General features: G+C 48.7%; 1 protein-coding gene across 1 annotated transcript; it reads left to right on the forward strand.

The window, feature by feature from the left end:
* Positions 1-15,727: 15,727 nt before the first annotated feature.
* LOC132575789 (C-type lection lectoxin-Enh3-like) lies at positions 15,728-36,658 on the forward strand. Its single transcript, XM_060244479.1, has 5 exons — positions 15,728-15,863; positions 20,294-20,388; positions 23,304-23,444; positions 28,783-28,891; positions 36,591-36,658. Exons 1-5 carry the CDS (start codon positions 15,728-15,730, stop codon positions 36,656-36,658), a joined length of 549 nt encoding a protein of 182 aa, XP_060100462.1.
* The last annotated feature ends 34,776 nt before the right edge of the window (positions 36,659-71,434 follow it).

The raw sequence follows: 71,434 nt of genomic DNA on the forward strand, positions 1-71,434 counted from the left end.
ATTGGCCTGATCCAACATGGCTTCTCTTATGTTCTTCTGTAACACAGAGTGTTGGACTGGAGGGGCCATTGGCCTGATCCGACATGGCTCCTCTTATGTTCTTATGTGACACAGAGTGTTGGACTAGAAGGGCCACTGGCCTGATCCAACATGGCTTCTCTTATGTTCTTCTGTGACACAGAGTGTTGGACTGGAGGGGCCATTGGCCTGGTCCAACATGACTTCTCTTATGTTCTTATGTGACACAGAGTGTTGGACTGGAGGGGCCATTGGCCTGATCCGACATGGCTCCTCTTATGTTCTTGTGTGACACAGAGTGTTGGACTGGAGGGGCCATTGGCCTGATCCAACATGGCTTCTCATGTTCTTATGTGACACAGAGTGTTGGACTAGAAGGGCCACTGGCCTGATCCAACATGGCTTCTCTTATGTTCTTCTGTGACACAGAGTGTTGGACTGGAGGGGCCATTGGCCTGGTCCAACATGACTTCTCTTATGTTCTTATGTGACAGAGAGTGTTGGACTGGAGGGGCCATTGGCCTGATCCGACATGGCTCCTCTTATGTGACACAGAGTGTTGGACTGGAGGGGCCATTGGCCTGATCCAACATCGCTTCTCTTATGTTCTTATGTGTGATACAGAGTATTGGACTGGAGGGGCCATTGGCCTGATCCAATATGGCTTCTCTTATGTTCTTATGGCAAAACTGGAAGGAATGACCAGGCCTTGTTTTTTTTTTAATTGCTTTGCAGATTACATCCGTTGGAACGATCAGTCTTGTAGCAAAGTCCAGTCTTACCTTTGCAAAAATATGGCCCTTTAAGGACAGCTGGGAGCAGAATCTTCGCACATACAGGGATGAGACACAGCCTGAATGGGTCGCTGGACAGTTTGAGACCCCCTCCCCGCTTCTCCTGGTTTCCCCCCATGAAGGAACAGCCAGCCCTAGATGGATCGACAGGAGGGATGTGACATTCTTTCTCAAGGGAGGAAACGTCTGGGGAAGATGAGGAGGGAGATAAGTTCTGGAAGCTTCTGCCCTTGAAAATGGCCCATCAATAGCTTATTTAATAAAATTGAACATATAAACCTATGAAGCTGCCTTCTACTGAATCAGACCCTCGGTCCATCGAAGTCAGTCTTGTCTATTCAGACTGGCAGTGGCTCTTCAGGGTCTCAAGCTGAGGTTTTTCACGCCTACTTGCCTGGACCCTTTTTAGTTGGAGATGCTGGGGATTGAACCTGGGACCTTCTGCTTACCAAGCAGATGCTCTGCCACTGAGCCACCATCCCTCCCCAATTATGTGGGGGGAGAGATGTTTCCTCAGAAAACCCTTTTCAAGGGTGGCCAGCCCCTGGTAATCGCTGCCTTTTACAAATGACCTCCAGATTATAAGGTTGCCAAATCCAATTCAAGAAATATCTGGGGACTTTGGGGGTGAAGCCAGGAGACTTTGGGGGTGGAGCCAGGAGACATCGAGGGCGGAGCCAGGAGACTTTGGGGGGTGGAGCCAGGAGACTTTGGGGGTGGAGCCAGGAGACTTTGGGGTGGAGCCAGGAGACTTTGGTGGTGGAGCCAGGAGACATTGAGGGCTAAGCCAGGAGACTTTGGGGGTGGAGCCAGGGTTTCAACAAGCATAACTGAACTCCAAAGGGAGTTCTGGCCATCACATTTAAAGGGACCTCACACCTTTTTAAATGCCTTCCTTTCATAGGAAATAGTGAAGGATAGGGGCACCTTCTTTTTGGGGCTCATAGAACTGGACCCCCTGGTCCCTGTGGATCAATTCTCCATTATACTGTATGGGAATTCGTCTCCGTAGGGAATAATGCAGTGCCCAGGAGATATCCCCTCCCTTTCTGATGACCCTGAAGCGGGGGGAGGGCCTCCAAACTGGAGGATCCCCTGCCCTCAACTGGGAATTTCTCAAAATTTTAAATAAATTTTACACTCAGTGCAAGAAAGTGCTTGTGTATTAAAGTGTCATGGCTCAAATCAAAAGTCCATTTCCAGAAGACTTCTCAAGGTCCATCTCCGAACGGAGCCCAAAGCTGGCTGATGTTTTCTGCGCCGTTTCAAATCTCTTTGTCAAAGAGGGAGTCGGAACTCCTTCCAGAACTTTCACTGCACAAAATGAATCAAATATTTCAACTTGCATGACAATCCCAAAACAACCACTGAAACCAACAACATAACTTTACAGATAACTCACCACCGTAAGAGTATACAGAAACTCATAGGGTGCGGTCACACGTCACATTAAAAGCGGGCGTGCAGCGCTCAAATTTGAACTGCTGAATATTGATTCGATGCAGGGTCATTTAGACAAGCATCCAAGAATGCTACTCATTCTGTTGTTGAGCGATCAGACATCCAATATTATCACACTCTTTTCTTGGAGCATGCGTGATCAGATGGTGATTTCTGGGAGGGGGCGGGGTCCATTGAACATGCGCCCAACTGTTTGGAGCTGGGAAATCAAACATTGCTTCAGAGGCAGGGGGGAAGGGGGAAAGTTTCCGGAATTAACGTTGCCGATTGGCAACCCTATAAGACTACAGAGATCAGTTCCCCCTGGAGAAAATAATATAGGGAAACCACCGGAAACAATGTAATCTCCACGTAAACTGGGTGTAAATATATTTAGTGCAAAATTGAAAAGAACAAAAAATACAGAACACTGAGTATGCAATATCTCAGGGGTGGCCAACAGCTGACATCTCCAAATGTTTTTTGCCTACAACTCCCATCAGCCCCAGCCAGCATGGCCAGTGGCTGGGGCTGATGGGAGGTGTATGCAAAAAACATCTGGAGAGCTACCATTGGCCACCCCTGCAATATGTGAACTGTCCCCACGAAGTCTTTCCACAGCCTGGCAAAAGGCTTCTTCAAGTAGACACAGAGGTGGGTGAAAGATTTACAACTCAGCTTCAACTCCAAGCGGTATGGAGAAAGGAAGGAATCGCTAATTGCAGGACTCCTCGCGATTTCGATAGTAAACACTTCATCAGCCTCCTTCTCCTGACTCTGTGCAGAGCCTTAGCTAGATTTTTTTTTAACATGGATCAGAGAGCATGCATTAATCCATGTTAAAAAAATCTAGCTAAGGCTCCGCACAGAGTCGGGAGAAGAAGGCTGATGAAGTGTTTACTATCGAAATCGTGAGGAGTCCTGCAATAAGCGATTCCTTCCTTTCTCTGTACCATTTGGAGTTGAACGCTGAGTTGTAAATCTTTCACCCACCTCTGTGTCTACTTGAAGAAGCCTTTTATCAGGCTGTGGAAAGACTTCGTGGGGACAGTTCACATATTGCATACTCATAAGAACATAAGAGAAGCCCTGTTGGATCAGGCCAATGATCCCTCCAGTCCAACACTCTGTCACATAAGAACATAAGAGAAGCCATGTTGGATCAGGCCAGTGGACCCTCCAGTCCAACACTCTGTATCACATAAGAACATAAGAGAAGCCCTGTTGGATCAGGCCAATGGCCCATCCAGTCCAGCACTCTGTGTCACAGAAGAACATAAGAGAAGCCATGTCAGATCAGGCCAATGATCCATCCAGTCCAACACTCTGTGTCACAGAAGAACATAAGAGAAGCCATGTTGGATCAGGCCAGTGGCCCATCCAGTCAAACACTCTGTGTCACATAAAAACATAAGAGAAGCCATGTCGGATCAGGCCAGTGGCCCATCCAGTCCAACACTCTGTGTCACATAAGAGAAGCCATATTGGATCAGGCCAATGGCCCATCCAGTCCAACACTCTGTATCACATAAGAACATTAGAGAAGCCATACTGGATCAGGCCAATGATCCATCCAGTCCAACACTCTGAGACACATAATATCATAAGAGAAGCCATGTTGGATCAGGCCAATGGCCCCTCCAGTCCAACCCTCTGCGTCACAGAAGAACATAAGAGAAGCCATGTTGGATCAGGCCAATGGCCCATCCAGTCCAACACACTGTGTCACATAAAAACATAAGAGAAGCCCTGTTGGATCAGGCCAATGCCCCATCCAGTCCAACACTCTGTGTCACACAGTGGCCAAAAAAACCAGGTGCCCTCATGACGTCTATCAGTCGGGCCAGGACACTAGAAGCCCACCCACTGTTGCCCCCCCCCAAGCACCAAAAAGACAGAGCAAAAAGACTAGCCCATACATAAGAACATAATTGAAGCCATGTTGGGTCAGGCCAATGCCCCATCCAGTCCAACACTCTGTGTCACACAGGGGCCAAAAAACCCAGGTGCATCAGAAGGTCCATCAGTGGGGTCAGAACTCCAGAAGCCCACCCACTGTGCCCCCTATAACACCAAGAATACAGAGCATCACTGTCGTAGATGGACAGTTCCAACAAATAAGCTGTGGCTAAGAGCCGCTGATGGACCTCTTCTCTGTTGTAAGCTGGTCGTGACTTGACGGCACATGTAATTTAAAATAAAACCACACCAATGACTTTTATTCCTCATAAATACTCATGGCATATCTCCTCATCTTAGATTAATTTCTCAGAACTTTTACTTCACAAGGAAATTTCTTCATGTTCCAAAGACCAAGAACTTCTAGTTACACCTTCTGGACCGTACAGAAATTTCTCCACGCAATAAAATTCCTGATCAACGAGTACTTTACATATTTAGCAGTTCAACGATGCAGGCCAATGCAATTCTAAGTGACTCCAAGAATCAGAAAGCAATGATTCTGTTTACACAGAATTGGTAGGGTACAAGTGGGACCTGGGGGGGGGGGGGGCGAGGTTGATTTTGTTCATCTTTCCGGAAAAAATAGGTTGCTGGCAAGGTGGAAGGGTTTTAGTGGACAGCTATAAAGATAACTGAGGACATAAAGATATTTTGAAGGTTGACAGTGAAGACATTGAAATTGGTAGATATTTTAAGAGAACACAAAGGCATAAGAGAAGCCATGTTGGATCAGGCCAATGGCCCATCCAGTCCAACACTCTTTGTCACATAAGAACATAAGAGAAGCCATGTTGGATCAGGCCAATGGCCCATCCAGTCCAACACTCTGTGTCACATAAAAACATAACAGCAGCCATGTTGGATCAGGCCAATGGCCCATCCAGTCCAACACTCTGTGTCACATAAGAACATAACAGCAGCCATGCTGGATCAGGCCAATGGCCCATCCAGTCCGACACTCTGTGTCACAGAAGAACAGAAGAGAAGCCATGTTGGATCAGGCCAATGGCCCATCCAGTCCGACACTCTGTGTCACAGAAGAACAGAAGAGAAGCCATGTTGGATCAGGCCAATGGCCCATCCAGTCCAACACTCTTTGTCACATAAGAGAAGCCATGCTGGATCAGGCCAATGGCCCATCCAGTCCGACACTCTGTGTCACAGAAGAACGTAACAGCAGCCATGTTGGATCAGGCCAATGGCCCATCCACTCCAACACTCTGTGTCACACAGTGGCCAAAAAACCCCCAAGCGCCATCAAGAGGTCTCCCAGTGGGGCTAGAAGCCCTCCCACTGTGCCCCCCCCCCCCAAGCACCTGGAATACAGAGCATCGCTGCTCTAGACAGAGAGTGACTTTTCCATTTATTGGCTCTGTTATCAACACAAAGGGAAATTGCAGCTAGGAAATCAGAAGGCAATTAAAACTGGGAAAGGCAGCCATGACAGAGCTAGGAAAGATTCTTAAGTTATAAGATGGGTTACTGGCAACCAAGATTAAGTTAACTACTGCCATAGTATTCCACAATACTTTGTGTGGATGTGAAAGCTGGACCATGAAGAAAGCTGTCAGGAAGAAAGTTTATTAATGGTTTATTGACCACTGTGTGACACAGAGTGTGGGACTGAATGGGCCATTGGCCTGACCCAACAGGGCTTCTCTTATGTTCTTATGTTACACAGAGTGTTGGGCTGGATGGGCCATTGGCCTGATCCAACATGGCTTCTCTTATGTTCTTATGCCTGGGGCAGTGATGCTCTGTCTTCTTGGTGCTTGGGGGGAAACAGTGGGAGGGCTTCTAGTCCCATTGACGGACCTCCTGATGGCACATGGGTTTGTTTGGCCACTGTGTGACAGAGTATTAGACTAGATGCGTCATTGGTCTGATCCAACATGGCTTCTCTTATGTTCTTCTGTGACACAGAGTGTTGGACTGGAAGGGCCATTGGCCTGATCCAACATGGCTTCTCTTATGTTCTAATGCCTGGGGCAATGATGCTCTGTCTTCTTGGTGCTTGGGGGGCAACAGTGGGAGGGCTTCTAGTCCCATTGATGTACCTCGTGATGGCGCATGGGTTTGTTTGGCCACTGTGTGACAGAGTATTGGACTGGATGGGCCATTGGCCTGATCCAACATGGCTCCTCGTATGTTCTTACTTGAAATGTCATGTTGGAACAGAGACCGATTTCGCACACAGCTTACCCCGCTGTCACGTTCCTCTTCTCTGGGCAGCGTCCGTCGGATTTCCCACTATCTGCGCTGGAGTTACAGGAAAGGCCGTGGCTTTCGCGTAGCAAACATAAACTGGGTTTTAGCGGTGTATGTTTGCTTTGTGAAAGCTGAGATACTTCCTGTAACTCCGGCGCAGGTAGCGGGAAATCCGACGGCCGCTGCGTAGAGAAGAGGAACGTGATCACGGGGTAAGCTGTGTGCAAAATCGGTAAGAGTTTTATGAGCACTGTGGCCCACCAAAAAGATAAGGCAGTGGTTTCTAGACCAAATCTAGCCTGACCTCTCCCTAGAAGCTAAAAGGAGCTGAGGCTGTAGTACTTTGATTGGTCACGTTATAAGGAGACCGAAATCACTGGGAAAGACAATCATGCTAAGAAAAGTGGAAGGCAGCAGGGAATGAGGAAGCCCGACAGGAGGGGGATGGACTCATCCAGGGAAGCCACGACGGCCCTCCGTTTGGTAGACCTGAGCAAGGCTGTTCACGATGGGATGTTTTGGAGGTTATCAGGAGTGATTTAATGGCACATAATGCACACACACGCAAACACATACACACACTCACAAAGATTGCAGTTAGCCAAGGAAGAAGATATCAGATTTATATACTGCCCTACACTCTGAATCTCAGAGCCGCTCACAATCTCCTTTTCCTTCCTCCACCACAACCCTGTGAGGTGGGTGGGGCTGAGAGAGCTCTCCCAGAAGCTGCCCTTTCAAGGACAACTCTGGGAGAGCTCTGGCTGACCCAAGGAGATTCCAGCAGCTGCAAGTGGAGGAGTGGGGGAATCAAACCTGGTGAGCCAGTTTGGTGTAGTGGTTAAGTGTGCGGACTCTTATCTGGGAGAACCGGGTTTGATTCCCCACTCCTCCACTTGCACCTGCTAGTATGGCCTTGGGTTAGCCATAGCTCTGGCAGAGGTTGTCCTTGGAAGGGCAGCTGCTGTGAGAGCCCTCTCCAGCCCCACCCACCTCACAGGGTGTCTGTTGTGGGGGAGGAAGGGAAAGGAGATTGTGAGCCGCTCTGAGACTCTTTGGAGTGGAGGGCGGGATATAAATCCAATATCTTCTTCTTCTTCTACTCCCAGATAAGAGTCTGCACACTTCACCACTACACCAAACTGGCTCTCTGGAAAGGATTTGAAGAGGTGTTCCAGAAGTCAGAAGATGAACTTATCCATCCGTCCCCGCCCCCACATACCATTAAGGGGCAGACACACACATGAACATACATGAAGCTGCCTTGTACTGAATCAGATCCTTGTCTACTCAGACTGGCAGTTGCTCTCCAGGGTCTCAGGAAGAGGTCTTTCCCATCACCTCCTGCCTGGTCCTTTCAACTGCCAGGGACCTTCTGCATGCCAAGCAGATGCTCGCCTCTGAGCCACGCCTCCTCCCTTTAATATATGAACACATGAAGCTGCCTTCTGCTGAGTCCTTGGTCCTTCCATATCAGCTTTGTCTACTCATACTGGCAGCCGCTCTCCAGGGTCTCAGGCAGAGGTCTTTCCCATCATCTCCTGCTAAGTCCCTTTTAACTGGAGATGCCGGGGATTGAACCCGGGACCTTCTGCATGCCAAGCAGAGGCTCTGCCACTGAGCCACAGCCCCACTTCATGGCTCTCCAGGGTCTCAGGCTGAGGTCTTTCCCATCACCTCCTGCCTGGTCCTTCTTAATTGGAGATGCCGGGGATTGAACCTGGGACCTTCTGCATGCCAAGCAGAGGCTCTGCCACTGAGCCACAGCCCCACTTCATGGCTCTCCAGGGCCTCAGGCTGAGGTCTTTCCCATCACCTCCTGCCTGGTCCTTCTTAATTGGTGATGCCGGGGATTGAACCTGGGACCTTCTGCATGCCAAGCAGAGGCTCTGCCACTGAGCTATAGCTCCACTTAATGGCTCTCCAGGGTCTCAGGCTGAGGTCTCTCCCATCCCCTCCTACCTGGTCCTTTCAACTGGAGATGCCGGGGATTGAACCTGGGACCTTCTGCATGCCAAGCAGAGGCTCTGCCACTGAGCCATAGCCCCGCTTCATGGCTCTCCAGGGTCTCAGGCTGAGGTCTCTCCCATCCCCTCCTACCTGGTCCTTTCAACTGGAGATGCCGGGGATTGAACCTGGGACCTTCTGCATGCCAAGCAGAGGCTCTGCCACTGAGCCACAGCCCCGCTTCATGGCTCTCCAGGGCCTCAGGCTGAGGTCTTTCCCATCACCTCCTGCCTGGTCCTTCTTAATTGGTGATGCCGGGGATTGAACCTGGGACCTTCTGCATGCCAAGCAGAGGCTCTGCCACTGAGCTATAGCTCCACTTAATGGCTCTCCAGGGTCTCAGGCTGAGGTCTTTCCCATCCCCTCCTGCCTGGTCCTTTCAACTGGAGATGCCGGGGATTGAACCTGGGACCTTCTGCATGCCAAGCAGAGGCTCTGCCACTGAGCCACAGCCCCACTTCATGGCTCTCCAGGGCCTCAGGCTGAGGTCTTTCCCATCACCTCCTGCCTGGTCCTTCTTAATTGGTGATGCCGGGGATTGAACCTGGGACCTTCTGCATGCCAAGCAGAGGCTCTGCCACTGAGCTATAGCTCCACTTAATGGCTCTCCAGGGTCTCAGGCTGAGGTCTCTCCCATCCCCTCCTACCTGGTCCTTTCAACTGGAGATGCTGGGGATTGAACCTGGGACCTTCTGCATGCCAAGCAGAGGCTCTGCCACTGAGCCATAGCCCCGCTTCATGGCTCTCCAGGGTCTCAGGCTGAGGTCTCTCCCATCCCCTCCTACCTGGTCCTTTCAACTGGAGATGCCGGGGATTGAACCTGGGACCTTCTGCATGCCAAGCAGAGGCTCTGCTACTAACCACAGCCCAGGCCAAGTTGCTGTGTTAGATTGGAGGCTAACAATGAGGAAGGCGACGTCGTTAACTCTTTATAGCACAGCCAGAAGGTCTCTGAAGATCCCCCCCGATCTGTAGTTTTTAAAAATAAGCTTAGAGAAAGACCCCACCATAACTTCATTCAGGACAGCCGTACTTGTCTTTTCCAGAGTTTGAGCTTCCTAGATCCCCCTTCAACCAGTTCCACTCCTGGTCTCCACGCATTGTTCACCTTGCACTTCCTGAAAGACCAGCTATTTGGTCACCCTCTGGTGGCTTCAGAACAGAGATCACCTTGTGCACCACCTGTCGGTAAGGGAACCGTGATTGGGCCATCTCTCCTACTCAGTTCCTTAGAGACTCCAGGACCGCAGGATCAGATTGGAGAAAGTAAGAATAGAAATGGCTCTCGACTCAACGGTGGTAAGGTCACGCTTGAGGGGTGGATGCGTTTTGAGCCTCGTCGTTTTAGAATCGGGGGGATGAAGAATTTAGAGGGCCATTCCAGTGCGGAAAGTTCTGTATGAGTTGGGGGGGGGGGGAACCAGAACTGCTGAGATGATGAGGAAGTGCAGAGGAGGCCAACTAGAATGATTCGAGGGTTGGAACGCTTTCCCTAGGAAGAAAGGTTCAAACGCTTAGGGCTCTTTAGCTTGAAGAAACGTCGAATGTGGGGTGACATGAGAGAGGTTGACAAGATTATGCATCGGACAGAGAAGGTAGAGAAAGAAGTCCTTTTCTCCCTTTCTCACAATACAAGAACTTGTGGGCACTCAATGAAATTGCTGAGCACTCAGGTTAGAATGAATAAAAGGAAGTCCTTCTTCACCCAAAGAGTGATTAACATGTGGAATTCACTGCCACAGGAGGTGGTGATAGCTACAAGCATAGCCAGTTTCAAGAGGGGATTGGTTAAGCATATGGAGCAGAGGTCCATCAGAGGCTATTAGCCACAGCGTATTGTTGGAACTTTCTGTCTGGGGCAGTGATGCTCTGTCTTCTTGGTGCTTGGGAGGGGCAACAGTATGAGGCCTTCTAGTGTCCTGGCCCGACTGATGGACCTCCTGATGGCACCTGGGTTTTTTTTTGGCCAATATGTGACAGAGTGTTGGACTGGATGGGCCACTGGCCTGATCCAACATGGCTTCTCTTATGTTCTTATGTGACACAGAGCATTGGACTGGATGGGCCATTGGCCTGATCCAACATGGCTTCTCTTATGTTCTTATGTGACACAGAGTGTTGGACTGGAGGGGCCACTGGCCTGATCCAACATGGCTTCTCTTATGTTCTTATGTGACACAGAGTGTTGGACTGGAGGGGCCACTGGCCTGATCCAACATGGCTTCTCTTATGTTCTTATGTGACACAGAGTATTGGACTGGAGGGGCCATTGGCCTGATCCAACAGGGCTTCTCTTATGTTCTTATGTGACACAGAGTGTTGGACTGGAGGGGCCACTGGCCTGATCCAACAGGGCTTCTCTTATGTTCTTATGTGACACAGAGTGTTGGACTGGAGGGGCCACTGGCCTGATCCAACAGGGCTTCTCTTATGTTCTTAAGGGCCAAAATGCAGGGAGAGGGAAGATCTTGGCTGTCCATTTCAGAGGCAGCAAAGAGACTTCAGGGGGAACCAAAGACATCTCATACCAGAGATCTTGACATTTGGTGGCAAGTATTTTGCTAGCAAGGCTAGGGGAGCATGGAGGAATGCATGAAGCTGCTTTCTACTAAATCAGACCCTTGATCTGTCAAAATAGGTCAAGACGGGTCATTGTCTCTCTGAAGCCGGAGAAAAGACCGAGGGTCCAAGAGCACCTTAAAGACTAACAAACTCTGTGGTGGGAGGAGCTTTTGGGAGTGGAGCAGAGATGGGGGGAGATGGGAAGAGGAAGGGGAAATGAGCTCACCTTAAAAGACAATGTGTGTGGGGGGCGTATCTTGCTGAAATATGCTCTGAAGAAGGGAGGAAGTGGCTGCAGAAGATAGGATCAGCCAGGGGAAGGAGTTAGGAGGAATGGGACAGATAGCTGATTTCAACTGAAATTTTATTGTCCAGAGCAGGGGTGGCCAAACTGTGGCTCGGGATCCACATGTGGCTCTTTCACAGATATTGCAAGGCTCTGAAAGTCCCCCGCCCTACTGGCCAGCTTGGAGAAGGCATTTGTCTCTTTAAACCACTTTGCCAAGCCCCCTGGCAGCATTTAAAGTTGCTTTCTTTCCATCTCTTTCTTCCCCATCAATTTTCCTTTCTTTCTTTCTTTCTTCCTTCCCTCCCTCTTTCCTTCCTGCCTTCCTTCCCTCCCTCCTTCCTGCCTTTCCCTCCTTTCTTTCTTTCTTTCTTTCTTTCTTCCTTCCCTCCCTCTTTCCTTCCTTCCTTCCCTCCTTCCTGCCTTCCCTCCCTCCTTCCTTCCCTCCCTCCTTCCTTCCTTCCTGCCTTCCTTCCCTCCTTCCTGCCTTCCCTCCCTCCTTCCTGCCTTTTCTTCCTTCCTGCATCCCCTCCCTCCCTCCTTCCTTCCTTCTTTCCTTCCTTCCCTTCCTCCCTCCTTCCTTCCTTCCCTCCCTTCTTTCTGCCTTCCTTCTCTCCCACCCTCCCTTCCTCCTTCCTTCCCTCCCTCCCGCCTGCCTTCCTTCTCTCCCACCCTCCCTCCTTCCTTCCTTCCCTCCCTTCTTCCTGCCTTCCTTCCTTCCCTCCCGCCTGCCTGCCTTCCTCCTTCCTTCCCTCCCTTCTTCCTGCCTTTCCTTCCCTCTCTCCTTCCTTCCTTCCTTCCTTCCTTCCTTCCTTCCTTCCTTCCTTCCTTCCTTCCTTCCTCCCTCCTTCCTTCCTTCCTTCCCTCCCTCCTTCCTTCCTCCCTCCTTCCTTTCTTCCTTCCTTCCTTCCTTCCCTCCCTCCCTCCTCCCTTCCTTCCCTCACTCCTTCCTTCCTTTCTTCCCTCCTTCCCTCCCTCACTCCTTCCTTCCTTTCTTCCCTCCTTCCTCCCTCCTTCCTTCCTTCCCTCCTTCCCTCCCTCCCTCCCTCCCTCCCTCCTTCCTTCCTTCCTTCCCTCCGTCCTCCCTTTCTTCCCTCCCTCCCTCCTTCCTCCCTCCTTCCTTCCTTCCTTCCTTCCCTCCTTCCCTCCCTCCTTCCTCCCTCCCTCCCTCCTTCCTGCTTCCTTCCTTCCTTCCTTGTGGTACTCAATCATCTGACGTTCCTGTCTTGCGGCTCTCAAACATCTGACCTTTGTTCTATGTGGCTCTTACGTTAAGGCTGTTTGGCCACTCCTGGTCCAGAGTTTTTCATTCCGAAGTATGGATCCTGTCCACCAACTGGAAAGAAAGAGCTCTTTGTGTCCCGCCAAGTGAATCAAACAGGAAATTCTAACCTGATAGGGTTGCCAGATCTGATTTGGGAAATGCCTGAAGTTTGTGGGGGAGAAGGCCGGTTTGTGAAGGGAGGGGCCTCAGCCGAGGACAACCCTATCGAGTCCCCCCTCTAGAGCAGTCATTTTCTCCGGGCAAGCTGGTCTTTATGGTCTGGAGATGAGTTGAAATTCTGGGAGCTCTCCAGGCTCCACCTGCAGGTTGGCAATGGAAGCCTTACACCAGTGGTTCTCAAACTGCAGGTCCGACTTGGGACCGAAGGTGGTCACCACTCGCGTTTAAAGGGCCCCGAGAACGGGAGGAGACATGTGAGAAGGAGGTCTGAGAGGCTTAACAGCAATAGTCTGCCAAATTTCCTGAAAAATCTCTTTCACCTCTCTATGTTAATTTAGCAATCCACAGATACGGGCTGAGGGTGGCTATCAGAATGTCAGAGAAGATTAGGGTCGCCAATCCCCAGGTAGGGGCAGGGCATATCCCTGGTTTGGAGGCCCTCCCCCCGCTTCAGGGTCATCAGAAAGGAGGGGCAGCAGAGCATCTAATGCTTCTCCTCAAAGTTTCAGAAAGATTGGACTAGGGGGTCTCCATTTATTCCCTAAGGAGACTGATTCCCATAGGGTATAATGGAGAATTGATCTGCTGGTATCTGGGGCTCTGGAGGAGGTGCATTTTGAGACAGAGACACAAAATTTGCAGCATAGCATCTGATGCTTCTCCTCAAAACACCCTCCAAGTTTCAAAAAGATTGGACTAGGGGGTCCACTTCTATGAGCCCCAAAAGGAGGTGCCCCTATCCATTATTTCCTATGGAGGGAAGGCATTTAAAAGGTGTGTGGTCCTTTTAAATATGATGGCCAGGACTCCCATTGGAGTTCAATTATGCTCATCACAGCCTTGCTTCTGGCTCCACCCCTCATGTCTCTGACTCCGCCCCAGAGTCTCCAGGCTCCACCCCCAAAGTCCCCAGATATTTCTTGAATTGGACCTGGCAACCTTAGATAAGATAGATAAGACCTCTCTTACATACGGAAAGGTTTTTACTCTCTCTCTTTCCCCTTCGTTAAATCATAAAGGCAGAAGTGGCTTTATTGGTTTTGAATCGAGTCGATATTACATTTTACAAATGGCCAGTTGGGTTTTTAATCTTTTTTTTAAAAAAAATTATTTATTTACATCGTTTGGCAATAACCATAGTTATATAATTAAGGGCACTCAGTACTGTATGTGCATATTAAATTCTAGATTCCCCTGAAGCTTAGGGTTGCCAATCCCCAGGTGGGGGCAGGGGATCCCCCGGTTTGGAGGCCCTCCCCCCTCTTCAGGGTCATCAGAAAGCGGGGGGAGGGGAGGGAAATGTCTGCTGGGAACTCTGTTATTCCCTATAGAGATTTATTCCCATAGAAAATCATGGAGAATTGATCTGCTGGTATCTGGGGCTCAGGGGGGCCTGTTTTTGGGGGAAGAGGCACCAAGTTTTCAGCATAGCATCTAGTACCTCTCCCCAAAATACCCCCAAGTTTCAAAAAGATTGGACCAGGGGGTCCAATTCTATGAGCCCCAAAAGAAGGTGCCCCTATCCTTCATTATTTCCTATGGAAGGAAGGAAATGAAAAGGTGTGCTGTCCCTTTAAATGTGATGGCCAGAACTCCCTTTGGAGTTCAATTATGCTTGTCACAGCCTTGATCCACCCCCAAAGTCCCCAGATATTTCTTGAATTGGACTTGGCAACCCTAGTTGTGAGAGCCTTCTCCAGCCCCACCCACCTCACAGGGTGTCTGTTGTGGGGGAGGAAGGGAAAGGAGATTGTAGGCCGCTCTGAGACTCTGTCCTTGAAAGGGCAGCTGCTGTGAGAGTCCTCTCAGCCCCACCCACCTCACAGGGTGTCTGTTGTGGGGAAGGGAAAGGAGACTGTGAGCCGCTCTGAGACTCTTCGGAGTGGAGGGCGGGATATAAATCCCATATCTTCTTCTTCTTCTTCAATTAGAATTGTCATAATAAAACCTTACTCCCACCATACTGTTAAAATTTTATATTTATTTTATTTATTTGTACATTTACAGTCTGCCCTTTCCTGTAAGGGCTCAGCATGGATTCCAACATACTAAAAGAGCAAAATCAACAATAAAACATCAGATTTGGCAACCTGATTTGGATTTGGCAACCCTAGCCTGAGGGTTGGTAATACACAATGACAAGAACACATTTGTGAAACATCAGTAGGTATAAATACGCCGGTTTATGTCAGGGTGGGGTGCGTGTGTGTGTGCAAACAGGTGCCGAAAAGTACAGTAAGTCTAGAAGCAGGTGAGAATAACTGCTTTAACAGGAATTGTCAATCAAATAATTGATTTCGGCTTATCCTGTAGGTGAGAGGATAAAGTCTCCAGATATCATGCCTGGCTGTAGAGTAGGCTTGCCAAGTCCAATTCAAGAAATATCTGGGAACTTTGGGGGTGGAGCCAGGAGACTTTGGGGGTGGAGCAAGGAGGCATTAGGGGTGGAGCCAAGATCAAGGCTGTGACACGCATAATTGAACTCCAAAGGGAGTTCTGGCCATCACATTTAAAGGGACAGCACACCTTTTCAATTCCTTCCTTCCATAGGAAATAATGAAGGATAGGGGCACCTTCTTTTGGGGCTCATAGAATTGGACCCCCTGGTCCAATATTTTTGAAACTTGGGGGGTATTTTGGGGAGAGGTACTAGATGTTATACTGAAAATTTGGTGCCTCTACCCCAAAAAACAGCCCCCCCCAAAGCCCCAGATACCCACAGATCAATTCTGCATGATTTTCTATGGGAATAAATCTCCATAGGGAATAACAGAGCTCCCAGCAGACATTTCTCTCCCCTCCGCCCGCTTTCTGATGACCCTGAAGCAGGGGGGAGGGTCTCCAAACCGGGGGATCCCCTGCCCCCACCTGGGGATTGGCAACCCTACTGTAGAGGCACATTTGGTGTGGAATTCAAAATCTGTTTCACGGGCTGTATTTATGGCCCACGTCCTCCTTCCATCTCTCCCTCCTGATGCTGTTGTTGTTCTCTTTCCCCAGGGTCCAATGGAGCCGACGTTGAGGGCCTCCTTCCTCGGCCTCCTCTTGGTTAGTCTTTTCCCACAGTGTGAATCTGGGCTCGCCTCCTCAGAGGTGGAGAAAGAGCATCGCGAACTCAGAAGCATTTGCGGCCCAAACGGGGGTAATCTACTTTCATATTGCGCACAAGTCACGTGATCCTCCTCGCCTTCATAAATTTGGGTGCAGTCTTCACGGAGAAGAGCCGTTTCCTTCTGGGGTTACTCTACCCAATCTTTTCAAGTCTGTGGGCACATTTGGAATTCTGACATAGAGTGGTGCACGCGACCACAATATGGCTGTCACAGGAGGCGGGGCCAACCACACCCCCACACAAGGAGCCACAGTGCAGGGGACAGAAGGATTAATTTTTTAAAAATGGGAAAGAGTGAGTGTCACACAGATGGGTCGAGGGGGTTTGGGGCTCTGGCCCCTCAACCTGAAAGGGGAGAGGGAAGAAGAACATTTACAGTTGAACCTTTACCTTACCAGAACCTTACCAGGGTTCTTATGGTCTGGTAAGCTTTAAAATAATTGCCAGTCTTCTTCTTCTTGTTGTTGTTCAGTCGCACAGTCGAGTCCGACTCTTTCCGACCCCATGGACACAGTCATGCCAGGTCCTCCTGCCTTCCACCATCCTCTGAAGTCTGCTCAAATTTGTCTTAGTTAGATGTCCAGCCATCTCCTCTTTTGCTGTCCCCTTCTTCTTTGGCCTTCTGTCTTTCCCAACATCAGGGTCTTCTCCAGCGAGTGCTCCCTTCTCATTGGGTGGCCAAAGGATTGGAGCTTCAGCTGCGGCATCTGACCTTCAAGGGAACAGTCTGGGTTGATTTCTCTTGACTGACTGATTTGATCTTGCAGTCCAAGGGACTCTTGAGTCTTCTCCAGCACCACAGCTCAAAAGCATCTATTTTGCACTCGACCTTTCTTATGGTCCAGCTCTCACAGCCATACATTACTACTGGGAATACCATCGCTTTGACTATGGGGATGTTTGTTGTCAGGGTGATGTCTCTGCTTTTTATTATACTGCCCAGGTTCGCCATAGCAGTCCTCCCAAGGAGCAAACATCTTTTAATTTCATGGCTACAGTCACCATCCACAGCGATCTTGGATCCCAAAAATGTGAAGTCTAAATCGGGTTTTACTAAAGAGAAATAGTTTTATTTACAAAGGGAAAGGGATAAAACTTAAAAGGTTCTAGACCCACTTATCTCTGTCAGGGAGAGATACTGAGACTGCACGCTGGCCAGAAGCCCTCCCCCGTCCCTCTCTGAGGTTCAGAAACATCAGAGGGGGCGAGGATAGCTCCTGGGGAGTTCACCTGAAGGACACTCTGGGAGAGATACTGAGACTGCATGCTGGCCAGAAGCCCTCTCCCATTCCTTTCTGATGTTCGGAAACATCACAGAGGGCGGGGAAAGCTCCTCCTCCAACTGGCATGCAGTCTCTGTATTGCTCCCTGAGCATCCTCCGCCTGGACCACAGGGAAGGAAATGGGCCACAGAGGGGAAAAGTTTGGGAAACCCTGCCATAAAGTAGTTGCGGGCTAGATTTGGCATTAAAGGCTTTTAAAACCATGAGGGCATACCTATTGTCTCTCAGGTAGACTAAACAAGCAGTAGCAGCGCTGTTCTTCGCCAGGTTGTTGGAAAAATTCCAGTGGAAGGCCCAATACCCCTTATAATTAAAATTGATTCCCAAATATTTAAAAGATGTAACCTGCTCGATGGAGTTACCCCGTATTGACCATGCAAACTCAGGCTTGGCTGCCGACTTTCAAATTTTGGCTCAGACTTTTGTTTAATTCCGATTCAAACTCTTTTACCTACTTAATGTTGACAGATCTTCGTTATTTTCAAGGGTTGTAAATACTGGCACTATGGGCATCTCTTTGGACTTGTTAATGTGTAAAAATCTGGTCACCGCACCTCAAAAAAGATATTACAGCATTGGAAAAAGTGCAGAAAGGGGCAACTAGAATGATTCAAGGGTGGGAACCCTTTCCCTATGAAGAAAGGTTAAAACGCTTGGGGCTCTTTAGCTTGGACAAACGTTGACATGATAGAGGTTTACAAGATTATGCACGGGATAGAGAAGGTAGAGAAAGAAGTCCTTTTCTCCCTTTCTCACAATATGAGAACTCGTGGGCATTCAATGAAATTGCTGAACAGTCAGGTTAGAAGGGATAAAAGCAAGTACTTCTTCACCCAAAGGGTGATTAACATGTGGAATTCACTGCCACAGGAAGTGGTGGTAGCTGCAAATATAGCCAGCTTCAAGAGGGGTCTGGATCAACATCTAGAGCAGAGGTCCATTAGTGGCTATTAGCCACAGCGTATTGTTGGTACTCTCTGTCTGGGGCAGTGATGCTCTGTATTCTTGGTGCTTGGGGGGGGCACAGTGGGAGGGCTTCTACTGTCCTGGCCCTACTGATAGACCCCTTGATGGTGCCTGGCTTTTTGGCCACTGTGTGTTGGACTGGATGGGCCATTGGCCTGATCCAACATGGCTTCTCTTATGTTCTTATGTGACAGAGTGTTGGACTGGAGGGGCCATTGGCCTGATCCAACATGGCTTCTCTTATGTTCTTATGTGACAGAGTGTTGGACTGGAGGGGCCACTGGCCTGATCCAACATGGCTTCTCTTATGTTCTTATGTGACAGAGTGTTGGACTGGATGGGCCATTGGCCTGATCCAACATGGCTTCTCTTATGTTCTTATGTGACAGAGGGTTGGACTGGAGGGGCCATTGGCCTGATCCAACATGGCTTCTCTTATGTTCTTATGTGACAGAGTGTTGGACTGGAGGGGCCATTGGCCTGATCCAACATGGCTTCTCTTATGTGACAGAGTGTTGGACTGGAGGGGCCATTGGCCTGATCCAGCATGGCTTCTCTTATGTTCTTATGTGACAGAGTGTTGGACTGGAGGGACCACTGGCCTGATCCAACATGGCTTCTCTTATGTTCTTATGTGACAGAGGGTTGGACTGGAGGGGCCACTGGCCTGATCCAACATGGCTTCTGTTCTGTTCTTATGTGACACAGAGTGTTGGACTGGATGGGCCACTGGCCTGATCCAACATGGCTTCTCTTATGTTCTTCAGTGACACAGAGTGTTGGACTGGATGGGCCATTGACCTGGTCCAACATGGCTTCTCTTATGTTCTTATGTTATATCTATCTTCTGCTCCAGAAGCCTTCCAGATAATTAAACGTAGGCGTCTTGATATTCAAAGCCAACACCTGATGGAGGCAGCTAGAAAAAACCTGCTCTCCGTTACACCTGGGCTTATCTCCGATTCCCGGACAGCTAACTACTTATTTCTGCTCTTTAACTGATCCCCAGCAAAGAGGAGCGCTTATGCTGGCTAGATGTATTGCCATCGGCTATCTTCACTGGAAGGTGCCAAAAAAATTCCTTATGAATTAAGGCAATGCCTTTGCAGACTGGAAGCCATTGAACCTTTCTCTCATGTTTTATTAGACTGTCTTTTTTACTCGAAATGGCGAGGAAATTTTTTGAATCCCCTTCTCTGCACATGAGCTAGTTTGTCTGATTGTGCCAAGGTTCAGTGGTTACTCTCTAGTCAAAATTCTTCACTAGCGGCTCACGTCGCCAATTCTCCTCAGTTTGCAGTTCAAACCAGGGAAGCCATTATTTGATGTATCTGACGTATTCTGTCCGTCGTTGTACTGTTTTTATAGCAGTTTATATCTTTTGACATGCCAGTAAAGGTTGTCTGTCTGTCTAGAAATTGAAATAGCCTAGAGTTAGCCGGGGTGGAATTCTAGCGGGAGCTCCTTTGCATATTAGGCCACACACCCCTGATGTAGCCAATCCTCCAAGGGCTTACAAAAAAGAGCCTTGCGAGCTCTTGGAGGATTGGCTACATCAGGGGTGTGTGTAGGGTTGCCAAGTCCAATTCAAGAAATATCTGGGGATTTTGAGGGTGGAGCCAGGAGACATTAGGGGTGGAGCCAAGATCAAGGCTGTGACAAGCATAATTGAACTCCAAAGAGAGTTCTGGCCATCACATTTAAAGGGACGGCGCACCTTTTCACTTCCTTCCTTCCATAGGAAATAATGAAGGATAGGGGCACCTTCTTTTGGGGCTCATAGAATTGGACCCCCTGGTCCAAACTTTTTGAAACTTGGGGGGTATTTTGGGGAGAGGTACTAGATGCTATACTGAAAATTTGGTGCCTCTACCCCCCAAAACAGCCCCTCCACAGCCCCAGATACCCGCAGATCAATTATCCATGATTTTCTTTGGGAATAAATCTCCATAGGGAATAACAGAGTTCCCAGCAGGCATTTCCCTCCCCTCCCCCCGCTTTCTGACGACCCTGAAGCGGGAGGAGGGCCTCCAAACCGGGGGATCCCCTGCCCCCACCTGGGGATTGGCAACCCTAGGTGTGTGGCCTAATATGCAAAGGAGCCCCTGCTAGAATTTCACCCTGGGGTTAGCCCAGGCAAATGACTGAGGCGCAATCCAGCCCTAATTCCACAACAACACCTGCATTAACAGAACACTAATCTGATTACAGATGATTGCCGGAAGTCATGCCCCGTTGGCTGGATGTACTACGAAGACTACTGCTATGGATTGTTTGAGGACCATATGACCTGGGCAGACGCAGAGGTAAAGTCTGCTTGTATTAGTGCATCCACGCTCCAAAATGCAGCATGCGTACGCGCAAACCTTTGAGCCTGCAGCCCACATTGGTCCCGACCCAGTGAAATGTGCGAGCGAGATGCCGTCAAGTTGCTGCTGATTTGTGGCAGCCCCACCAAGGGAGTTTCAAGGGAAGCGAGAAGCGGAGCTGATTGGCCATTGCCTTCCTCTGTAGGGCCTTCCTTGGAGGTCTTGCATATCCAAATACTAACCAGGCAATCAGACAAGATTGGGCTAGACCAGGGGTGTCAAACATGCAGTTAGGGGGCCGAATCAGGCCCCCGGAGGGCTCCTATGACCCCCCCCCGAGCAACTGGCTGTCGTCTGCTTCCTTCTCCTTCTCTCTTGCTTCCTTCTGCATCACAGCTTGCTTTGCCAGGCTTGCTCAATCGCACAGGAACTACAGAGCAAAACCTCTATTTTCTCCATTGGCTGAGGCTCCTCCCTTGGGGAGGAACGGGCAGAGGGAGAGCTGGCTTTGCCAGGCTCTCTCAATTGCGCAGCAGAGCTACTGAGCCGAGCCTCTCTTCCTTCTATTGGCTGAGGCTCCTTCCCCTCCCACCCCAGTCTCCTGGGGAAGAAAGGAAAGAGCCAGAGACTCCTTTGCCCTAGTTCCCATGGGAGAAATACAAGGAAAGCATCTTTAAGACCAATGAATGCCAATGTTTTAAGCATGTCTTAAGTTTTTTAAAATATATATGTTTGTGTTTGTCTATGTTCTTTTTAAAATTTATATCTCTGCTACATAATCTTAAATAGAGACACGCATGGCCCGGCCCGACATGCCTGACCCAAGAAGATCTCATTTAGGTCAGATCCGGCCCTCATAACAAATGAGTTCGACACCCTGGGCTACACCATGCCAGTTTACCTTCCAGTCCAGTGAAACAGTGAATGAAATAGTGAAATAGTCATGCCTAAACTCCATTGAGTTTTGCCCCGGAAGGCCCAGGCTAGACTGGTCTTGTCAGATGTCAGTCTAGTCAGTTCTTTTGTCAGTTCTTCTTTTGTCAGTCTGAGACACCAGTAACCACTCCTCAAGCAACTGGGTGTGCGGACTCTTCTCTGGGAGAACCGGGTGTGATTCCCCCCTCCTCCACTTGCAGCTGCTGCAATGGCCTTGGGTCAGCCATGGCTCTCTTATCTGGGAGAACAGGGTTTGATTCCCCCCTCCTCCACTTGCAGCTGCTGGAATGGCCTTGGGTCAGCCATGGCTCACTTTTCTGGGAGAACATGGTTTGATTCCCCACTCCTCCACTTGCACCTGCTGGAATGGCCTTGGGCCAGTCATAGGTTTTGTAGGAGCTGTCTTTGAAAGAGCATCTTCTAGCAGAATTCTCTCAGTTCCACCTGCCTCACAGGGTGTCTGTAGTGGGGGAAAGAGATAAAGGAGATTGTAAGCCGCTCTGAGACTCTGATCCAGAGAGAAGGGCGAAGTATAAATCTGCTGTCTTCTTCTTCTGTTCAGGGAAGAAATCCCATGCCCTCAGTCTCCAGCAATGGATTCCTCTTGGCTGGAATCTGACTTCCCCTCTTCTTTCCATCATGTAGGCATAGGGTTGCCTAGGCCTCGGATTCAGTGGGAGCTCACAGGAGCACAGCTCCTGAACCGTTCTGAGATTTCCACCTCCTTTTCCTGAGAGTTCCACCTCCTTGTCCATTGAACAGTAGGTGGGGCTGCATAACAATCCCTGGATGAGCTCCACCACCTATTTTTCTACAAAACGACCCCTGGTGTTGCCAATCCCCTGGGGATCCCCCCACTTCAGGGTTATCCGAAAGTGTGTGGGGGAGGAAATGTCTGCCTGCATGCCCTTAAACCCTACAGAGACTGCTTCTCATAGTGTTTAATGGAGAGTTGATCTGTGTGTAGAGTTGATCGGGGAGGGACGGTGGCTCAGCGGTAGAGCATCTGCTTGGGAAGCAGAAGGTCCCAGGTTCAATCCCTGGCATCTCCAGAAAAGGGTCCAGGCAAATAGATGTGAAAAACCTCAGCTGGAGACCCTGGAGAGCTGCTGCCAGTCTGAGAAGACAATACTGACTTTGATGGACCAAAGGTCTGATTCAGTATAAGGCAGCTTCATATGTTCATATGTGTATCTAGGGCTCTGGAGGGCCTGTTTTTTGAGGTAGAGGCATGAAATCTACAGCCTAGCATCTGGTGCCTCTTTTAACCCCCCCCCCCCAAAATACCAAAGTTTCAAAATGATTGTATCAGGGGGTCCAATTCTATGATCCCCCAAAGAAGGTGCCCCTATCCTTCATTATTTCCAATGGAGGGAAGGCGTTTAAAGGTTGTGCGGACCCTTTAAATGTGATGGCCAGAACTTCCTTTGGAGTTCAACGATGCTTGTCACAACCTCGCCCCTGGCTCCACTCCCAAAGTCCCCAGATGTTTCCTGAGTTGGACCTAGGCAACAGATGTTTCAAAGGGGAGCTATATTGGTCTTCGGTAGAACAGCACAATTCAAGTCTGTAACACCTTAGAGACTAACAAAATGCTTGGGAATCAGAGCTCTCCTTGTGGAGAGAAGCTGGGTCCATCTGCAGTACCTCAAAGATGGGAGGTGGGGGGAACTGAAGGGGTCTTTGACTCTTGACAACTTAAGGTGCAGCGGATTCAAATCTAGTGAGGTGCTGTTTCTTAATGCCTTTTGTCCCTGAAGTCGCACTGCATCATGGATCTTTTGTAGTCTTAAAACAGCCTCCTGTCGTATGAATGTGGGCTTAATTTGCCAATGTGGTGGTAGATATCAGGATGGCCTGAATTTTAGGACTAGATTTTGAGTTTACTGCAGGTCTAGTCTTCGGTCTGAGACGCCGGTAGCTGCTCTAGAGAACTCCCCTCATTTTGGCTTTCCTTTCTTCTCGGTCAAACTCAGGTGCACTGCCAGGGCGTTAAAAGCGAGGCCCACCTGGCCTCCTTCAGTAATCAGAAAGAGCTGAAAAAGATGGCCAAGTACATTTCCACTGTCCAGAAAGGGGGAGGTCATGTCTGGATTGGACTTTATGACCCTGCAGGGGTAAGCACCCAATTTATTTATTTATTTTATTTTATTACACTTATATCCTGCCCTCCCCTGACAGGCTCAGGGCAGCCAATAGCAAATAAAATAACAAAGAATTAAATCATTACAATAAAATCACAAAGTCCGTTGTGGGGAGGGGGAGGGAAAGGAGATTGTAAGCCACTCTGAGACTCCTTTGGGTAGGGAAGAGCGGGGTATAAATCCAACTCTTCTTCTTCTCCACATGCAGCTAGCTGGGTGACCTTGGGTCCGTCAGAGCTTTCTCAGAGATCTCTCAGCCCCACTGGCCTCACAGGGTGTGTGTTGTAGGGAGGGGAAGGGAAAGGAGATTGTAAGTTACTCTGAGATTCTGAATCAAGCTCCACAACCCTGAATCATTTGGTGTCATTTGCAGACTTGGACACTTCAATACTCACCCCTAGTTTCAAGTCATTCATTCATTCATTCATTCATTCATTCATTCATTCATTCATTCATTCATTCATTCATTCAATTTGTAACCCACCCTCCCCAACGAGGCAGGCTCAGGGTGGCTCACACAGCCATGCATATGCATGAATATAAACATACAATAAACATTAAAAACAATTTAAAACATAGCAATTGACATTTCAGGTGCTATGATCTTAAGTGCGTTGTCTTGCTATTCCAGCTGGGTGTTCTCCGTAAAGCAGATCGTAATCATAGAATCATAGAGTTGGAAGTCACCTCTAGGGTCATCTAGTCCAACCCCATGCATAATGCAGTAAACTCACAAATACCTCGCCCTAAATTCACAGGATCTTCATTGCTGTTAGATGGCCATCTAGCCTCTGTTGAAAAACCCCCAAGGAAGGAGAGCCCACCACCTCCTGAGGAAGCCTGTTCCACTGAGGAACCGCTCCAATGGTCAGGAAGTTCTTCCTAATGTTGAGCTGGAAATGCTTTTGATTTAATTTCAAGCCATTGGTTCTGGTCGTACCTTCTGGGGCCACAGAAAACAATTCCACCCCATCCTCTATAGGACAGCCCTTCAAGGACTTGAAGATGGTGATCATATCACCTCTCAGCAGCCTCCTCCCCAGGCTAAACATCCCCAGTTCCTTCAACCTTTCCTCATAGGACTTGGTCTCCAGACCCCTCACCATCTTTGTCGCCCTCCTCTGGACCCATTCCAGTTTGTCTCTATCCTTCTTAAAATGTGGTGCCCCAAACTGAACACAATACTCCAGGCGAGGTCTTACCAGAGCAGAGTAAAGCGATACCATCACATCATATGATCTGGACACTATACTTCTGTTGATACAGCCCAAAATTGCATTTGCCTTTTTAGCCACCGCATGACACTGTTTACTCATGCTCAGCGTATGATCCACTAAGACCCCGAGATCCTTTTCGCACATACTATTCCTAAGAGAAGTCTCTCCCATTCTATAACTATGCATGGGATTTTTCCTAGCAAATTGCAGAACTTTACATTTATCCCTGTTAAAATTAATTTTATTGATTTTAGCCCAGTTTCCCAGCCTGTCAAGGTCATCCTGTATCCTGCTTCTGTCTTCTGCTGTGCTTGCAACCCCTCCCAATTTAGTATCATCGGCAAATTTAATAAGCATTCCCTCTATTCCTTCATCCAAATCGTTTATAAAGATGCTGAACAAAACAGGTCCCAGGACCGTTCCTTGAGGCACTCCACTTGTCACTCCTCTCCAAGAGGATGGGGAACCATTCACAAGCACTCTTTGGGTGCGATCCGTCAACCAGTTACAGATCCACCTAATGGTAACAGGATCCAAACCACATTTTACCAACTTGTCAACAGGGATAGTACGTGGAACTTTATCAAAAGCCTTACTGAAGTCAAGATAAACGATGTCTACAGCATTCCCCTGATCCAGCAAGGTAGTCACTTTCTCAAAAAGAGAGATCAGGTTAGTCTGACATGACTTGTTCTTGAGAAACCCATGCTGGCTCTTAGTCATCACATCCATTCTTTCTAAATGTTCCAGGACCGACTGTTTGATAATGGTCCAGATGTTCTATATGGAGCAGATTGCAAGAGGTGGTCCAGATATTTTTCGGAGACTGTAGTAGCCGATGATCTAACTTGCAAATGCCTGGTGGAAGGGTGTCGTCTTATAGGCCCTGTGTAACTGTACAAGCTCTTGCAGGGCCCTAACCTCCTCGGGGAGCTCATTCCACAAGTGTGGGGCTGCTACAGAAAAGGCCCTGGTTCTAGTTGTCGTGAGCCTGGCCTCTTTAGGACCAGGAATTGAAAGCAGGTTTTTTGACTTAGACCGAAGTTCTCTCTGAGGAACATGTGGGGAAAGGTGGTCCCTAAGGTATGTAGGTCCCTGGATATATACGGCTTTGAAGATAAGAACCGACACCTTGAAACGAATCCGGTGTGCTATGGGCAACCAGTGCAGCTCTTTCAGCACAGGTTGAATGTGCTCCTGTAGGGGAAGACCAATTAACAACCTGGCTGCCGCATTCTGCACTAGTTGGAGCTTCCGGGTTTGAGACAAGGGCAGCCCCACGTAAAGGGCATTGCAGTAATCCAACCTCGAGGTGACCGTGGCGTGGATCACTGTCGCCAAGTCGTTGCGGCCGAGGTAGGGGACCAGCTGCCTTACTAGCCGAAGATGATAAAAGGCTGATCTGGCAGTGGCTGCCACCTGGGCGTCCACAGCTAAAGAGGGGTCCAGAAGCACCCCTGAGCTTTTAACCTGGGGCACCAGTGTAGGTAGCGCCCCATCAAAGGTCGGTGATAGGACCTCGGATCCTGGACCGCCGCGACTTAGGAACAGGACGTCTGTCTTCACCAGATTCAATTTCAGGCAACTCTGCCTGAGCCGCCCTGCCATATTTTATTTTATTTATTTATTCGATTTATATCCCGCCCTCCTCACCGAGGCGGGCTCAGGGCGGCTTACAACATGAAATCCAGAACAATAAGATTAATAAATATTCAAATGCATATTGAACAATTTACAATAATTGAAACAATAAAACAAGAAGAAACAGTCTAACAGTTCGGTGCCGTTCTCACAGCCTTCCTTCGCAGTTTTTAAACACCACTCAGTTATATGCCAACCGGAAGAGGACCGTCTTACAGGCCTTGCAGAACTGCCCAAGGCTCCGCAAGGCCCTCACCTCCTCCGGTAGCTGGTTTCACCAGCAGGGGGCTGTGATTGAAAAGGCCCTATTCCTGGTTGACTTCAGATGGGCCTGCTTCGGCCTGGGGATTACTAGCAGATTTTGGGAACCAGATCTGAGTACTTACATTTTGCAGACAAGGTCCAATCGCTCCGCCACGACTGCCCTGCCATATTGAGCGACCGGTCTGGCTGTGCCCCGAAAATTTGAACCGGGCGTTGCAAGCCGTGGCAGACTGGATTAAGCTGAGTGGGCTGAAATAGAATCCAATGAAGACGGAGGTCCTTTGCCTGGGCCGCGGCAGCTCAGAGAATGGGGTCCCTCTCCCAGTTTTTGACGGGGCGCAACTGGTAGCAGTGCGCAGAGTTAAGAGCTTGGGAGTCTTACTGGAGCCTTCCTTGACAATGGAGGCCCAGATAACAGCTACTGCCAAGTCCGCCTTTTTTCATCTTAGACGGGCGAGGCAGTTGGCCCCCTTCCTGGAGCGCGGCGACCTGGCAACAGTGATCCACGCAATGGTCACCTCGAGGTTAGACTACTGTAATGCCCTCCACATGGGGCTGCCCCTGTACCGAACCCGGAAACTGCAGCTAGTGCAAAATGCAGCAGCCAGGCTGCTACTGGGACTGCCTCGGTGGGAACATGTGCAGCCTGGGCTGCGGGAGTTGCACCGGCTGCCAATTGTTTACCGGGTCCGTTACAAGGTGCTGGTCATTACCTTTAAAGCCCTATATGGTCGAGGACCTGCCTACCTTAGGGACCGTCTCTCTCCATATGTTCCCCAGAGAGCACTACCATCAAGTTCAAAAAATCTTCTCAAAATCCCTGGGCCAAAAGAAACCAAACTAAAAACTACTAGAGAACAGGCGTTCTCTATGAAGGCCCCCCAATGGTGGAATCAACTGCCGGAAGAGGTGCGGGCCCTGCGGGATTTTAACCAGTTCCGTAGGGCCTGCAAAACTGTCCTCTTCCAGCTAGCTTTTTAAGACGGAACCCCTGAAGCACCGTGCCATCTTATACATAATTTATTATAATGTCATATTGTTTTATTGGTTTTACTGTTTAAATTATTAATTATATTACATATTGTTTTACTGTCTTGTTAGCCGCCCTGAGCCTGCCTTGGCGGGGAGGGCGGGATATAAATAAAAGTTTATTATTATTACTGGGGAACATGTGAGGAGAGACGGTTCCTAAGGTAGGTAGGTCCTAGCTTGTAGCTTGTAGGGCCATGGTCAGATCTTCTGGGGAGGAGTTGGACTGGCCACCCATCAGCAGATAGAGCTGGGCGTCGTCTATATACTGATAACATCCCGGCCCAAACCTCTGGGCAAGAGGGTGCATGTAGATGCGTAGAAAACTGCCCCTTGCGGCACACCACGTACAAGTGCGTGCCATCAGGATAGTCCGATGCCTCCACCCTTTGCCCCCGACCTTGTAGGAAAGAAGAGAGCCGCTGTAAGGTCAACCCCTGTATACCAGCGTTGGAAAGACGAAGGGTCAGCAACTGACGACAGACCGTATCAAACGTGGCCGATAGGTCTATAAGCATCAGTACTGCCGAGCCATCTCTATCCAGATGCCTTGTTAATGAATAAAATAGTACTGGTCCCAACACCCATTCTTGAGAGACCCCACTATTTGCTTCCCTCCCTTGTGAGAACTCGCCACTTTCTGTCATTGCACCAGTTTGTAATCCACAAGAGAGGCAGTTTGGTGCAGTGGTGAAGTGCGCGGACTCCTATCTGGGAGAACCGGGTTTGATTCCCCACTCCTCCACTTGCAGCTGCTGGAATGGCCTTGGGTCAGCCACAGCTCTCTTATCTAGGAGAACCGGGTTTGATTCCCCACTCCTCCACTTGCAGCTGCTGGAATGGCCTTGAGTCAGCCAGAGCTCTCTTATCTGGGAGAACCGGGTTTGATTCCCCACTCTTCCACTTGAAGCTGCTAGAATAGCTTTGGATTAGCCATAGCTCTTCTAAAGTTTTCCTTGAAAGGGCAGCTGCTGTGAGAGCTCTCTCAGCCCCACCTACCTCACAGGGTGTCTGTTGTGGGTGAGGAAGGGAAAGGAGATTGAGATTCAGAGCGAAGGGCAGGGTATAAATCCAATATCTTCATCATCATCATCTTCTTCTTCTTCTAACCCTCCCTTGGGACCACTTGCAAAGGAACTCTCCTTTTCTTGTCTCTGCAGTCACGGTATTGGAAATGGACGGATCTCTCATTCGGTTCGTACTATCCTTGGGATGATGGGGAGCCCAACGATACCAATGAACGCTGTGTCCATCTGGCTGCCCATAAAGGTAAAAAGGAGGGGGCCTGAGCCAGGCCACTGGCCAGGGTGTCCTGGGAGGGTGGGGGTGTCCGAGGAATGGACTGGAGCTCATTTGCCTATTACGCCACACCCCCTGTCCAGGGAGCATGTGGCTGTAGGGTTGCCAAGTCCCCACCAGCTGCCCGCAGGGGACTTTTTTCACGCACGCACAGAGCGATGACATCACCTGGAAGTGACGTATCACACTGGGCACGCTGCATGGGGACGCTTTAGGAATTTTTGGAGAACTCTATGGTTTCACATGGGGCCGCTCTAGCATTTTGCGGGGGGGGGGGGGGACTCTATGGCACCATAGAGTTTTCCCCCAAATTACCAGAGCGTTCCCTTGCAAAACCATAGAGTCCCCCATCCCAATTCCTAGAGTGACCCCATGTGATGTGCCCAGCGCGATGCATCATTTCCGGGTGACGTGATCACTCCATGCGCCACTGCGCATGACAGGGCTCTTTGGGGACAGGGATCCTCCTGGCAGCCTGCTCTGTGCTGGCGGGTTGGGGGCCTGAATCCAGGGGAGACCCCGCCCCCCACAGGAGCCTGGGAAGCCTATCTGGCTGTTGCATGCTGGGTCAGGTGCAGCTCCGCTTCTGGAAGGAAAGAAGCCCTGGGGGTGGCCATTCCCCTATGAAACCCTCTGCCCTTCCTGGCAGTACAAACACAGCCTTCTGTTGCATACGCTACAGCAGCAGACACATTCTGGGGTCTATCAGAGTGATTATATTTTAAGAACACAAGAGATGCCATGTTGGATCAGGCCAGTGGCCCCTCCAGTCCAACACTCTGTGTCACATAAGAACATAAGAGAAGCCATGTTGGATCAGGCCAATGGCCCATCCAGTCCAACACTCTGTGTCACATAAGAACATAAGAGAAGCCAATGGCCCATCCAGTCCAACACTCTGTGTCGCATAAGAGAAGCCCTGTTGGATCAGGCCAATGGCCCACCCGGTCCAACACTCTGTGTCACAGAAGAACATAAGAGAAGCCATGTTGGATCAGGCCAATGGCCCATCCAGTCCATCACTCTGTGTCAGATAAGAACATAAGAGAAGGCATGTTGGATCAGTCCAATGGCCCCTCCAGTCCAACACTCTGTGTCACATAAGAACATAAGAGAAGCCCTGTTGGATCAGGCCAGTGGCCCCTCCAGTCCAACACTCTGTGTCACATAAGAACATAAGAGAAGCCCTGTTGGATCACACCAATGGCCCCTCCAGTCCAACACTCTGTGTCACATAAGAAGATAAGAGAAGCCATGTTGAATCAGGCCAGTGGCCCCTCCAGTCCAACACTCTGTGTCACACAGGAACATAAGAGAAGCCCTGTTGGATCAGGCCAGTGGCCCATCCAGTCCAACACTCTGTGTCACATAAGGATATAAGAGAAGCCATGTTGGATCAGGCCAGTGGCCCCTCCAGTCCAACTCTCTGTGTCACATAAGAACATAAGAGAAGCCATGTTGGATCAGGCCAGTGGCCCCTCCAGTCCAACACTCTGTGTCACAGAAGAACATAAGAGAAGCCATGTTGGATCAGGCCAATGGCCCCTCCAGTCCAACACTCTGTGTCACATAAGAACACAAGAGAAGCCCTGTTGGATCAGGCCAATGGCCCATCCAGTCCAACACTCTGTGTCACATAAGAACATAGGAGAAGCCATGTTGGATCAGGCCAATGGCCCATCCAGTCCAACTCTCTGTGTCACATAAGAACATAAGAGAAGCCCTGTTGGATCAGGCCAGTGGCCCCTCCAGTCCAACACTCTGTGTCACATAAGAACATAAGAGAAGCCCTGTTGGATCAGGCCAGTGGCCCCTCCAGTCCAACACTCTGTGTCACATAAGAACATAAGAGAAGCCCTGTTGGATCAGGCCAATGGCCCCTCCAGTCCAACACTCTGTGTCACATAAGAACATAAGAGAAGCCATGTTGAATCAGGCCAGTGGCCCCTCCAGTCCAACACTCTGTGTCACACAGGAACGTAAGAGAAGCCCTGTTGGATCAGGCCAGTGGCCCATCCAGTCAAACACTCTGTGTCACATAAGGATATAAGAGAAGCCATGTTGGATCAGGCCAGTGGCCCTTCCAGTCCAACTCTCTGTGTCACATAAGAACATAAGAGAAGCCATGTTGGATCAGGCCAGTGGCCCCTCCAGTCCAACACTCTGTGTCACAGAAGAACATAAGAGAAGCCATGTTGGATCAGGCCAATGGCCCCTCCAGTCCAACACTCTGTGTCACATAAGAACACAAGAGAAGCCCTGTTGGATCAGGCCAATGGCCCATCCAGTCCAACACTCTGTGTCACATAAGAACATAGGAGAAGCCATGTTGGATCAGGCCAATGGCCCATCCAGTCCAACTCTCTGTGTCACATAAGAACATAAGAGAAGCCCTGTTGGATCAGGCCAGTGGCCCCTCCAGTCCAACACTCTGTGTCACATAAGAACATAAGAGAAGCCCTGTTGGATCAGGCCAGTGGCCCCTCCAGTCCAACACTCTGTGTCACATAAGAACATAAGAGAAGCCCTGTTGGATCAGGCCAATGGCCCCTCCAGTCCAACACTCTGTGTCACATAAGAACATAAGAGAAGCCCTGTTGGATCAGGCCAGTGGCCCCTCCAGTCCAACACTCTGTGTCACATAAGAACAGAAAAGAAGCCATGTTGAATCAGGCCAGTGGCCCCTCCAGTCCAACACTCTGTGTCACACAGGAACATAAGAGAAGCCCTGTTGGATCAGGCCAGTGGCCCATCCAGTCCAACACTCTGTGTCACATAAGGACATAAGAGAAGCCATGTTGGATCAGGCCAGTGGCCCCTCCAGTCCAACTCTCTGTGTCACATAAGAACATAAGAGAAGCCATGTTGGATCAGGCCAGTGGCCCCTCCAGTCCAACACTCTGTGTCACAGAAGAACATAAGAGAAGCCATGTTGGATCAGGCCAATGGCCCCTCCAGTCCAACACTCTGTGTCACATAAGAACACAAGAGAAGCCCTGTTGGATCAGGCCAATGGCCCATCCAGTCCAACACTCTGTGTCACATAAGAACATAGGAGAAGCCATGTTGGATCAGGCCAATGGCCCATCCAGTCCAACTCTCTGTGTCACATAAGAACATAAGAGAAGCCATGTTGGATCAGGCCAGTGGCCCATCCAGTCCAACTCTCTGTGTCACATACGAACACAAGAGAAGCCATGTTGGATCAGGCCAGTGGCCCATCCAGTCCAACACTCTGTGTCACATAAGAACATAAGAGAAGCCATGTTGAATCAGGCCAATGGCCCCTCCAGTCCAACACTCTGTGTCACACAAGAACATAAGAGAAGCCATGTTGGATCAGGCCAGTGGCCCATCCAGTCCAACACACTGTATCACAGAAGAACATAAGAGAAGCCATGTTGAATTAGGCCAATGGCTTTCCAGTCCAACACTCTGTGTCACATAAGAACAGAAGAGAAGCCATGTTGGATCAGGCCAACAGCCCCTCCAGTCCAACACTCTGTGTCACAGAAGAACATAAGAGAAGCCATGTTGGATTAGGCCAATGGCCCATCCAGTCCAACACTCTGTGTCACACATTGGCCAAAAATGTATATTGGCTAATAGCCACTGATGGCCTTTGCTCCATATTTTTATCCAATCCCCTCTTGAAGCTGGCTATGCTTGTAGCCACCACCACCTCCTGTGGCAGTGAATTCTACATGTGAATCACCCTTTGGGTGAAGAAGGATTTCCTTTTATGCATTTTAACCTGACTGCTCAGCAATTTCATTGAATGCCCACGAGTTCTTGTATTGTGAGAAAGGGAGAAAAGGACTTCTTTCTCTGCTTTCTCCATACCATGCATTATCTTGTAAACCTCTATCATATCACCCCGCAGTCGAAGTTTCTCCAAGCTAAAGAGTCCCAAGCGTTTCAACCTTTCTTCATAGGGAAAGTGTTCCAACCTTTTAATCATTCTAGTTGCCCTTTTCTGGACTTTCTCCAATGCTATAATATCCTTTTTGAGGTGCGGCGACCAGAACTGCACACAGTACTCCAAATGAGACCGCACCATCGATTTATACAGGGGCATTATGATACTGACTGATTTGTTTTCAATTCCCTTCCTAATAATTCCCAGCATGGCATTGGCCTTTTTTATTGCCATCACACACTGTCTTGACATTTGCAATGAGTTATCTACCACGACCCCAAGATCTCTCTCTTGGTCAGTCTCTGCCTGTTCACACCCCATCAACTTGTATTTGTAGCTGGGATTCTTGGTGTGTTTGTGTTTTTTATAAAATTTGTATCTTGGCTACTTAATCTTAAATAGGTACAAACATGGTCCAGCCAACAAGGTCTCATTTATATCAATTCCATCCCGCATAACAAAGGAGTTCGATACTCCTGCTCAAAAGTAAAAAAATGTATTTGTAATGATCAAGCCATGGCCTTTTCCCTCTCCTTTTAAAAAGGTTAGATTTTGATCATTTGGAGAGGCGGCTTGCAGAGTATCGATCAGCAGTCTGGGGTCGCACTCCCAAAACTGCCTCAGCAGATGCCAATAGATTTGGGGGGCAGGGCATGAGAAAAGCAACGTTTGGGGAAGATGTAACACTTCCGGGTAACGCTCTAGGCTGCCTCCCCTGGTCTCTGTGGTCTTTGCCAAAAAGATGAAGGGAAATTCCTAGAGTGTCGCTATGTGGAAGTTATTTTTTTTCCTCCAGCACTTCAGTTCCTTGGAGTGAAAGAAGGAGAATAAGGACTGGGTATTCACAGGGTTGTTTTTTTTTTTTTTTGTAGAAAAAGCCAAGCAGGAATCATTTGCATATTACACCACACCCTCTGACGTCGCCATTGTTTCCCATAGGGCTTTTTTGGAGGAGCTCATTTGCACATTAGGCCACACCCCCTGACACAAAGCCAGCTGGAACTGCGTTTCTGGTCAAAAAAAGCCCTGGGCATGGAGGTTCCCTGCTGTAGGCAGTTAGATGGGCAGCCCAGCATCAGTGAGAAAGTATAGTTGGGTTCCCACTTTCCACGTAGGCTTGCCAATCCCCAGGACTCAGCGGGAGTTCTTCTGCTTTCCCAGGCTCCTTCCCGCCCCCAGTAAGCTGGCCGGAGGGGGGAAGCCCCGCCCCCAGAGGACCATGTGCCTTTCCACCTCCGGAGGCTTCAGTCTCCGATTGAAAGACCTCCTTTTGGGATGGGGGGTCTGTGTTGCTGTGAAGAAGGTGGCAGCAACTCGTGAGTAGAGAGGCCAATCCCTCCCTTCAGAGTCGCCAGAAAGGGGGGGGGGGGAGGGAAGCATCTGCTGAGCACTTCATTATTCCCTATGTGGAGATCGATTCTCATAGGGTATAATGGGGAATTGATCTGGAGGTTTCGGGGGCTCCGGAGGAGCTGTTTTTTGAGATAGAGGCACCAAATTTTCAATATAGTATTTAGTGCCTCTCCCCAAAGAACCCCCCAAGTTTCAAAACGATTGGACCAGGGGGTCAAATTCTATGAGCCCACAAAGAAGGTGCCCCTATCCTGCATTATTTCCTATGGAAGGAAGGTATTTAAAAAGGTGTGCTGTCCCTTTAAATGTGATGGCCAGAACTCCCTTTGGAGTTCAATTATGCTTCTCACAGCCTTGATCTTGGCTCCACCCCAATGTCTCCTGGCTCCACCCCCAAACTCTCCTGGCTCCACCCCCGAAGTCCCCAGATATTTCTTGAATTGGACTGGCAACCCTATTTCCATACGAATTGGTAAATTTACAGATGAAAATCGAGGCCTGTTTGTAACACCCAGTTCTCAGGCCTAGAACTGCTGCCTGAAGCATTCTGCACCAACAACACCAGCCCTCTTCCCTGACTGTGTAGAGAAATATCAACTGCGGGGTGACATGATCAAGGTTTACAAGACTAGGCATGGGATGGAGAAGGTAGAGAAAGAAGGACTTTTCTCCCTTTCTCACAATACAAGAACTCGTGGGCATTCGATGAAATTGCTGAGCAGTCGTGTTAGAATGGATAAAAGGAAGTTCTTCTTCACCCAAAGGGTGATTAACAAGTGGAATTTGCTGCCACAGGAGGTGGCGGCGGCTACAAGCATAGACAGCTTCAAGAGGGGATTGGAGAAACATCTGGAGCAGAGGTCCATCAGTGACTCTTAGCCACAAGCGTATTGTTGGAACTCGCTAGGGCAGTGATGCTCTGTATTCTGGGTGCTTGGGGGGGGCACTGTGGAGGGGCTTCTAGTGTCCTGGCCCCACTGGTGGACCTCCTGATGGCACCTGGTTTTTTTGGCCACTGTGTGACACAGAGTGTTGGACTGGATGGGCGATTGGCCTGATCCAACGAGGCTTCTCTTATGTTCTTATGTCTGGGGCAGTGATGCTCTGTCTTCTTGGTGCTTGTGGGGGGTACAGAGGGAGGGCTTCTAGTGTCCTGGCTCCACTGGTGGACCTCCTGACAGCACCTGGGTTTTTTGGCCACTGTGTGTACAGAGTGTTGGACTGGATGGGCCACTGGCCTGATCCAACATGGCTTCTCTTATGTTCTTCTGTGACACAGAGTGTTGGACTGGATGGGCCACTGGCCTGATCCAACATGGCTTCTCTTATGTTCTTCTGTCTGGGGCAGTGATGCTCTGTGCCTCTGTCTCAAAAACAGCCCCCCCCAGAGCCCCCGATACCCCTGGATCCATTCCCCATTATTCCCTATGGGAATCGTTCTCCATAGGGAATAATTGCCCAGTAGACATTCCACACCCCACCCTGCCGCCGCTTTCTGACATCTGAAAAGAACAGGGGCTACCCTGCTCCCTCTCGCTCTCTCTCTCTCTCTCACACACACACTTAGTTACTCTGAAAGAAAAGCAAAACAAACCGAGGGGCTGTGCTGCGGACCCTTCCCACGAAGTACTTCCTGCTCAGCTTTAAAGGTGCACGGATGCGCACCCATTTTGAAACGAACCTGTTTGCAGGTTTCTAAACCTGCCTGAGATCTAGAGCTCCATGGTGGCTGTGGGGGCGGGGCTTCCCCAACTGGCCAGCTGGCTGGGGGCGGGAAGTAGAGTTGCCAAGTCCAATTCAAGAAATATCTGGGGACTTTGGGGGTGGAGCCAGGAGACTTTGGGGGTGGAGCCAGGAGACAATGGGGTTGGGGCCAAGATCAAGCTGTGACAAGCATAATTGAACTCAAAAGGGAGTTTTGGTCATCACATTTCAAGGGACTACACATCTTTTAAATGCCTTCCTTCCGTAGGAAATAATGAAGGATAGGGGCACCTTCTTTGGGGGCTCATAGAATTGGACCCCCCAGTCCAATCTTTTTGAAACTTAGGGAGTATTTTGAAGAGATCCACTGGATACTATACTGAAAATCTGGTGCCTCTACCTCAAAAAACAGGGCCCCCAGAGCCCCAGATACCCGTGGATAAATTCTCCATTATTTTCTATGGGAATAAGTCTCCATAGGGAATCATGAGTACCCAGCAGACATTTCCCTCCCCTCCCCCGCTTTCTGATTACCCTGAAGCAGGGGGAGGGCCTCCAAACCGGGGGATCCCCTGCCCCCACCTGGGGATTGGCAACCCTAGCGGGAAGCCTGTAAAACCAGGGGATCTCCCGCTGGGTCCCGGGGATTGGCAAGCCTAGAAAACAGTGACTGGTTTCTCTCTTGCTTTGCAGGATTTGAAAAACTGAACGATGCATTTTGCCAGCTGGAGATGCCCTACATTTGCAAATATCATCTGTAGGAAAGGCCGGGAGGGTGGGGTGTGTTGAATGGACTTTGCAAGAGAAACGTTGGCCCTGGGGATGCTGTCGACCGCATCCTTGAGCAGAGGGGCAAACCAAGATGAAACCAACCCCCCCACATTCACACACATACTTTTATCAGTGGCATGTCTTGGATGGCAGGGGAGGGAGGCCAGCTCAAACCAATAAATCCTCTTGCAACTTTTCCAGTTCCCTGTGTCCTTTGTTTGCCGAGCGTGGGTCCCAGGGGTTGTTCTAAGAACAGACCGGCAATGCTGCTTGTTCATTCCTGAAAGCAGGGGTCGTTTTGTAGAAAAATAGGTGGCAGAGCTCATTAGCTTAACTCATTAGCATACGCCGCCACCCCCCCCAGCCAAAAGCAACCTGATGCAAGAAAGGAGAGCCCCAGGTGAGCGAGGCCTGCTCAGGCTGGCTAGAGATCCAGCCAACCCCAGCAGGCCTCGCTCACATGGGGTTCTCCTGGGCCAACTCCCCCACTCAAAAGGACAGCAAGCCACCCACAGCCCAAATCACATCAGAAGTGGAGAAGAGGTGGTGCGGGCTTCCCCAGGGGTTAATGAGGGCTGCTGGGGGTGTGGCAAAGCCCCTAGTGGCTGCCTGGCTGCCTGCTCTCCTAATCCAGGGTGTGTTATGCAGCTCCACCTACTATTCAATGGAGAAGGTTGGTGGGGAGGTAGGGTTGCCAAGTCTTCTTCCAGTCCCAGCGGGGGACTTCGCGCATGCACAGCGAAATGACGTCACCCAGAAGTGACGTCATCAAAATGGCTGCATCATCAAAATGCCATGTTGGATCAGGCCAGTGGCCCATCCAGTCCAACACTCTGTACACACAGTGGCCAAAAAACCCAGGTGCTATCAGGAGGTCCACCAGTGGAGTCAGGACATTTGAAGTGACGTCATCAAAATGGCACTCTAGGCATTTCCGGGGAAACTCTATGGTTAAAACTCTATGGTACCTATTGCACCATAGAGTTTCACCTCCCAAATGGCTAGAGCGTCTGTGAAAACCATAGAGTTTTTCCAGAAACACCTAGAGCGACCTCGCGTGTGCGCCACCATTTTGATTCCATTTGATTCCAGGTGACATCATTGCATCAGTTATGCAGGGGGAGGTTCTGAATCTGAGGCCTGCCTTAAAGATTACAAACACCATACAGCAAGCCTGATAGATAGGTTGATATCAGTCTCCTTCCTGTCTACTAACTCTCACCTTCTCTAATTCCCCCCCCCCCACAAGTCCTGTCCAATTTTATTGTATTAGCCATTGGCCATAACAAGATAGCAAAATGTTCAAGAACTACAAAAAACATTACAGTAAAATGCCATAAAGCTAAAACGGCAATCGCACAAATAAAATGATGAAATTAGACAGTGGTGGGAATAAGATGAACTGGCCTACAGGTTAACCCTCACGAGACTACCCCGGCTCTGACCTTCTCAGCAGCAAAAGCAAAAAGAGCAACTCTATAGGACACCAATTCATCTATACCTGATAACAAGCACATAATCTTCTCGTTTTACAGAATACGCATTTATAGTAAATCGGATTCCAGCCAAAAATTTATCTCTGGGTGTGCTCAGTGCGGGATTGAACCCCGCGGAGGCCGCTAGGCAGTCAAAATCTTGGGGGGCCCATCACAAATTATCTCAGAGTAGGAGCACCCGCCCTGCCACCCGCGACCACCACTGCACCTGCGGGCCCCTTCCCAAAAGCCCCTTTGACAACACTGGGGGAGAGGCAGAGAGAGGCAAACTTGGCGACGACGTCGGCAGCAGCCGCACCAGGCAAGTCGGGCAAAGAGCGGCTCCGTCGCTGGCTGCGTGTGCAGCTGGGAGGGCTGCAAGCAGGGGGGAAACTGGGGGCGGAGGGGGGAAAGCCAGCCCGAGGCCCCTAAAGGCGTGGGGGCCCATAGGCCAGTGCCTAGTTGGCCTAATGGTTAATCCGGCTTTGGGTGTATTGTACAATGGGCAAGACACAATACAGTGGGGGAAGTTCTCAATGGCTTGTGAGCCTCAAAGGCAAATATGGTCGTCTGATGGCATTTTAAAGTATCGGCCATCCAAAAATGCTGCGGACAATGTTTGAAAGCTCAGGGCAGTGAGAGAGATTCTGACATTGGAATTAGATATTTTGGATAGCTCAAGAGCTCTAAAAATAATCGAATCTGAATCGCTGATGCCAAGGAGCTGCCGTCGACTTTATAACAAAAGGAACGATCCATCAGATTGGTAGAATGTAGTCTCATAGGGTTGCCAAGTCCAATTCAAGAACTATCTTGGGACTTTGGGGATGGAGCCAGGAGACTCTGGGGGTGGAGCCAGGAGCAAGCTTGTGACAAGGATAACTGAACTCCAAAGGGAGTTCTGGCCTTCGCATTTAAAGGGACTGCACACCTTTTAAATGCCTTCCCTCCATTGGATAGGGGCACCTTCTTTGGAGGCTCATAGAACTACACCTCCTGGTCCAATCCGTTTGAAACTTGGAGGGTTTTTTGAGGAGAGGGACCAGACATTATGCGGCAACTTTAGTGCTTCTATCTCAAAAAACAGACCCCCTTCGATCCCCAGAAACCGGTGGATCAATTTGCTATTATACCCTATGGGAATCGGTCTCCATAGGGAATAACGGAGTGCCCAGCAGACATCCCCCTCCTTTTTGATGAACCTGAAGTGCGGGGAGGGCCTCCAAACTGGGGGATCCCCTGCCCCCACCTGGGGATTAAACAAACCGGAAAGTTTACAGTGTACAGATTAGTAAAACACACAACAAACACGGTGTAATTATATGCTGCAAAGAAATGCTTTAAACGTTTAATTTATACATTTCCTCATAATTCTTTGTACACCAATCATGCCACACAAACTTCTCATTAGTCCAAAGTCCATAAAGAAAATTCCAATAGTTGATACAACTCTGGATACTTGTAGAAATATGGCGCCAAATTGTGCTGCCAGTTAGTTCCTCCTTGTTGATAGACGCAGACAGTATCGCTAATTATGATTCATTCTTGAGGTAGCAGTCCTCAATCCAACAGGTACGGCTACACGAATCCCAGGTTTAAATCGTGTTTCATTACCACTTCTAGTTGGCCGTTTATCTTTCAATCCGGAACCCGTGTTTAGGTCACAGCTCACAACAGCTTCCTCAAAATCTTTCTTTTTTGCACAAATGGTTCTCCAAACCATTTGGAGGACCAGAACCAACGGGTTGAAATTAAATCAGAAGTGTTTCTGGCTCAAATGAGGAAGAACTTCCTGACCGTTAGAGTGGTTCTTCAGTGGAACAGGCTTCCTCCTCGGGAGGTGGTGGGCTCTCCTTCCTTAGAGGTTTTTCAACAGAGGCTGGATGTCCATCTGACAGCAATGGAGATCCTGTGAATTTAGGGGGAGGGGTTTGTGAGTTTAGAGCGGTTCCTCAGTGGAACAGGCTTCCTCCTCGGGAGGTGGTGGGCTCTCCTTCCTTGGCCATCTAGCCTCTTCCTTGAGAGGCTAGATGGCCATCTGACAGCGATGAAGATCCTGGGAATTTAGGGGGAGGTGCTTGTGAGTTTCCTGCATTGCGCAGGGAGTTGGACTAGATGACCCTAGAGGTCCCTTCCAACTCTATGATTCTATATTTTCAAAGTGCCCTCAAATTCTGAATAATGAGTGGGACCCTTCTTGTTTTCCTTGATTTCTGGATTTTTCTATCATTATGTTGTCCTAATACTGTATATTTAATATTAGGGTTGTACTTTATAGAGGCTTTGATACGGTATGGTACCTTTAAGAAACACTGATAATTGATTACACCTGTTTGTAAGTATATTAACGGAAAGAGCTAGGACAGTGTTGCAAGACCTTGTAAACTGAAACTTAATTGTGTGCAAAGAATTGTGGAATCTTGCCCTGCTCTGATAATTGTGGGAAAGGTAGGTATAAGCACAGGTGCATTTTAAGAAATTTGTGAACTTTGTATCTTTTCAAATTTAATTTTGCTAATTTTGACACAGCTGGTTAAAACTCCTGTAGAAACAAGGGAAGATAAAAGTACTACCTCGTTGCTGTGTTTGCTGCTTTAAGAAAATTATACATAAGAAGATTTGGATACTGTGGACTGAGTATCATCACATGGTTTCCTCAGGAGTCGGACCGGGAATTCCGTGGAAGTGGAAGGACTTTTTGAAATATTCCAGGATTGGATTTCCTATTTGTCTTGTTATGTCCTTCTAATGCACTAAGATTGTGGTGTTTGGCTGTCAGGGTATGTAATTTGTAAAATCTCGTATGAGAGTGTATATTAAGAATTTGTAATATTTCTAACTGTTGCTTGTTGTTTTCTTGGAGCAGCTGGTTAGCACGGAACTTTTTGCGGGCTTTCCTTTTTTTTTATATAAATATTTTTATGTTTTATTGACTCTTGTAAAATTGACCATTACAACGCATGAATGTTGGAATTACAAATAACCCTTCCCCCCCCCCCCAACCCACCTCCCCATCTTCTCTTAGTCTTTCCCCCTCAGCCAAGGGCACAGAGTCCTGATCTTCCACTGAATGTCCCTTCCTTGCTTCTCCTGAGATCCATTCTATATAAGGGCTTTTTGCGGGCTTTCCTGCCACCCAGCTGGGGGTGGGCAGCCCGACTAGAGTTGAATCTAGCTTTGAAAAATGAGATTCCAATGGAATTTTTCAAAGTGCACGTCAGTATTTGAAGGCCTCGGCTACTCTACTCATCTTAGCTCATCAGGGTTGGAACAACTTGCTTAACAAAAACATCAGATGTTTGAGAGCGGAAGGAAGGAAGGAAAGGAAGGAAGGAAGGAAGGAAGGAAGGAAGGAAGGAAGGAAGAAGGAAGGAAGGAAGGAAGGAAGGGAGGGAGGGAGGGAGGGAGGAAGGAAGGAAGGAAGGAAGGAAGGAAGGAAGGAAGGAAGGAAGGAAGGAAGGAAGGAAGGAAGGGAGGGAGGGAGGGAGGCAGAGGGGAAGGGAGGGAGGGAGGGAGGAAGGAAGGGAGAGAGGAAGGAAGGAAGGAAGGAAGGAAGAAAGGAGGAAGGAAGGAAGGAAGGGAGGGAGGGAAGAAGGGAATGAGGAAGGATGGAAGGGAGGGAGGGAGGAAGGAAGGAAGGGAAGAAGGAAGGAAGGAAGGAAGGAAATGAGGAAGGATGGAAGGGAGGGAGGAAGGAAGGAAGAAGGAAATGAGGAAGGATGGAAGGGAGGGAGGGAGGAAGGAAGGAAGGAAGGAAGGGAGGAAGGAAGGAAGGGAGGGAGGGAGGGAGGGAAGAAGGGAATGAGGAAGGATGGAAGGGAGGGAGGAAGGGAGGGAGGAAGGAAGGAAGGGAAATTGATGCAGGAGGATGGAAGATGTAGAAAGAAAGCAACTTTGATTTTAAAAGCATTTTCCGAACTGCCAGCTGGCTTCACTTGGAGAAGTGATTTATAGAGACAAACACTTCCCCTAAATTCACAAGATCTCATTGCTGTCAGATGGCCATCTATCCTCTGTTTAAAAACCTCCAAGGAAGGAGAGCCCACCGAGGAAGCCTGTTCCACTGAGGAATCACTTTAACGGTCAGGAAGTTCTTCCTAAGGTTGAGCCGGAAAGTCTTCTGATTTAATTTCAACCCATTGGTTCTGGTCCTACCTTCCGGGGCCACAGAAAACAATTCCACACCATGCTCTAGATGACAGCCCTGGAAGGAAGGAAGGAAGGAAGGAAGGAAGGAAGGAAGGAAGGAAGGAAGGAAGGAAGGAAGGAAGGAAGGAAGGAAGGAAGGAAGGAAGGAAGGAAGGGAGGAAGGGAGGGAGGGAGGGAGGGAGGGAGGGAGGGTGGAAGGGAGGGAGGGAGGAAGGAAGGAAGGAAGGAAGGAAGGAAGGAAGGAAGGAAGGAAGGAAGGAAGGAAGGAAGGAAGGAAGGAAGGGAAATTGATGCAGGAGGATGGAAGATGTAGAAAGAAAGCAACTTTGATTTTAAAAGCATTTTCTGAACTGCCAGCTGGCTTGACTTGGAGAAGTGATTTATAGAGACGAATGCCTCCTCCAAGCCAGCCAGTGGGGCGGTGGGGGCTTTGAGAGCCACACAATATGTGCGAAAGAGTCACATGTGGCTCCTGAACCACAATTTGGCCACCCCAGGATCATAGCAATCTATATTATCCTGTGGGAACAGGCAGAGTTCTGCAGTGATTTATTGTCCTTCCCTCCACAATTTACGATAAGCTTCCAGTTTGTAATTCATATTATACCCCCTCTCCCCTGTTCATTTGTGTACCTTGGATGCCGGGTCACCGCTCACCCGTGGCAACCGGCGAATCAAAAAGACCTGCTCGTGCTCTTTAGTGAAGTCATGCTCTCTAGGCTGGCTTTCTGCAGTTTGTGTGTGCCAGAACCCGCCGGTGGTGTCCCTATAAATGCCCCGGGCATTTCCGCAAAGGAGGAACAGAAGTCCCTTTCAATTCAGACAAGCTGAAAACAGAAAGTGAGGTGAGTACTCACACAATCCAGCTGGGATTCTGGGCTCTTGTCAGACCTTTTACAAATATATATTTTTTATTTTGTTCAACTTACATCCCGCCCTTCCATCATAGCAGGCTCAGGGTGGGTTGCATCAGAGGTTAAACACTTAAAAACAAGATTTAAATGACAATATAAAACAGCTAAAATAGAGACTTAAAAACTCAGCCTTAAAAGTTTTGAATTAGTGTGAGCTAGGTCACAGTTTTTTAACCTCTGGCTCATACATTTTTGTCTGAGAGCCAGTTTGGTGTTGTGGTGAAGTGCGCGGACTCCTACCTGGGAGAACCGGATTTTTCCCCACTCCTCCACTTGCAGCTGCTGGAATGGCCTTGGGTCAGCCGCAGCTCTCGTACGAGTTGTCCTTGAAAGGGCAGCTGCTGTGAGAGCCCTCTCAGCCCCACCCACCTCACAGGGTGTCTGTTAAAGGGGAGGAAGATAAAGGAGATTGTAGGCCGCTCTGAGACTCTGTCCTTGAAAGGGCAGCTGCTGTGAGAGCCCTCTCAGCTCCACCCACCTCACAGGGTGTTTGTTGTGAGGGAGGAAGGGAAAGGGGATTGTAGGCCGCTCTGAGACTCTGTCCTTGAATGGGCAGCTGCTGTGAGAGCCCTCTCAGCTCCACCCACCTCACAAGGTGTCTGTTGTGGGGAAGGAAGATAGGAGATTGTGAATCATTCTGAGACTCTGAGATTTGGAGTGGAGGGCACAATATAAATGCAATATCTTCTTCTTAGCTCAGCAAAAATGGCTCCGGAGCAAACTAAATGATGTAGTAGTTGTTTTTTCTGCTCACAACTTTAATGAAAGTAGCTCACAAAGTAGAATTTTTGCTCACGAGATTCTACAGCTTAGAAAGAACATTGGTTATGACCCATCGGTCCATCAGATCCCAAGATAGCCAGAGGGGTGCTGGATAGGCGGAAATTAGTGGGGTGCTGGATAGCCAGAAATTCTTAGCAAGGAATAGGTCTAGCTTCACCTGTTATAGGAGTATTGATTCAAATTATGGGGTTTGTCAGTGCTAGACATTGTTTTGGGGCATTTGCCAAGAGAGGAGTAGAGGAAGAATAAGTAAATGTGCATGAGAAATGTAAGCATGAATACCATGACAAGTGATTAGGGTTGCCAATCCCCAGGTGGGGGCAGGGGATCCCCCGGTTTGGAAACCCTCCCCCTGCTTCAGGGTTGTCAGAAAGCGGGGGTAGGGGAGGGAAATGTCTGCTGGGAACTCTATTGTTCCCTATGGAGATTTTTATTCCCATAGAAAATAATGGAGAATCGATCCGTGGGAATTTGGGGCTCTGGGTGGGGGTGTGTGTGTTTTGAGGTAGAGGCACAACAGTTTCAGCATAGCATCTGGGGCTTCTCCACAAAATACCCCTCAAGTTTCCAAACGATTGGACCAGGGGGTCCAATTCTATGTGCCCCCAAAGGAGGTGCCCCTATCCTTCATTATTTCCTATGGAAGGAAGGCATTTTAAAAGGAGTGCAGTCCCTTTAAATGTGATGGCCAGAACTCTCTTTGGAGTTCAATTGTGCTTGTCACACCCTGGCTCCTGGCTCTACCCCCCAATGTCTCCTGACTCTACCCCAAAGTCTCCTGGCTCCACCCCCAAAGTCCTCAGATATTTCTTACGTATAATGAAGTTTTATTAAATTTTAACAGGAAAGATTAGGGAATTGAGGGAAGGATCAAGGATAAGGTACAGAAAATAAAATAGATTACATTTATTACTACATCAGGAAAGAAAGAAAAAGTATAATTCATTATACCTGCAAGTACCCAAAAGCAGTACATGTTACCTTTAAAGTCTACAAACTTTTTGATATACCATGAAATCTACTATTTAGTGGGAAATTCCGGATTTTTATCTGCCATATCTGTGCTCATGCAAAACCACATCTATATATATTTTAATCTACACCAAACAACAAAGGAAGAAAAAAAAAGAAAAGAGAGAAAAGTTCAAATTCTGGTCTTCAGTGCTATCTTATTAGGCAAGAAGTTTCTGTATATAACAACAGCAGCTGTATATTGGCAACATTTCTCTGTTACAAAGGAGTCTCAAGGTTAACAAAACTAAAACCAGCTTCTCATTAACTATGAAAGGCCTATGAATTAAATGGGTGCAGTTATGATGCACATGTCTTATTAGCAAATGTTGATAACTTTAGGGACCTACTTGAAAAGCTAGCTCTTTTAAACAAGCAAAAAGGGTGGATTTTCTAAGAGAGAAAAAAATAAGCAACGGAGAAGAGTTTTTTACAGCACTCATCTCCAACAACAAAGAACAGGGCAAGAACTCACCCTCCCTAATTCTTCCCACAACTTCACACTAAACCAAGAAGAGAACCCTTGATATATAAGGAAAATTCATCTCACTTCCATCAAGCTGCACTCCTAACTTTTCTGGAATACAAAAGATAAAAGAAAGAAAGAAGGAAGGAAGGAAGGAAGGAAGGAAGGAAGGAAGGAAGGAAGGAAGGAAGGAAGGAAGGAAGGAAGGAAGGAAGGAAGGAAGGAAGGAAGGAAGGAGGGAGGGAGGGAGGGAAGAAAGAAAGAAAGAAAGAAAGAAAGAAAGAAAGAAAGAAAGAAAGAAAGAAAAAGAAAGAAAGAAAGAAAGAAAGAAAGAAAGAAAGAAAGAAAGCTCTCAGTGGATTAATTCATTAGTAGACATCTCAATGCATAAGGATAAACAGTAGGAGCCCTCCTCATCTACCATTCTAAAAAGGGCAAAAATAATCAAGGTACATACACAGTTTCCTTATATTCCCTTCCATATGCCTTCTTATATATGTGTGCATACCTGTATATGTATGTATATAAGTAATTCTAACTGCAATAGTTCAAATTCTAATTAAACAGCTTAACTTTTCAGGCTAATTCATGTAAAATGTAAATCCCCTAATTCAAAAATCAGAATATCCATTCCAAGATATTACGTCAGATGCATGGTATTATGCCCATATCAACCCACTGTATATTAAAAGATATAGTTTCTTCTTGAATGTTTTCCAAGATCTAATCATTGTTGGACTTGTCATGAGACTGCAGAATGTAGATCTAATCCTTGTTGGGCTTGTCATGAGACTGTAGATTGCCTTAATCGATTTTCCCCCTTCATTGCTAAACATTTTTACAAAAAGCTTTGGAGCTGGGTTGAAGTTACTCCCCGCTTCCTTTGTCTCAGTGAACTGTAGGATCCTTTTCTCTTGCATAAATGCATTTTCTGCATCCATTTTAAGATCAGGCAACACTGTCTCAACCCGTTGTCTTTCCACGTTTCCCTGCTTCTGAGGCAGATTTTGTGCTCCTTGGTAACACTGGTCTTGCATATTTTCCAGTTTTCCCATTTGCTCCTTAAACCAATTCTGCTAAAAGACCAATTCCTTGCCTTATGGAAAGAATTGTAGCCATAAAATCTCTTGAATTATTCATCTCTGTTTGGTGAATCATTTTCCTTGCAGTTATAATCAGTACGATAGTAGAAATCAGAAAGTAAGTTCAAAGTGCCAGGCTAAAACTCCAGAAATCCAATTCTTCTCATATAAAGTCACCTTCCACCTTTGATCAAGCTTTAGTATTTGGGTAGTCCAATTACTGCTTATTTAATTTTCTTTCCTTTTTTTTTAAATTTAATTTTCAACCAGATCTGTCCACAACTATATACTCAGTCCAATTTCTTTTACTTCAAATAAAGACAGTTGTTATAAGCTTGTTCTTTTAATTTTAGAAGCCTTTCTTGTGTGTGTGGGGGGGTCTGTTATCCTCCTCCCCCTTTTTTGAACAGTCAAATTTGGTTTTATAATAGGACTTTAGCTGATAGGTTGCATCCCCAAATAAACTTACTTGCAAGGTATAGTTCGTTAATTGAAGTAGAAAGACGATTAGAAGAAAGTGTTTTGTTACTGGTAGACACAGCTATTGCCATGCAAAATGGCGATTGTCTCAGTGAGGCTTCAGGATAGACAAAGAACCAGGTTTCGCCCGTTGACGAAATCCGTGGGAATGTTGCATCCCATGCTATCAGGGCTCTCACTCCAGGGGTCCCTTCATGTATCTGAATGTCCAGACACCCCTCGATCTGCTCAATTTGGAGAGTTTGCAAGAGCTGTGAATCCCCCGCCTTGCTGAGCCAAAGCCAGAATAGGAAGTCGGAAACCCCAGATATCTCTTGAATTGGACTTGGCAACCCTACAAGCTACCATTCTGGGGATGCCAGCCTCCAGGCTGGCGACCAAACAAAAGTCACACGGAAAGTGGAACTGGAGAACAAGCAGACTCTAATTTCCACTCTCCCTTTTAAAGTTGTAGCGTCCAATAAAACAATTTAAATTTCCTTTTGTCTTGATTTCTTTTCTGAGTACTATAGCTTCGCACAAGTGTGGAAACAGTGTATATTCAAGTTCAACAGAATTCCCAGCACTGATAAGCAAAGCTGTAGCTGAGATAAAGCAATTGAGCGAAACAGGAAGCAAGACCGGAATCGCCTGTCGCACTGTAGAGGCTACTGCTGGTTCTGACTTTGGTTATTGGTCTTGGAAATTCTGTCAGCTCCATTTGGGCTTAAAGCAAAGTGATCTGGTTGCCCTCTGGAATACTGGGATGAAGAAGAATAATTGCAGATTTATACCCCGCTCTTCTCTCTGAATCAGAGACTTAGAGCGGCTTACAATCTCCTATATCTTCCTCCACAACAGACACCCCGTGAGGAAGGTGGGCTGAGAGGGCTCTCCCAGAAGCTGCCCTTTCAAGGACAACTCCTGCGAGAGCTGTGGCTGACTCAAGGCCGTCCAGCAGCTGCAAGTGGAGGAGTGGGGGATCAACCCCGGTTCTCCCAGATAAGAGTCCGCACACTCAACCACTACACCAGACTGGCAACTGGATGTCTTTCTGTGTGCAGAACAGAAAACTTGATCGCTATACAACTGACCCTTTCTGTTCTTTCTTTGCAGGTGCAAATGGGGGCATTCACCTATGGACATTTTTTTCTACTCCTGGCTGCCCACTTCTTTGTGCCGTGTATGGGTGTTGGGAAAATGAGGGGGGCAGGAACCCTTTTGTGCACTTCCATCCCCCCTGCATTCATTTTGGGGAGGAAGGGAAGCCGTTTTCCCAACTGCATCAAGAAAGAGAGACAGTTGCTCTCAGGGGTGGGATTCTAGGAGGAGCTCCTTTGCATATTAGGCCACACACCCCTAGAATAATAGAATCCTAGAGTTGGAAGGGGCCTCCAAGGTCATCTAGTCCAACTCCCTGCACAATGCAGGAAACTCACAAACCCCTCCCCCTAAATGCACAGGATCTTCATTGCTGTCAGATGACCATCTAGCCTCTTTTTAAAAACCTCCAAGAAACGAGAGCCCACCACCTCCCAAGGAGGAAGCCTGTTCCACTGGGGAATTGCTCTAATGGTCAGGAAGTTCTTCCTAATCTTGAGCTGGAAAATCTTTTGATTTAATTTCAACCCATTGGTTCTGGTCCTCCCTTCTGGGGCCACAGAAAACAATCCCACACCCTCCTCTATATGATCGCCCTTCAAGTACTTGAAGATGGTGATCATATCACCTCTCAGTGGCCTCCTGGAGAGCCAGTTTGGTGTAGTGGTTAAGTTTGTGGACTCTTATCTGGGAGAACCGGGTTTGATTCCCCACTCCTCCACTTGTACCTGCTAGCATGGCCTTGGGTCAGCCATAGCTCTGGCAGAGGTTGTCCTTGAAAGGGCAGCTGCTGTGAGAGCCCTCTCCAGCCCCACCCACCTCACAGGGTGTCTGTTGTGGGGGAGGAAGGTAAAGGAGATTGTGAGCCGCTCTGAGACTCTTCGGAGTGGAGGGCGGGATATAAATCCAATATCTTCTTCTTCTTCTTCTTCTTCTTCTTCTCTCCAGGCTAAACATGCCCAGCTCCTTCAACCTTTCTTCATAGGACTTGGTCTCCAGACCCCTCACCATCTTCGTTGCCCTCCTCTGGGCCCATTCTCTGTATCAGGGGCAGGGAACAGTGGCTTTCCAGATGTTTTTTGCCTACAACTCCCATCAGCCCCAGCCATTGGCCATGCTGGCTGGAGCTGATGGGAGTTGTAGGCAAAAAAACATCTGGAGAGCCACTGTTCCCTACCCCTGGTCTATATCCTTCTTAAAACGTGGTGCCCAAAACTGAAGACAATACTCCAGGTGAGGTCTTACCAGAGCAGAGTAAAGCGATAACATCACTTCATGTGATCCGGACACTAGACGTCTGTTGATACAGCCCAAAATTGCATTTGCCTTTTTAGCCACCACATCACACTGTTGACTCATGTTCAGCGTATGGTCCACTAAGACCCCGAGATCCTTTTCGCACAGACTACTGCCCAGACAACTCTCCCCCATCCTATAACCATGCATGGAATTTCCCCTCAAAATTCTGACCCACCTTTCCCCCCAGATGAGCCTCTGCTTCTCTTCACCACGGCTCTACTTCCCTTCTCGTCTTGTAGGCACAGAGGCACAAACGTGTTCTGTTCCTTGGATCCGGATTGGGGAAAACTGTTACACGTACGTCGAGAAACGACTATCCTGGGCTGATGCAGAGGTAAGGAGTGATTCTTGGATGCTCTGAACGCGCACTCACCTCCCCCCCACCCCATCTGCTTTGCTGTCCAATCTGTATAAAACACTCCAAGGCATTTTGCAAATACTCTCTCCTCATGAGGGGTGCCAGGTCCGACTCAGGAAACATCTGGGGACTTTGGGGGTGGAGCCAGGAGACTTTGGAGGTGGAGCCAGGAGCCAGGGTGTGACAAGTGGTGGGCTCTCCTTCCTTGGAGGTTTTTCAGCAGAGGCTAGGTGGCCATCTGACAGTGGTGAAGATCCTGTGAATGTAGGGGGAGAGGTTTTTGAATTTAGAGCGGTTCCTCAGTGGAACAGGCTTCCTCCTGGGGAGGTGGTGGGCTCTCCTTCCTTGGAGGTTTTTCAACAGAGGCTAGATGGCCATCTGACAGCAATGAAGATCCTGTGAATTTAGGGGGAGGGGTTTGTGAGTTTAGAGTGGTTCCTCAGTGGAACAGGCTTCCTCCTCGGGAGGTTGTGGGCTCTCCTTCCTTAGAGGTTTTTCAACAGAGACTAGATGGCCATCTGACAGCGATGAAGATCCTGTGAATGTAGGGGGAGAGGTTTGTGAGTTTAGAGCGGTTCCTCAGTGGAACAGGCTTCCTCCTGGGGAGGTGGTGGGCTCTCCTTCCTTGGAGGTTTCTCAACAGAGGCTGGATGGCCATCGGACAGCAATGAAGATCCTGTGAATTTAGGGGGAGGTCTTTGTGAGTTTCCTGTGCAGGGGGGTTGGACTAGATGACCCTGGAGGTCCCTTACAACTCTATGATTCTATGACTTGAAGCATGATTGAACTCTGAAGGGAGTTCTGGCCATCACATTTAAAGGGGCAATGCTCCTTTTTAAATGCCTTCCTTCCACTGGAAATAATAGAGGATGGGGCATCTTCTTTTGGGGATCATAGATGTAGACCCTCTGGTCCAATCTTTTTGAAATTTATTTGAGGAAGGGCACCAGATGCTATGCTGAAAATTAGCTCCCTCTACAAAAAACAGCCCCACGAGCCCCAGATACACATAGATTGATTCTCCATTATACCCTAAGGAGAACCAATCTCCATAGGGTGCAATGGAGTGGCCATCAGGCATTCCACCCACGCCCACCCCACTTTCTGAGAACCCTGAAGAGGGGGGAAGACCTCCAAACCAGGGGACCCCCAGCCCCCAACTGGGGATTGGCAGCCCTACTCCTCACCAGGGAGAAAAGTCAACCAAAAACACTTCAATGTGTATCAACAGAAGTCTAGTGTCCAGATCACGTGACGTGATGGTATCGCTTTACTCTGCTCTGGTAAGACCTCACCTGGAATACCGTGTTCAGTTTTGGGCACCACATTTTAAGAAGGATCTAGACAAGCTGGAAGGGGTCCAGAGGAGGGTGACGAAGATGGTGAGGGGTCTGGAGACCAAGTCCTCTGAGGAAAGGTTGAAGGGGCTGGGCATGTTTAGCTCTGCCACTGAGCCACAGCCCCACTTCATGGCTCTCCAGGGTCTCAGGCCGAGGTCTTTCCCATCACCTTCTACCTGGTCCTTTTTAACTGGAGATGCCAGGGATTGAACCTGGGACCTTCTACATGCCAAGCGGTGGCTCTGCCCCGAACCCCAGCCCCTTTCCAAATGAATCTACCCAGGGCTTTGTAAGTTCTTGGAGGGCTGGCTACATCAGGGCTGTGTGGCCTAATATGCAAAGGAGTTCCTGTTACAAAAAAAAGCCCTGAACCGACTTTCTATTGAATCAACCCTTGGTCCTTCAGCATTGTCTGCTCAGACTGGCAGCGGCTTTCCAGGGTCTCAGGCAGAGAAAGGTCCTTCCCATCACCTCCCGTGTGGTCCTTTTGAAAATGGAGATGCCAGGGACTGAATTTGAGACCTTCTGCATGCCAAGCAGAGGCTCTTCCACTGAGACATGGCCCCCTCCCGAGCTAATGATAAATTCACTCCTAGTGCTGTACAGGAATTATATTCTGCACGCAGCCAAAGAAAGAATCAGTTGGACAGCGGTCCCCAGCCTTTTTGGCACCAGGGACCGGTTTTGTGGAAGATAATTTTTCCATGAACCGGGGAGGGGATGGTTTTGGGATGATACAATTGTGTACTTTATTTCTATTAGTTTGGTGTGGTGGTAAAGTGTGTGGACTTTTGTCTGAGAGAACCGGTTTTGTTTCCCCACTCCTCCACTTGCACCTGCTGAAATGGGCTTGGGTCAGCCATGGCTCTCTTATCTGGGAGAACCGGGTTTGACTCCCCACTCCTCCACTTGCAGCTGCTGGAATGGCCTTGGGTCAGCCAGAGCTCTCTTATCTGGGAGAACCGTGTTTGATTCCCCACTCCTCCACTTGCAGCTGCTGGAATGGCCTTGAGTCAGCCATGGCTCTCTTATCTGGGAGAACCGGGTTTCATTCCCCACACTTCCACTTGCAGCCACTGGAATGGCCTTGGGTCAGCCAAAGCTTTCTTATCTGGGAGAACCGTGTTTGATTCCCCACTCCTCCACTTGCAGCTGCTGGAATGGCCTTGGGTCAGCCAGAGCTCTCTTATCTGGGAGAACCGGGTTTGATTCCCCGCTCCTCCGCTTGCACCTGCTGGAATGGCCTTGGGTCAGCCATAGCGCTCTTATCTGGGAGAACCGGGTTTGATTCCCCGCTCCTCCGCTTGCACCTGCTGGAATGGTCTTGGGTCAGCCAGAGCTTTCTTATCTGGGAGGACCGGGTTTGATTCCCCACTCCTCCACTTGCAGCTGCTGGAATGGCCTTGGGTCATCCAGAGCTCTCTTATCTGGGAGGACCGGGTTTGATTCCCCACTTCTCCACTTGCGCTGCTGGAATGGCCTTGGGTCAGCCATAGCTCTCGCAGAGCTGTCCTTGAAAGGGCAGCTTCTGGGGAGAGCTCTCTTAGCCCCACCCACCTCACAGGGTGTCTGTTGTTGGGGAGGAAGGGAAAGGAGATTGTAGGCCGCTCTGAGACTCTGTCCTTAAAAGGGCAGTTTCTGGGAGAGTTCTCTCAGCCCCACCCACCTCACAGGGTGTCTGTTGTGGGGGAAGAAGATAAAGGAGATTGTAGGCCGCTCTGAGATGCTTTCCTTGAAAGGGCAGCTGCTGTGAGAGACCTCTCAGCCCCATCCACCTCACAGCGTGTCTGTTGTAGGGAAGGAAGGGAAAGGCGATTGTAGGCGGCTCTGAGACTCTGTCCTTGAAAGGGCAGCTGCTTTGGGAGCCCTCTCAGCCCCACCCACCTCACAGGGTATCTGTTGTGGGGGAGGAAGGGAAAGGAGATTGTGAGACACTCTGAGACTCTGTAATTCGGAGTGGAGGGCAGGATATAAATCCAATGTCTTATTATTATTACTACTACATTGTAATATATAATGAAATACTTATACAACTCACTGTCCCCCTTGCTAACAAGCCGGTACCGGTCCATGGCCTGGGGATTGGGGACCCCTGAAGTCGGACAAAGGATGATTGGAATCATAGAGCAGTTCCCGATCTCTCATTCTCTTACATTCTCAGGAGGACTGCAGGCTCACTGGCCATCTGGCAGCCATTCACTTGAAGGAAGACATGAAGAAGCTGGCCGATTACATCATCAAAGGTTTTAACCCAGGGGGTCACGTCTGGATTGGACTGCACACCACTCAGTCTGGATGGGTAAGCACTTCCTGGTCTCATAAGAACATAAGGACATAAGAGAAGCCATGTTAGATCAGGCCAATGGCCCATCCAGTCCAACACTCTGTGTCACACAGTGGCCAAATACACACACACACACACACACACACACTGTGGCTAATAGCCACTGATGGACCTCTGCTCCATATTTTTATCTAACCCCCTCTTGAAGGTGGCCATGCTTGTGGCCGCCACCAATGCTTGTGGCCGTCTCTGGAGAGCCAGTTTGGTGTAGTGGTGAAGGGCACGGACCCTTATCTAGGAGAACCAGGTTTGCAGCTGCTGGAATGGCCTTGGGTCAGCCATAGCTCTCGCTATGGTGTCTGTTGTGGGGGGAGAAGGTATAGGAGATTATAAGCCGCTCTGAGTCTCTGATTCAGAGAGAAGGGCGGGATATAAATCTGCAATATTCTTCTTCAACTTCGAATCATAGAATTGGAGTGACCTCCAGGGTCATCTAGTCCAACCTCCAGACAATGCAGGAAACCCACAAATACCTCCCCCTAAATTCACAGGATCCTCATTGCTATCAGATGGCCATCTAGCCTTTGTTTAAAAACCTCCAAGGAAGGAGAGCCCACCACCTCCTGAGGAAGCCTGTTCCACTGAAGAACCACTCAAACGGTCAGAAAGTTCTTCCTAATGTTGAGCCAGAAACTCTTTTGGTTTAATTTCAACCCATTGTTTCTGGTCCTGCCTTCCGGGGCCACAGAAAACAATTCCACACCATCCTCTATATGACAGCCCTTCAAGGACTTGAAGATGGTGAATATATCACCTCTCAGCTGCCTCCTCTCCAGGCTAAACATCCCAATCTCCTTCAACCTTTCCTCATAGGACTTGGTCTCCAGACCCCTCACCATCTTTGTAGCCCTCCTCTGGACCTGTTCCAGCTTGTCTATATCCTTCTTAAAATGTGGTGTCCAAAACCGAACACAATACCCCTGCAGAGGTCTTACCAGAGCAGAGTAAAGCGATACCATCACTTCACATGATCTGGACACTAGACTTCTGTCGATACAGCCCAAAATCGCATTTGCCTTTTTAGCTACTGCATCACACTGTTGACATGTTCAGCGTATGGTCCACTAAGACCCCGAGATCCTTTTCGCACAGACTACTGCTAAGACAAATCTCCCGCATCCTATAACCATGCATTGGGTTTTTCCTACCTAAATGCAGAACTTTACATTTATCCCTGTTAAAATTCATTTTATTGATTTTAGCCCAGTTTCCCAGCCTGTCAAGGTCATCCTTTATCCTGCTTCTGTCTTCTGCTGTATTTGCAACCCCTCCCAATTTAGTATCATCGGCAAATTTAATAAGCATTCCCTCTATTTCTTCATCCAAATCATTGATAAAGATGTATAAAGAATCCCCAGTTTGGAGGCCCTCCCCCCGCTTCAGGGTCATCAGAAAGCGGGGGTGGAGGGAGGAAATGTCTACTGGGCACTCCATTATTCCCTAAGGAGACTGATTCCCATAGGCAGGCCTCAGATTCAGTGGGCGCGTACAGGAGTGCAGCTCCTGAACCTTTCTAAGAGTTCCACCTCCTCCTTCTGAGAGTTCCACCTCCTTGTCCATTGAATAGTAGGTGCAGCTGCATAACAATCCCTGGATGAGCTCCACCACCTATTTTTCTACAAAATGACCTCTGCCCATAGGGTATAATGGAAAATTGATCCATGTGTATCTGGGGCTCTGGGGGGGGTCCTGTTTTTTTTGAGGTAGAGGCACCAGATTTTCAGCACAGCATCTGGTGACTCTTCTCAAAATATCTCCCATATGTCAAAAAGATTGGACCAGGGTGTCCATTTCTATGAGCCCCCCAAGAATGTACCCCTATCCTTCATTATTTAAAAAGGAGGGAAGGCATTTAAAGGGAGTGTGGTCCCTTTAAATGCGATGGCCAGAACTCCCTTCAGAGTTCAGTTGTGCTTGCCACACCCTTGCTCCTGGCTCCGCCCTCAACGTGTCCTGTCTCCACCCCCAATGTCTCCTGACTCCACCCCCAAAGTCCCCAGATATTTCTTGAGTCAGACTTGGCAACCCTACCATGTTCTCCTGCGTTGTCTACACTCTGACTTCTATGTGGCTGAGACCGTTTGCATCGTTGAGGTAAGCCCAGGTGTCGAGCAGAGGGCCGTCTTTTTGACCCAGCTTTCCCTCTTACCTACAGAACAGAGACTGGAAATGGTCAGATGGATCTTCAGCCAACTACCTAGCCTGGAATATGCTGGAACCAAACAACATGTATTTCAACGAGCAGTGCGTTGAGCTGAAAACTGCTGGTAAGTAGAGGCTTAAACTGTAGGGGTGCTGGAACAGTTTGGCATGAACACAAGGCGGACATGGACTTAACACTCCCTACTTGTCCTCGGGAGGTGGTGGGTTCTTCTTCCTTGGAGGTTTTTAAACAGAAGCTAGATGGCCATCTGACAGCAATGAAGATCCTTTGAATTTAGGGGGAGGGGTTTCTGGGTTTCCTGAATTGTGCAGGGGGTTAGACTAGATGACCCTGGAGGTCCCTTCCAACTCTAGGATTCTTCAGGAGGTGGTGGGCTCTCCTTCCTTGGAGGTTTTTCAACAGAGCCTAGATGGCCACCTGACAGCAATGAAGATCCTTTGAATTTAGGGGGAGGGGTTTGTGAGTTTCCTGCATTGTGCAGGGGGTTGGACTAGGTGACCCTGGAGGTCCCTTCCAACTCATGATTCTATGAAAAGAAACCACAATCTTAAATTAAGCTCCTGAATGGAATGTCAGTGTGGAATATCATATGTCACCATCTGTTGTCTTCTAGATTTGATGTACTGGAACGACAGGGATTGCAAAAGATTGAATCCCTACGTGTGCCAAAAATCCCCAGACTGAGGGCGGCAATTTTTCAAGTCTCCAGAGGGCTCTGCAGCTCTTGAAATGGGGCGACAACTTCCAAAAAGGGAAAGGGCCAGAGCGGAGCAGAAATATTTGTTGCATATAGCCGAAGGCCATGGCAATGGAAAATGAAGGACAGACTAATAAAAAGGTCAAGCAAAACGAATAGCATCAAAAAAATCTGTTGTAAGATAAAATACAAAAGCAAGTAATAGAGAATTACAGAAATACAAATCTCAAGCTCCAGGAGATCTGCCCATGACACTGTGATTGCCTCGTTCCATCTACGGGCTGAGCACCCGAGTTTCTCTTCTCTGGCCTGTGACCCTAGGGTTGCCCAGTCCAACTCAAGAAATATCTGGGGACTTCGGGGTTGGAGCCAGGAGTCTTTGGGGGTGGAACCGAGAGACATTGGGGGTGGAGCCAGGAGCAAGGTTGTGACAAGCACCATTCAACTCCAAAGGAAGTTCCGGCCATCACACTTAAAGGGACCGCACACCTTTTAAATGCGTTCCCTCCGTTGGAAATAATGAAGGACAGGGGAACTTTCTTTTGGGGCTCATGGAATTGGACCCCCTGGTTCAATTTTTTTGAAACTTGGAGGGTATTTTGGGGAGAGGTACTGGATGTTATGCTGAAAAGGTGGTGCCTCTATCTCAAAAAAACAGCCCCCCCCCCCCCGAGCCTCAAATACCTGCAGATGTCTTTGTAAGCCACCCTGAGCCCGCCTCGGCGGGGAGGGTGAGATATAAATGGAATAAATAAATAGATAGATGATAGATAGAGAGAGAGAGAGATAAATATGGAGCAGAGGTCCATCAGTGGCTATTAGCCACAGTGTGTGTGTGTGTGTGTGTGTATATATATATGGCCACTGTGTGACACAGAGTGTTGGACTGGATGGGCCATTGGCTTGATCCAACATGACTTCTCTTATGTTCTTATCCAGTCTAACACTCTGTGTCACATAAGAACATAAGAGAAGCCATGTTGGACCAGGCCAATGGCCCATCCAGTCCAACACTCTGTGTCACATAAGAACATAAGAGAAGCCCTGTTGGATCAGGTCAATAGCCCATCCCATCAAGTCTGAGTCACATACGAACAGAAGAGTAGCCATGTTGGATCAGGCCAATGGCCCATCCAGTCCAACACTCTATGTCACTTAAGAACATAAGAGAAGCCATGTTGGATCAGGCCAATGGCCCATCCAGTCCAACACTCTGTATCACATAAGAACATAAGAGAAGCCATGTTGGACCAGGCCAATGGCCCATCCAGTCCAACGCTCTGTGTCACATAAGAGAAGCCATGTTGGATCAGGCCAATGGCCCATCCAGTCCAACACTCTGTATCACATAAGAACATAAGAGAAGCCATGTTGGACCAGGCCAATGGCCCATCCAGTCCAACGCTCTGTGTCACATAAGAGAAGCCATGTTGGATCAGGCCAATCGCCCATCCAGTCCTACGCTCTGTGTCACACAGTGACCAAAAAAACCATCAGGAGGTCCACCAGTGGGGCTAGAAGCCCTCCCACTGTGCCCCGCCCAAAACACCAAGAATACAGAGCATCACTGCCCCAGACAGAGAGTTCCAACAATACGATGTGGCTAATAGCCACTGATGGACCTCTGCTCCATATTTTTATCTAACCCCCTCTTGAAGCTGGCTATGCTTGTAGCCGCCAGCACCTCCTGTGGCAGTGAATTCCACATGTTAAGGCTGGGTAAGTGCAACTGTGCACCCCCACTGTCCTCCCCCTCCCTCGCTCAAGGTGGTGTGCGAGCGTCTCCGGCACTTGAACCAGGCAGTGGGCTCAGGAAGGGGCATTTGCTGGTCCCGCCCCCCTGTGCTGCCGCCTTTCCTTGGTCTGTCCTCTGCCGAGGTCCCACGCCTTGCAGGGAACGGGTGTGTGTGTGTGTACGGCAGCTGCCCCGATGCGGGGAGGTGGGTCGGAGACTGCCCCTTTAAGAGACCACCCGGCTGAACCGCAGCTTGCTTCTCCAGCTGCCGCCCCTGCAGGTGCTCCATCCCATGTATCATCTTGTCAACCTCTATCATGTCACCCCGCAGTCGACGTTTCTCCAAGCTAAAGAGCCCCAAGCGTTTCAACCTTTCTTCGTAGGGAATCTGCAGACAAATAGCAGCAAGTTACCAAACGTCACACTTATATATAACAGGTGATTTTTTTTTTAAATTTTATTGTTATATATTCCAACACCAATCCACCTCTGTGAGAGTCCCAGGCCATAGATACATTATAATATTCCATAAATTTATAACTATTAACATTTCATCCAAATACAACTCCATCACTCTATTTAAACATCTTATCCATTCATTTTCTTATTAACCAACCAATCGTCTTAAATTGTTTAAACTTTTCCAAATATCTCACCATTTTCCTAAACCACCCCTCCTCCTGTTCCCTAACCTTTAATCCGTTCATTCTTCGTATCTTCATCGTTAAATACTCCAAAATAATTATATAATTCATTTTATCCCTCCAGTGATTAATTGTCAATTCCTCAGCTTCTTTCCAATTCCTTGCTATCACTTGTCTTGCTGCTACTAACATCAAATTAATCCATTTACTATCCTCTTTTGATCTTAATCCCACACCATATATAACAGGTGATAGATACAAATAAGAACATTCTTTAAAGCTACAGACAACATATCCACAATGACACTCCTTGTACAGGGAAAAAAACCTAAGGAAAACATGACAAATCCCAATCACCATTTAACCCATTCGGCTTCAGGGAATAAGTTGCAAAACTCGCAAGGTTCTTTTTCAGGGCGTTCAAAGACTGCGCATAGAATTCCCAATGGACCAATGGGCCAGAAAGTCTCCAGTAAGATTTCAAAATGGCACTAAACTCCAAAAAGCCTTGACCCTTTTGGAGTTTAGTGCCATTTTGAAATCTTACTGGAGACTTTCTGGACCATTGGGAATTCTATGTGCAGTCTTTGTTGTTGTTCAGTCGCACAGTTGAGTCGGACTCTTTGCGACCCCCTGGACAAAGTCACGCCAGGGCCTCCTGTCTTCCACCATCCTCTGAAGTCTGCTCAAATTTGTGTTAGTTACATCAGTAACGCTGTCCAGCCATCTCCTCTTTTGCCGTCCCCCTTCTTCTTTGGCCTTCTGTCTTTCCCAGCATCAGCGTCTTCTCCAGGGAGTGCTCCCTTCTCATTGGGTGGCCAAAGGATTTGAGCTTCAGCTTCAGCATCTGACCTTCCAGGGAACAGTCTGGGTTGATTTCTCTTAGGACTGACTGATTGGATCTTCTTGCAGTCCAAGGGACTCTAGTTATGTTGTTGTTCAGTCGCACAGTCAAGTCCGACTCTTTGCGACCCCCTGGACCAAGTCACACCAGGCCCTCCTGTCTTCCACCATCCTCCGAAGTCTGCTCAAGTTCGTGTTTGTTACATCAGTAAAGGTGTCCAGCCATCTCCTCTTTTGCCGTCCCCTTCTTCTTTGGCCTTCTGTCTTTCCCAGCATCAGGGTCTTCTCCAGGGAGTGCTCCCTTCTCATTGGGTGGCCGAAGTATTTGAGTTTCAGCTTCAGCATCTGACCTTCCAGGGAACAGTCTGGGTTGATTTCCCTTAGGACTGACTGGTTGGATCTTCTTGCAGTCGAAGGGACTCTCAAGAGTCTTCTCCAGCACCACATCTCAAAAGCATCTATTCTTCTGTGCTCGGCCTTCGTTATGGTCCAGCTCTCACAGCCGTATATTACTACTGGGAATACCCAGTACATTCATTATTTTGGACACACTAAAAAAAGAGTCTTGTGAGTTTTGCAGCTTTTTGCAACTTATTGATGCATCTTTTTGGAGCTTTTGCCTTTGGTTGAGAGACGTGGTTGGAGCCCCCAATGCTAGAAGAAGATCCGAAGCAGGAATAATCCAGTCGACCTCCAGTTCATTGGGACTCCTTAGACGGAACTGTGACACTTTAGGGGAATTGTGATTGCTATTTAGCCTTCTATTGAACATAGTTGTATGGTTTTGTTTCATTACATCCTTAGTTATTTGGTCACTATAACTTCGGTTGTGTTGTCTTAATCCTGAGTGAGGGGCCAAGAATCCCCCAGTTTGAGAGCCCTCCCCACTCCCACATCATTGTTATCAGAAAGCAGGGGGTGGGGGATTGCCTGCTAGGCACTCCGTTATACCCTATGGTGAAGAGTTCCCATAGGGTATAATGGTGAATGGATCCCTAGATGTCTGGGAGTGCTGTTTTTTTGAGACAGAGGCCCCAAATTCTCAGGAAGGAAGGAAAATTGATGGGGGAAAGGAAAGGTCCCCTGTGCAAGCACCAGCCGTTTCCGACTCTGGGGTGACGTTGCTTTCACAACTTTTTCACGGCAGACTTTTTACGGGGTGGTTTTGCCATCGCCTTCTCCAGTCTTTTACACTTTCCTCCCAGCAAGGTGGGGACTCCCTTGACTGACCTCAGAAGGATGGAAGGCTGAGTCAACCTGGAGCCGGCTACCTGTATCCAGCTTCCGCTGGAATCGAACTCAGGTTGTGAGCAAAGAGTTCAGACCACAGTACTGCTGCTTTACCACTCTGCACCATGGGCCACCAATTGATGGGGGAGGGAGATGTAGAAAGAAAGCAACTTTAACTTTCAATGACTCCTCCAAGCCACCAGCTGGCATGACTCGGAGAAGTGATTTAAAGAGACAAATGTCTTCTTCAAGCCAGCCAGTAGGACAGTGGGGGCTTTGGGAACCACACAATATGTGTGAAAGAGCCACGGTTTCGCCACCCCAGGATCATAGCAATCTAATGTCATTATCCGGGGGGAACAGGCAGAATCCTGCAGTGACTTATTGTCCCTCCCTCCATGATTTGTTATAAGCCTCCAGCTTGTAATTCATATTACTACCATCCCGCCCTCCACTCCAAATCTCAGTGTCTCAGAGCGGCTCACAATCTCCTTTGCCTTCCTCCCCCACAACAGACACCCTGTGAGGTAGATGAAGATATTGGATTTATCTCCCGCCCTCCACTCCAAAGAGTCTCAGAGCGGCTCACAATCTCCTTTACCTTCCTCCCCCACAACAGACACCCTGTGAGGTAGATGAAGATATTGGATTTATATCCCGCCCTCCACTCTGAAGAGTCTCAGAGCGGCTCACAATCTCCTTTGCCTTCCTCCCCCACAACAGACACCCTGTCAGGAAGATGAAGATATTGGATTTATATCCCGCCCTCCACTCTGAAGAGTCTCAGAGCGGCTCACAATCTCCTTTACCTTCCTCCCCCACAACAGACACCCTGTGAGGTAGATGAAGATATTGGATTTATATCCCGCCCTCCACTCTGAAGAGTCTCAGAGCGGCTCACAATCTCCTTTACCTTCCTCCCCCACAACAGACACCCTGTGAGGTAGATGAAGATATTGGATTCATATCCCGCCCTCCACTCTGAAGAGTCTCAGAGCGGCTCACAATCTCCTTTACCTTCCTCCCACACAACAGACACCCTGTGAGGTAGATGAAGATATTGGATTTATATCCCGCCCTCCACTCTGAAGAGTCTCAGAGCGGCTCACAATCTCCTTTATCTTCCTCCCCCACAACAGACACCCTGTCAGGCAGATGAAGATATTGGATTTATATCCCCCCCTCCACTCCGAAGAGTCTCAGAGCGGCTCACAATCTCCTTTATCTTCCTCCCACACAACAGACACCCTGTGAGGTAGATGAAGATATTGGATTTATATCCCGCCCTCCACTCCAAAGAGTTTCAGAGCGGCTCACAATCTCCTTTACCTTCCTCCCCCCCTCCCACAACAGACACCCTGTGAGGTAGATGAAGATATTGGATTTATACCCCGCCCTCCGCTCCGAAGAGTCTCAGAGCGGGTCACAATCTCCTTTACCTTCCTCCCCCCCCCCACAACAGACACCCTGTGAGGTAGATGAAGATATTGGATTTATATCCCGCCCTCCACTCCGGAGAGCCTCAGAGCGGCTCACAATCTCCTTTCCCTTCCTCCCCCACAACAGACACCCTGTGAGGTAGATGAAGATGTTGGATTTATATCCCGCCCTCCACTCCGAAGAGTCTCAGAGCGGCTCACAGTCTCCTTTATCTTCCTCCCACACAACAGACACCCTGTGAGGTGGGTGGGGCTGAGAGAGCTCTGACAGAAGCAGCCCTTTCAAGGACAACCATCTCTGGCGAACTTGGCAGTTGGTCCCCTGTCTTGAGCGTGGTGACTTAGCAACGGGGATCCACACCTCGGTCACCTCGAGAATCGATTACTGTAATGCTCTCTACCTGGGGCTGCCCTTGACTCTGATTCAGAAGCTGCAGCTGGTGCTGAATGCTGCAGCCAGGCTGCTAATGGGGCTTCCCCGTCAGGAGCACTTTCAGCCTGCGCTGAGAGCGCTGCACTGGCTGCTGTTGTGTATCGAATCCGTTTCAAGGTCCTGGTATTAACCTTCAAAGCCCTATATGGCCTAGGACCTACTGATCTGAGGGACCGCCTTGCCCCACATGTTCCCCAGAGAGCACTGCGCTCAAGTTCTGAAAATCTTTTGGCTGCCCTGAGCTAAAAGAGGCTAGGCTTAATTCCACCGGAGCAAGAGCCTTCTTGGTGGTGGCCCCAATACTTTGGAACACCCTCCCAGAAGCCATCAGGGCCCTGCGGGACTTCTCGCAGTTTTGCAGGGACTGCAAGACTTAACTGTTTCAGATGGCATATGACATCTAAAGGGAGAGGGCTGCCGCCGCATCTGGATCTATCACGCTTCAGTGCTAGCTGCCTAGGATCTGTATGCGATGAGAAAGGAAAATATTACATGAACCGCCTGAATAGAGGAAGTAGCACCATTGCAATCTTGTTTGATTGTTTGATTGTTTTAATATTGCTTATTGTTTATTGTGTATTTTATGTTGATGACGATGATATTGGATTTACAGTATATCCCGCCCTCCACTCCAAATCTCAGTGTCTCAGGGTGGCTCACAATTTCCTTTATCTTCCTCCCACACAACAGACACCCTGTGAGGTGGGTGGGGCTGAGAGAGCTCTGACAGAAGCTGCCCTTTCAAGGACCACCCCTGCCAGAGCGATGGCTGACCCCAGGCCATTCCAGAAGCTGCAAGTGGAAGGAGCGGGGAATCAAACCCGGTTCTCCCAGATAAGAGTCCACACACTTAACCACTGCACAAAACTGACATTCCCTTTAGAAGAAGATATTATATTTATACCCCACCATCCACTCTGAGTGGCTCACAATCTCCTATGTCTTCTCCCCCCACAACAGACACCATGTGAGGTAGGTGGGAATGAGAGGGCTCTCACAGCAGCGGCCCTTTCAAGGACAACTGCTACAAGAGCTATGGCTGACCCAAGGCCATTCCAGCAGCAGCAAATGGAGGAGTGGGGAATCCAACCCGGTTCTCCCAGATAAGAGAGCTCTGGCTGACCCAAGGCCATTCCAGCCGCTGCAAGCGGAGGAGTGGGGAATCAAACCCGATTCTCCCAGGTAAGAAGAAGATATTGGATTTATTGGATTTATAAGAGAGCTCTGGCTGACCCAAGGCCATTCCAGCAGGTGCAAGTGCAGGAGTGGGGAATTAAACCCGGTTCTCCCAGATAAGAGAGCCATGGCTGACCCAAGGCCATTCCAGCAGCTGCAAGTGGAGGAGGGGGGAATCAAACCCGATTCTCCCAGATAGGAGAGCTCTGGCTGACCCAAGGCCATTCCAGCAAGTGGAAGAGTAGAGAATCAAACCCGCTTCTCCAGATAAGAGTCCGCACACTTCACCACGACACCAACACTGGCCCTTCAGTTGTTAGCTGCCTTGAGTCTGCATAGAATGGGCGGGACATAAATATAGCATAATAAATAAATAAATCACCCCCCCCCCTTCCCTCCCCTGTCCATTTGTGTGCCTTGGATGGCGGGTCACCGCTCACCCGTGGCAACTGCCGAATCAAAAAGACCTGCTCGTGCTCTTTAGTGGAGTCATGCTCTCTAGGCTGGCTTTCTGCAGTTTGTGTGTGCCAGTACCCGCCGGTGGTGTCCCTATAAATGCCCCGGGCATTTCTGCAAAGGAGGAACAGAAGTCCCTTTCAGTTCAGACAAGCTGAGCACAGAAAGAGGTGAGTAGTCCCACAATCCAGAATCGCAGCTGGGATTCTGGGCTCTTGTCAGACCTTTTACAAATATATATATTTTATTTTGTTCGACTTACATCTTGTCTTTCCGTCATAGCAGGCTCAGGGCGGGTTGCGCTGGAGGTTAAACGGCTAAAAAACAGGATGGAAATCACAATATAAAGCGGCTAAAATGCAGGCTTAAAAACTCCGCCTCGACAGTTATGACCGGTGTTCCCTCTGAGCTCGAGTGTGAGCTCACTCAAAGTTTTTTGGCCTCTGGCTCACACATTTTTTTTGTCTCAGCTCAGGGAAAATGGCCCGATAGCAAACCAGTGGATGCAGTAGCCGTATGGCTTGCTCACAACCTTTTTGCCGGTAGCTCACAAAGTTGAATTTTTGCTCACAAGACTCTACAGCTTAGAAAGAACATTGGTTATGACCCATCGGTCCATCAGATCCCAAGATAGCCAGAAATTTTTTTGCAAGGAATGGGTCTAGCGTCACCTGTTATAGGCGTATTGATCCAAACTATGGGGTTTGTCAGTGCTAGCTGGATAACCACAGTATTGGGGCATTTGCCAATAGAGGAGCAGAGGAAGAATAAGTGAATGTGCATGAGAAATGTAAGCATGAATACAATGGCAAGTGACCCTCCTGGGGATGCCAGCCTCCAGGTGGGGCCTGGAGATCCCCTGGAACTCCAGGTCATCTCTAAGCTACAGAAGATGAAGAAGATATTGGATTTATATCCCACCCTCCACTCCGAAGAGTCTCAGAGCGGCTCACAATCTCCTTTACCTTCCTCCCCCACAACAGACACCCTGTGAGGTAGGTGGGGCAGGAGAGGGCTCTCACAGCAGCTGCCCTTTCAAGGATAACCTTTGCTAGAGCTATGGCTGACCCAAGGCCATTCCAGCAGGTGCAAGTGGAGGAGTGGGGAATCAAACCCGGTTCTCCCAGATAAGAGTCCACACACTTAATCATTACACCAAACTGGCTCGCAGAGATCAGCTCGCATGGAGAAAATCAGAATACAAAACAACTGTGCCTAAAACTATCATTAGGGTTTGTAGAATCTTTCGGGCTCAAGTGCCGTGTTCTACTGGAGAAAGTTTTTCTTCCAGACGTTTCATTCTCATTTTTCTTCCAGACGTTTCATTCTCAGCTGCGGAGAACATCCTAGGGTGTTCTCCACAGCTGTGAACGAAACGTCTGGAAGAAAAACTTTCTCCAGTAGAACACGGCACTTGAGCCCGAAAGATTCTACAAACCCTAATGATGTTACCAGCCGTGAAAACCTGAAATCTTTGGTGCCTAAAACTGTGCCTTAACACATCCTTAAAGTAGAAACATTCAAAAACCTTTTTTATAAACCTACAAACATAGAACATCCCAAATAAATTTCTGACAGAGTCTATCCGCAAAAATCGGCCATCATCTGAGAATTACACTGTGAGAGAGGGGCAGTATTTATTCAGCTTACGAAAAAGCTGCATTCAGCGAAATGTGATATCTCAAGCTGGCGATCACATGAAGGCAAACTCTCCGTTGGAGTCAATTTTTGTGGATAGTCTCCGTGTCAGAAACAACCCCTCAAGGACGGAAGACTCATGGTTATAGGATGAGGGAGACTTGTCTTAGCAGTGGTCTGTGTGAAAAGATCTAGAGGTCTTAGTGGCTTATATGCTGAACATGAGTCAACAGTGTGATGCGATGGCTAAAAAGGCAAATGCAATTTTGGGCTGTATCAACATAAGTCTAGTGTCCTGATCACGTGATGTGATGGTATTGCTTTGCTTTGGTAAGACCTCACCTGGAGTATTGTGTTCAGTTTTGGGCACCACATTTTAAGAAAGATATAGACAAGCTGGAAGGGGTCCAGAGGAGAGCAAAGAAGATGGTGAGGGGTCTGGAGACCAAGTCCTATGAGGAAAGGTTGAAGGAGCTGGGGATGTTTAGCCTGAAGAGGAGATGGCTGAGAGGTGATATGATAACCATCTTCAAGTACCTGGAACGGCTGTCATATAGAGGATGGTGTGGAAATGTTTTCTGTGGCCCTGGAAGGTAGGACCAGAACCAATGGGTTGAAATTAAAATCAAAAGAGTTTCCGGCTCCACATTAGGAAGAACTTCCTGACCGTTAGAGCGATTCCTCAGCGGAACAGGCTTCCTCGGGAGGTGGTGGGCTCTCCTTCCTTGGAGGTTTTTCAACAGAGGCTAGATGGCCCTCTGACAGCAATGAAGAATTTGGGGGGGAGGTGTTTGTGAGTTTCCTGCATTGTGCCAGGGGTTGGACTAGATGACTCTAGAGGTTCCTTCCAGCTCGATGATTCTATGACTCTTCCGGAGTCGTGCAGTGAAATTGACTCCTTCTTTATGGGACTCTGTGCTCATCAGTTTTGTATTTATATCGTTGATAACACTAATGCTTGTATATTTATAAAAAGGCTCTTGAATGTTTCTACTTTAAGGATGTGTTACATGTATGTTTTAGTTTAGGCACAGTTGTTTTGTACTATGAAAACCACTCATAATTAAACAAAAACTTGGAAATGTAATGTTCACTCCCCCAAACTGTCTGCTGTGTAATGTTCACTGTGTGTGATTTCCTTGAGGCAAAAGCCTTCTTCTTGTTCCAACTTGTATCTAGTGACTTGAGCGGAGTTCTCCAATTTCCAACAAAGCTAGTCTCCAAGAGAGTAAGGGACCATTTGCCAGGGATTCCTCACGGTTTCAGTTCCGGTCCTTCCTCAGCCTTTTCTCTCATCAATTTATCCTGGAGCCACAGCACAGATTTTTACAAACGCGGTTCAACGCATGTCAGCTGGGAACAGGAAGTGTCAAGATATTTCACTTATACTGGTACCTGTTGATATCTACCCCTGGAGGAAATTGCTGCTTTGAAGGGTGGGCTCTATGATATTGCTGACGCCCCTCCCCTCCCCTCCCCAAACCCCACCCTCTCCCAGATCCAGCCCCAAAGTCTCCAGGTATTTTCCAACACCGACTTAGCAACCTGGCATTCTCTCCCCAAAAGTTCTTTCTCTGGATCTCTCTTTATTTCATCTAGAGAAACCTCATGGCGAGAGCATCAGGCCCCTGCTTCCACCCAGTGTGGTCCTGATTCGAACTGGGGCCTACCTCATTCCGCAACAAGTGCAGCAGCTGCCTAAAGGAGCCCATGTTTTTCAGCGGCTTTTAAAATTAAATATATATTTTATTCCCCTTGTGAATATGTGTCATTCTGAATGTGTGTACGATCAGCGTATCACAACTTGAATGCCAGCAGCTCACAAACTAGAATTTTTGCTCACAAGACTCTGCAGCTTAGAGGGAACATTGCTCACCCCCCCTCCCCCCCCCAAAAGTAACTGAAAATCCTTTACTGGACCAAGATAAAACTTGTTTTGAACTATGTACTAGACATATTAAGGCAGCCCTGTGGCGCAGAGTGGTAAAGCTGCAGTACTGCAATCCGAGCTCTCTGCTCATGACCTGAGTTGGATCCTGGAGGAAGCTGGGGTCAGGTAGCCGGCTCAAGGTTGACTCAGCCTTCGATCCTTCTGAGGTCGGTAAAAATGAGTCCCCAGCTTGCTGGGGGGAAAGTGTAGATGGCTGGGGAAGGCAAGGGCAAACCACCCCATAAAACCTCTGCCATGAAGACGCTCTCACCAGAGTTGGAAATGATTGTTGCTTGCACAGGGGACTACCTTTACCTTTAGAGCCCTGTGGTGCAGAGTTTTAAAGCTCCAGGACTGCAGTCCAAGCTGTCTCCTCACGACCTGAGTTCGATCCCAGTGGAAGCTGGGTTCAGGTAGCTGGCTCAAGGTTGACTCAGCCTTCCATCCTTCTGAGGTCGGTCAAAGGAGTCCCCAGCTTGCTGGGGGGGAAAGTGGAGATGACCGGGGAAGGCAATGGCAAACCACCCCGTAAAAAGTCCGCCGTGAAAACATTGTGATGCGATGTCACCCCAGAGTCAGAAACAGCTGGTGCTTGCACGGGGGACTACCTTTACCTTTTACTAGACGTATGAGGTTTGAGATGCAAAAATGCATTTTTGGGGGTAGTGTCCTCAGCATATTTCACAGTACTCACTCATCCGTTTTCAAAGATTCACCTAAACGTTTATCTTTAAACCTCCAGACAACGAAATGTACTTTTTAGCAATACAAAGAGGTAGTGAATTGTTTCTAGCCGCAGAGGGGAAGGGGAGGGCGTGAGTGCTCCAGCATTAACCCTTTCTCTTCTCTTGTTGTGTCTCCCTGGGCGCAGATGGGGCCATGTTTTCACATCCAGGTCAGCCTTCTTGTCTTCCTGGCCCTCGGCTCCCTTTGGCCAGGTACGTCCCTGCTGGTTCCACGAACTCCGGTTGAAATGATCAAAGGTCCGGGCCCAGTAAGAGAGCTTTTAGCGAACGCTCCCTCTAAGCTGTGAAGTCCGGCCAGCAAAAATTCTACTCAGGCCTGAAAGTTGTGAGCGAGCGAACCGTCTTCAGCCGCCTCATGAAGATCGAGGGTGGGGACGGGCAGGAGCACCTCTCTGGCGAAGTCCTTCCGAAATCGTGGGGCTGCCACTGAAAAGACCCCGTGTGCCCACTGGAGGAGCCTCGCGGGTGGGGTGGTCAGGAAGGCTTCCCCCTGTGCTCATAATTCCTTGGCAGGAATATATAGGACAAGGAAATCCTTCCAGTATCTTGGTCCCAAGCCATGCAGAACTCTAAAGGTCAAAGCTCAGGAGTAGGGCTGTCAATCCCCAGGTGGGGGCAGGGGATCCCCCGGTTTGGAGGCCCTCCGCCTGCTTCAGGGTTATCAGAAAGTGTGAGGGGGGAGGGAGACGTCTGCTGGGCACTCCACTATTCCCTATGGAGACCAATTCCCATAGGGTATTATAGAGAATTGATCTGCGGGTCTCTGGGGCTCTTGGGGGGGGGGGGCTGTTTTTTTCTGATAGAGGCAACAACTCTGCAGCATAGCATCCAGTGCCTCTCCTCAAAAAACCCTCCAAGTTTCAAAAGGATTGGGCCAGGGGGTTCAATTCTATGAGCCCCCCAAAGAAGGTGCCCCCATCCTTCATGATTTCCAATAGAGGGAAGGCATTTAAAAGGCATGCGGTCCCTTTAAATGTGATGGCCAGAACTCCCTTTGGAGTTCAATTATGCTTGTCACACCCTTGTTCCTGGCTCCACCCCTAATGTCTCCTAGCTCCACCCAAGCAGATGCTCTTCCACTGAGCCACGGCGCCTTTCAAAGCACTCCACGCTGCTACAACCACCTTATTTTCTAAGGCTGCTGCTGTTTCAAGTAGCACCCCCAACCTGGCTTTTCAAGAGGAGCATAACTCCATAAGATCATAAGAGAAGCCATGTTGGGTCAGGCCAATGGCCCTTCCAATCCAACACTCTGTGTCACAGAAGAACATAAGGGAAGCCATGTTGGATCAGGCCAAAGGCCCTTCCCACCCAACACTCTGTGTCACATAAGAACAGAAGAGAAGCCATGTTGGATCAGGTCGATGCCCCATCCAGTCCAACACTCTGTGTCACACAGTGGTCAAAAAAAAATACACACACACACACACACACATATATATACACACACACACACACACTGTGGCTAATAGCCACTGATGGACCTCTGTTCCATATTTTATCTAACCCCCTTGAAACTGGCTATGCTTGTAGCCGCCACCACCTCCTGTGGCAGTGAATTCCACATGTTAATTACCGTCTGGGTGAAGAAGTACTTCCTTTTATCCGTTCTAACCCGACTCCTCAGCAATTTCATTGAATGCCCACGAGTTCTTGTATTGTGAGAAAGGGAGAAAAGTACTTCTTTCTCTGCTTTCTCCATCCCATGCATAATCTTGTAAACCTCAATCATGTCACCCGGCAGTCGACGTTTCTCCAAGCTAAAGAGCCCCAAGCGTTTTAACCATTCGTCATAGGGAAAGTGTTCCAACCCTTTAATCATTCCAGTTGCCCTTTTCTTGACTTTTTCTAATGCTATAATATCCTTTTTGAGGTGCGGTGACCAAAATTGTACACAGTACTGCAAATGAGACAGGGGAGCTCTTGAGTCCATGGTCTGCCTTTCTACTTACTAAAAGAAGAAGAAGTGTTGGATTTATACCCCGCCCTTCACTCAGAGTCCCAGAGCGGCTGACAATCTCCTTTCCTTCCTCTCCCCACAACAGACACTCAAGGAGGCAGGTGGGACTGAGAGAGCGCTGAGAGAACTGTGATTGGCCCAAGATCGCCCAGTTCACTGCATGCGGAGGGATAAATGGGGAATCAACCCCAGTCTCCCCCCCATTAGGGGCCACTGCTCTTCACCACTACACCAAACTGGCTCTCAGGGTTTGGGTCTTGTCGGGGTTAAGTTTCAGCTTGTTTCCTCCTCATTCAGCCACACATTCAGCTCTCCGGGCAAGAAGCCGCCTGTTGCGTTTTGGTCTCAGAATTCTGACCCTCTTTTCCCCCCAGATGATTTCCTGCTTCTCTTCACCGCGGCTTTAGGGAGAGGGATTTGTGAGTTTCCTGCGTTGTATAGAGGATTGGACTAGATGACCCCGGAGGTCCCTTCCAACTCTATGTTCACGCTCAAGTTCAAACCTTTATTGGCATAAGAGCAATAATGATTCACAATCAAAAGGAGGTACAAAGGCCTGAAATATGGTGAAAATAACACATAAACAATCAATTAAAATAATAGCCAACTCTATGATTCTATGACTCTACCGAGAGCCAGTTTGGTGTAGTGGTGAAGTGCATGGACTCTTATCTGGGAGAATCGGGTTTGATTCCCCACTCCTTCACTTGCACCTGCTGAGATGGCCTTGGGTCAGCCATAGCTATCGTAGGAGTTGTCCTTGAAAGGGCAGCTTCTGTCAGAACTCTCTCAGCCCCACCTACCTCACAGGTGTTTGTTGTGGGGGGGGGGGGAGGTAGAGGAGATTGTGACCACTCTGAGACTCTGAGATTCAGAGTATAGGGCGGGATATAA

Source organism: Heteronotia binoei, chromosome 8 (genome assembly GCF_032191835.1).
Source record: "Heteronotia binoei isolate CCM8104 ecotype False Entrance Well chromosome 8, APGP_CSIRO_Hbin_v1, whole genome shotgun sequence".
NCBI lineage: Eukaryota > Metazoa > Chordata > Lepidosauria > Squamata > Gekkonidae > Heteronotia > Heteronotia binoei.

Excerpts from the sequence above, each read along its gene's own strand:
- LOC132575789 (XM_060244479.1), top strand. The coding sequence starts at position 15,728 with ATGGAGCCGACGTTGAGGGCCTCCTTCCTCGGCCTCCTCTTGGTTAGT. Across the intron at positions 20,389-23,303 it reads TGACCTGGGCAGACGCAGAG|GTGCACTGCCAGGGCGTTAA; the intron begins GTAAAGTCTGCT and ends GGTCAAACTCAG. Across the intron at positions 23,445-28,782 it reads GACTTTATGACCCTGCAGGG|TCACGGTATTGGAAATGGAC; the intron begins GTAAGCACCCAA and ends TTGTCTCTGCAG.